Source organism: Helianthus annuus, chromosome 13, assembly GCF_002127325.2.
Source record: "Helianthus annuus cultivar XRQ/B chromosome 13, HanXRQr2.0-SUNRISE, whole genome shotgun sequence".
NCBI lineage: Eukaryota > Viridiplantae > Streptophyta > Magnoliopsida > Asterales > Asteraceae > Helianthus > Helianthus annuus.
The window spans coordinates 38,107,954-38,180,042 of NC_035445.2; the positions used below are offsets into that span (position 1 = coordinate 38,107,954).

General features: G+C 38.5%; 1 protein-coding gene across 1 annotated transcript; it reads right to left on the reverse strand.

The window, feature by feature from the left end:
* Positions 1 to 18,764: 18,764 nt before the first annotated feature.
* Positions 18,765 to 36,449, reverse strand: LOC110900706. The gene is made up of 4 exons (XM_022147576.2): positions 36,175 to 36,449; positions 33,304 to 33,386; positions 33,001 to 33,203; positions 18,765 to 19,032 (listed from the first exon to the last, which is right to left on the reverse strand). The coding sequence occupies exons 1-4, from the start codon at positions 36,423 to 36,425 to the stop codon at positions 18,928 to 18,930; spliced, it is 642 nt and encodes a 213-aa protein (XP_022003268.2). The 5' UTR covers positions 36,426 to 36,449; the 3' UTR covers positions 18,765 to 18,927.
* Between the last annotated feature and the right edge of the window lie 35,640 nt (positions 36,450 to 72,089).

Sequence of the window (72,089 nt, forward strand, 5' to 3'; positions counted from 1 at the left end):
ACTTTCTGCGTTGACCGGCCTATGGTCAACCCGAAGTTCATGGAACTTCATAACGTGAGCGTGATCACGATGGTTATAGTCCGTAGTGACTATACCTACTGATTACCATGTTATCTAGGCTCAGTGACGAGTCGTAGTTTCGGCCAAAATGCGCATTCTTGCGTATTTTGTAACCAAACTACTCGTAAGCATCAAAGCCGTTTGTTTTGATGCCAAACCTGTTTTCTAAACTTAGTTAAGCATGTTCTAACATGCTTAGCTCGTCACTTTTAGTTTAGTGCTTATATAGGGTCGTAAGGTAAGCGATCTAAACCATCGCTTATACTTTCGAACCCGACCCATTTGGTCGATCATTAAGATCCGACCAAACACATTAGGTGACCATAGCTATAACCTTCTGAGGTTATACCTTGTAGTCACGATGTTAGGCGTTCCAAACGCGTTCTACGCGAACGACGCGTTAGGGTAGCATAAGCTACCTAAACGGGTCGTGACGGACCATAAGCACTTAGGTTAAGTTTCATTTTAGTATGTAGGCTTTGTTAAACCATATTACACGAGTCTCCATACTCGTTTGGTTTACGAACCCGCGTACTATCCGATCCTTCCGATTTGGTCCGGTATATTAACATAGCTACCTATTACGTGCCGTTTGATATCCCGTGATCTTTAGCATTATCTGGTTATTATACAAGAACTTCAAAGCAATCTCAGGTGAGTACATTGAACCCCTCTTTTACCGTTTTCCAAACTGTTTTGGGGTGAAACACATGTGCCTACCTGTTACCTTCATGTTTTCCATGTTTTCACATCATATACCTGCTACGTTCGTTAGTACATACTAGTACATGATTTCACTACATTTCATGCTATGTATGCCCATTGTGTGCGTACTTAGTACATTGCTTTACAATACATTTCATGCTATGTATGCCCATTGTGTGCGTACTTAGTACATTGCTTTACAATACATTTCATGCTACGTACGCCCATTGTGTGCATACGTAGTACATTGTTACACATTGCATTTATGTTGCATATGCTCATCCAGCATATGAACACATTATACTACATTTTGAACCGTTGTACTCTACAATACATTTCATGCTATGTACGCCCATTGTGTGCATACGTAGTACATTGTTTCACATTGCATTTCTGTTGCATATGTTCATCCAGCATATGAACACATTATACTACATTTTGAACCGTTGTAACCATTTGACTATGTGAACCGTCTTAACCCTTCGATTATATGAACCGTTTGTAACCATTGAACCGTGTAAACCAGTTGTATCCATTGACATGACTTACAGTTGACAATAGACATTTGAATATACATAAACATTTCTACCGTTGTTAAACATTTCATCTTGATGGTTTGGTTTGAGTAAGTGATTTAAGTAACGAGGCGTGTGTAATATGATACAAGCATGGTGGATACGCCGCTGGTACTTCCTATATATAAGTGTTTGTATGGTATTACATATCGTAGCGTTATTTAAATCATTTCAATTTGATACATAGAACATTTTATACAAATAACACGCTTTTCACAAGACACTGAACTACAAACAACATATCTTATACAAACTCATTTTTACATGGTTATTCAGTTAACCATGCATTGTTCTCTTATTTATACATATCATCTGATCTTACCGTTTTTCAAATGATTTACAAGACAAAGCAAATTACAAGGTTCATGACTAAACATTTTCTCAAACATAAGTCATGAATTCCGTTTTCACAAAACCAATGTATCTCACAGGCATTTTTATGCTGACGTACCTATTTTCACATGTGTTTTCAGGAGATGATGCATGGGACTTATCAAGACATACTTAGGCGGACCTGTGCCTTAGTGACTTAAAACGAGACAAGAACTAGTTAATTTATGTTATGTACACTTTGATTCTTGTTTAGACAATGTAAACTTTCATGTTTGATTTATAAAACGAAACTTCATTTGCCATGGATTTGAAACAATTGATTCTGTTACAACACTCCCCGACGTTTCCGCCACGTTTTGTATGTTCTACGTGGTCGGGGTGTGACAGTTTTTATGTGATCAAGTATATATAATCAAATTTTAACTAAACTTGTCATGCTGTTTCATAATTTTCTTATGTTGGTTCTTTTTATCACGACGCTATAGGTTGTAAATTTGTAAAAATATAACCTTTTTTAGAACTTGAAATTCCCAAGTTAAACCTAGACAAGTAAAAAATGGAAATTTTTGAAAAAAATTTGGGGTGATTAGCGGTTCCAATAGAGTTTTGTGTAAGGCTTGTTAATTAGGACTTTGCAAGATTCAAGGTTTTAGCATCCCCCCTCCCCCCCCCCCACCACACTTAAATTAAACATTGTCCTCAATGTGTCCCAAAAATAAGTTTTTAGGTTGATTGGATGTGTAAAAAGGTGTGAAAAAGCAAAATTTGTGTTACTAGGCATTTGGACACGGCCCCGTGTCGGATAGACACAACCCCGTGTTCATGTGCCAGTAACGAAAACTTACAGAAGGTGGACACGGGGGCGTGTTGGCTGGGCATGACCCCGTGTCTGGCAAAAATCTGCAGAATTTAAACAAACAGCAGGTCTGGGTAAATGGGCACGGGGGCGTGTCGGCCGGACACGACCCCGTGTAGACAATCTGCAAAAGTGAAAAACAGGTTTCTGGCTCCGGTTTTCCTGTCCCGGCTTTAGTAGTACTAATGTTTAGTACTCTAAGCCTCGTATGTACCTGTTCAATCAATAAACACCACACCAAACTATAGCAAACACCCTAAATTACCAAGTTCAACATCCAAACCACAAAGTTAACAAAGAAAAATAAATACAGAAAATAAAAAGAGTTAAAGGAAAGTAAATTGTTTAACACTCGGCACGCAGGCCGGAAATTGTTCGATAGAAAAGAGGGGTTAACCTGTGGGATCACCAACCAGCTGCTCCTAACTCCGCTCCTCCCGCCTAGTCCATGTCCTCGTCATCATCATCACCTCCTCCTCCATGCCCCGCCATGTACTCTCGGATGTTCCCGATGTCATCTTGAATATCGGAGATGTTTCTCTCAATGGCTCTGACCCGGTTGTACGTGTTGTTGGCGAGGTTGTAGGTGTTCCTAGTGCGCATGAGGTTTTCCTGCAACAAATCATGCAAACTTTGGAAGTTAGGAAAACCACCTCCTTGTGAGGAGTATTGCCCCGGATCACCGTGGGGTTGGTACTGGTACTGATGATGATGTGGAGCGTGAAGGACGAGTGCCTCTTGTGGGTTCCATGCATGCCCTTGCATCCTTTGGAAGCTAACCGTCCCATCTTCAGCTTCATAAATTAAGTTCATGGAGCGGCAGATGTGTACATCCACTCTTCCAGACCATGGGCTCCTTTCGAAGGACCTAGGCATGTTCACAAAATGCTTGAAGAGACGGTATATCCACCCCCCGAAGAAGATAGGGGTTGGTGCAGTAGCCAGCCGGTCCAAATTCATGTTTCGGAGCAGGAGGTACGGAACATCGAGGTGTCTGTGGTTGTGAATGCAATGAAGGACCACCAAATCTCTCAACCCAACAACGCCACTACTGTCATGCCTTTGACTAAGAGAGTAAGCGAGGACCCTATGAATGTAGCGGTAGAGTGGGTCCCTCAACTTAGTGCTCTTAGTGCTGCTCGGGTTGTAGTGCCCTTCACCAATCTGAGCCCATGCGGCTTGGCGTTCGTTCTCATCCAACTCTCGCATCCCTCCGGTGTTCTCTTCATTACCCGCATCTTCCTCCGCAAACAACCCAACTATCGACCCAAACTGTGCCATCGAAATCGAGTACCTAGTTCTACCACATCGGAATTGCACCCCATCATTATCGAATGGGTCGCTCCTTGAATTGAACACAAAGGTGCTGTAGAATTCCAGATTGTACTCATGGACTGAGCGAAGTCGAGTTGTTAGGGCGACTCTTAGTGGGCCGGTAACAAGGTTGTTAAACCGGTCAAGTTGGTTCACCAATGCTAACAGGTCCGTCCATCCATGCTTGTCTTGGGTATTCTTCCGGTCTTGTTTGAAGCACTTCGTATCTTGCCCTAGCATCGAGCTCAGTTGCATTGAACCTTGTGAATTTCTTCGACATCTGAAAGAATACACCAAAAGTTAGCATGAAACAGTGAAATTTTCGGACAAAACTGGAAACAGCAGGCTGGACACGGCTCCGTGTTCAGCGGACACGACCTCGTGTCCAAGCGTATGTTACTCAAAATCTTCTTTTTTTGACCCGGTTTCGAAAACTTGAAAACTTTTAGTCCAGTAGGTGCGGTTTCCCCCGAAAATGAAACCCCAAGTGCCTTTTTTCCCAAAACAAACTGTTTACCCCTTCAATTTTATCTTTTTCGGTTCAAAAACAAGGGTTTGGGGTTTTTGTGAGAAATCGGGCGAATCTTTGAACAATACAAGTGGATTTACTTCCCATAACACTAATCTAAACTAATGCTAACAGATTTATGCAAAAATTTGAGGTTCGATTTGGATGAAGTTCAAGAACCCTAGATTAATCCCCAATTTTTTTATGCTTTAACTACATGCAAGTATCTAATCTAACTACTAATGATGATAGAATCATACCTTGATGTTGTTAGAACGAGAGGGAACGTCGGAATTCTGCGGATAATCGCCTGAGCCAGAGAGTTTTCGGGGAAACGGGGCATGTGGAATTCTGCGGATAATCGTCCGACAGTCGCGCGGACATGGCCCCGTGTCTAGTGGACACGGCCTCATGCTGAGCAAAAATTTTTTTTTAGTGCTCGTGTGAGTGCCCCGTTTTCCTAGAACTTGGTTAGCAGACTTACCGATTTCGATGTTTATCCACTTGTTTGTAACTTACCAGGTATGATATTGATGCTTTTACTCTTCGACCGTTTGAAGCGAGATTTCTTCCTCCTCATCCTCAATGAATCCTTGGTAGAGTTTCAGCCGTTGGCCGTTGACTTTGAATCGAATTCCTTTCCGAGATTTAATTTCTACTGCACCGTGTGGGAAAATATGGGTGATGGAAAAAGGTCCTGACCACCTAGACTTTAATTTTCCAGGAAATAATCGGAGTCGTGAATTAAACAAAAGAACTTGATCTCCTACTCGAAATTCATTAGGTTTAATATGTTTGTCATGCAAATTTTTTATTCTTTCCTTATAAATTTCAGAGTTAGAGTATGCATAATTCCTTAATTCGTCTAATTCATTTAATTGACAAAATCGATTTTTACCTGCAAATTCTAAATCTAGGTTTACATTTTTAATTGCCCAGTAGGCCTTGTGAGCTATTTCTACCGGCAAGTGACAGCTTTTTCCATAGACAAGCTTATATGGGGTTGTACCTATTGTTGTTTTATAAGCAGTTCGAAAGGCCCATAAAGCGTCCTCTAATTTATCAGCCCATTACTTTTTATTTAACCCTATGGTTTTTTCAAGTATTCGTTTTAAACCTCTATTAGTCACTTTGGCTTGTCCGTTTTTTTGAGGGTAATATGTTGTTGAGACCCGGTGATAGACCCCAAATCTTGTTAAGATTTTTTCAAGTTGATGATTACAAAAATGGGTACCTCTATCACTTATTAATGCTTTAGGTGTTCCAAAATGAGAGAATAATTTTTTCAAAAATTTTACCACGACTCTTCCATCATTTGTTAGAAGTGCCTCGGCCTCGGCCCATTTAGACAAGTAGTCGACTGCCACAAGTATATATTTGTTTCCTTTTGACGGTGGGAAGGGTCCCATAAAGTCGAGTCCCCACACATCAAAAATTTCACAAACAAGAATGCCACTTTGGGGCATTTCGTTTTTGGAAGAAATATTACCTGTTCTTTGGCAAGAATCACATGTCTTGACAAGACTTTGGGCGTCTTTGTAAATGGTTGGCCAACAAAACCCTGAATCAAATACCTTTCGTGCGGTACTAGCGGCACCATGATGTCCTCCGTATGGACCTTCATGACAATGGCGGAGAATTCTTCGTGCTTCTATACCATGTACGCATCTTTGGATGAGTTGGTCGGCACACATTTTGAAAAGATAAGGATCTTCCCAAAAATAATGTTTTACATTAGCAAACAATTTTTTTCTTTGATGATGTGGCCAACCTTTTGCGACTATACCGCTAGCTAGGTAGTTAGCATAGTCGGCGTACCATGGTTCTTCTTTGTATTCCACCATTTTGTTGTTTGCCTCCAAAGCTGGGTCTTCTAGGCGTGAAAGATGATCTGCTGCGGTGTTTTCTGGTCCTCTTTTATCTTTGATTTCAATATCAAATTCTTGGAGGAGTAAAATCCACCTAATCAAACATCGTTTTGCGTCCTGCTTTTTGAAGAGATATCGAATGGCTGCATGATCTGTATAGACTATAGTTTTAGAAAGAACAAGATAAGAACGAAATTTATCAAAAGCAAATACCACAGCTAGTAATTCTTTTTCAGTTGTTGTGTAATTTTCTTGTGCATCGTTAAGTGTTTTACTAGCATAATAAATTAGGTGAAAATGCTTTCCTTTTCTTTGTCCCAAGACAGCTCCAACTGCAAAGTCACTTGCATCACACATGATTTTGAAAGGTAATTTCCAATCAGGCATTATCATGATAGGTGCATTGACTACCCTTTCCTTGAGGGTTAGAAATGCTTGATTGCAATCCTTGTCAAAGATGAAAGGGGCATCTTTTTCAAGTAATTTTGTTAGAGGCCTTGAATTTTAGAAAAGTCTTTGATAAGCCGCCTATAAAATCCGGCATGCCCTAGGAAACTTCTAATAGCTCTAACGGAGGATGGGGGTGGCAATCGAGAAACAGTCTCCATTTTGGCTCGATCAACCTCCATTCCATCACTTGAGATTTTGTGACCGAGTACTATTCCCTCCATTACAATGAAATGGAATTTTTCCCAGTTAAGGGCGAGGTTAGTTTCCTCACAGCGGGATAGCATTCATTCAAGGTTATCGAGGCATTGGTCGTATGAATCCCCAAAGATAGAAAAGTCGTCCATGAAGACTTCCATTGTCTTTTCTATCATGTCATGGAAGATGGCTACCATGCAACCTTGGAATGTTGCGGGGGCATTACATAGACCAAATGGCATGCATCGATAAGCAAAAGTTCCATAGGGATGTCACACCCTGACTTTTGCGGAAGCGTGATTACGGCGTGACTTACTTGTTATCATTGCATTCAACTATATCAAACAACTATATGATAAAACCAAAGATTTTCCATCCATAAAATGAGTTTAAAACATAATAACATTGTCTAAAACTTAGACTTCGAATTTAAGTTTTACAAACCATATGAATTGGGTAAAAGTTCGCTAAGGACTCGACAAAAGATATTAGTTGTAACCAAAGTTTGGAAGACGTGTCTCGTCCAGGATTAAGACACGCTGGCCAAACCCAAAGACCATGGATGACATCTTTATACTTAACATGACTTGAAACTCCAACGCCCGCCAGATCCATACTTAATTTCCTGAAATACATGTAGTTTGAAAAACATCAACAAAAGTTGAGCGAGTTCATGTGTATGTGAGTCTGTATAAATCGTTAAAATGCGTCTGTATGAGAGCATGTTCTTGGTATGTAGCAATAAGGAAAAACAGATCAATTAATGTGTAGCTAATACATTAATAAGTGACATGGCCTAGGAAGCACTCAAACCTGTAACGCGTATTTCATACTGGTCCTTTCGGCGGAACGACATAGTCACCACATGCAGCCACACGCTGGCCCATGTGTGGGGCTCGCAACACCCAATAGATCTATCACTCATGTCCCTCGGTCCTTGTGTAAGAATTAATGGTCTTACGATAATAGCCTAACCATTCACGTGATCTAGAAGTAAATTTCTTAGCTAATCATACCATGTATAAAAGTGCCTGTAATAATTGTAACATGTATTTCACCCCCGAAGTTATAAAACGGAAAACAGTTAAGAGAAAAGGGGGACATGAACTCACAGTATTGCGTCTTCAGTATGCGTAACCCAAGTCTCCTCAGTCAACACGACTACCTACAGTGTACTAACGTCTATTAGACAAACGAATCGTGCCTTGTCTTAGTGTTTATGTTTTTGAGTTATGTTTCCGATATTATTCCAAGTTATAATGATTATATTTGGTTTTGGAATAATTGTTTATACAGTATTTCTGAATTAATACTTTTCAAGTATTCGTACTCGCATCTCCTTCCCAAGGATGGGGGTATCTTATACATGTATTTTTGTATTTGTATTTGTATTTGTATATATTGCCAAGTAATGGTGTCGTACTTCGGTGTATCGTTTCAAATAAAATATGTTAATATATTCCCAAAACCATATATTTCAAGTCTCACTTTAATATATATAAACAAACCTTATTTTGTTTAATCATGTATTGTCCCAGAAAATATATATTTTCTCAAAAACTATATATCTTCTAAATATACTAGGAAAATATACTTTTATCTCTCAAAAATAATACATTTTCTGGTTGTAAAAATATGATATACTTAGTAATATTTACGAAATCATATTTTCACTTCTCTTATTTCCAAAATAATATTTCCCAAAAATATCGCGTAGTGGTATATTCCGAAATACATATTTTTAAGTCCCACTTAGAAAATATATTTTAATCACTTGTCTAAAACATTTTAATTCTAAAATATATATATTTTTCCCAAAAATATTATACTTTACCTCGTACATTTTCCCCAAAATAATACTTTATCAAAATATACGTATGAGAGTATCTTCCGAAATATACATGAGTTACGTTTTAGCGTGTCGTAAGGCAACGATACTTGTGTAACTTAAATATTTATTTTGTGAGAGCGTTGGTATTATTTTGGAGTCGTAATTTTTATGGTATATAATAGTTATATTATTTTTACCCTAAAAATAATATATCTAGTGCACAAAGTAATCACATAATCACACAAGCGTCTTATTATAAAATATATATTCTAAATATATATTTAACAAGTTTTATTTACGAAAATCCACCTCCGGTACTTGGTATTTTGTAACAAAAATCATGGCGAAATTTATTTCTGAAAACAAGTTAAAAATATATACGTAAACACTTACTAGAAAATATTTTCTAAGTGTTATATTTTTGGAAAAATTTCGCCAGAGTTTCCTCTGTAAATGGAGGCGTCCATGCTTTTAGCATATCATTTTCGTTTTGTTAAAATCAATCAACCAATTTACCAATCAATAACATACAATACTTATTCATCCAACTTGACAAAAATAATACTAAACCTTAAACTCATGAACTTGAAGGTTTTTTGTTAAAATATGTAGTAAGTCACTAACATATTTAGTAGTTTTTGTTAACTTTAAAAAAACATGTTTAGTTTCTTAAAAACTTTATTTTTAAAGAACTTGAAGTTTCACAACTTCTTGTCAAGATTTACAAAAATACTTCTTCATGAAATTTCATTGTTACACAAGTGTTTACACACTTGTTTAGTTACTATAAATGTGATTCTTTCATAAAATATCCGGGTTATGACAAAACTAGTATTTTCCGCTTGGTTCTTCTGAAAAACCACTTGTGGATCTTTAGATCCACAAGTTTACAACTTCATTTTACAAGAAAAATTATGTTTATTCAAGTTTCAAGTTCATGGTGGATGGTTTCATCATCTTTCACTTTTCTAACACTAACATACTACTAGTTCATGTTCTTGAACATGATCTAGTATATCTAGATGATGATCCATCCCACTTTTAGTAACAAACAACATCAAAGATTCACAACTATACAAGATTCACATGTTTTACACACATAACTTCTCTTTATCCACCTTGTTCATCTTATGTTCAAGACTTTAAGTTATGTTCTTTAGTGTTTCTAAATTTTTAACCATTAAATCACCTATTAACCACCATAAACAAGATCAAGATGATGATTAGAAGCACTTACTACTAGCACAAGGCTAGGGAAGAAACAAGATGTAAATGTGGTGGATAAAAGAAATCTAGAGCGGTTCTTGAACTTTCGAAAGCACCGGGCTTGTTTGTATAGCTCCTTGCACCTTTAAGTATGTAAGAAATGGTTGTATGGAGGTTGGATGGTGGTGAGATGGTGGGAGAGGGTGGCGGCCGTGAATGGTGGTAGGAGGAAGAGGATGAGCTAGTTGATGTGTGTTGAATGAAAGAGAATGATAGTCCATGGTATATATTTATAAACCAAGTTCTAGTTTAATCCATCATGTAATGTGTTGTTTAGATACCCAACATCTAGGATTAAAATAATCAAAAAAAATGGTGGTGTGGGTCACCATAAGGTGACCGTCAAAATGAGGGGGGGTATGGGTTGGGGTGTAATGTTATAGTTAGGATTAAGTTGAAATCCAATGGTACTAGCTAGGATATTAAGTGTGTTAATTAATATAAAGGGTGTTAGGGTGTTCGGGGACCCTAACTGGCTCAGAAAAGTGAAAACTATGTCTTTGTCAATATTTTTATGTTCCAGGTAAAGGTAAAGTCTGGTTGTTCGGTTGGATATTGATCCGTTAAAGTGCTAAATAAAGCTTTTAAGTGTCCTTTATATTGTTTTTAGTGATACAATAAATTCCCAACACTTTGGAAAGTGTCTAGTATTATTTTACCAAGTTTTTGCACTTTACTAGCTTTGTTAAAAGCTGAATTTTTGTATGTAGTGTAGAATTTTGTAATTAAAGTATGTTTTAGGCACATCCGGTCACTATAACTATCACCTAGTGAGGCAGTTCTATGATCCTCACCTCCCTACACTCCCTACTAGTGTAGTAATCTCTTCCCGGCTCATACTGGCCTCAGAAACAATGTCTGTTTAGTGCTGGTAATGTCAGCATGTTTACTGGGTTATCTGCTCACTGTGCTAACTGTGCTTTTGTGCATCAAGTTTGTCACTATGGTTTGTGTGTAATAAATGGAGTGACAGTAATAAAGTATGATGCATGAGTATGTATGTATCAGGAAACAGAAAGCAGTTTATTCATAACTGAAATCAAGCACGGTAATTAAGCACTAATTAAATATTAATTAACTGTACGGATGCATGCAAATTTGACAGTTGTCACAAGGGACATGTGAAAGTTGTCTTTTCTTGGTCTTCGGGTGCTATCGGGATTTGAAAGTAACCTGAAAAACCATCCAAGAAACAGTAAAATTTATGACCGGATATTCTTTCTAACATTTGATCAATGAAGGGCAAAGGAAAGTGATCTTTCCTTGTTGCTTCATTTAATCGTCTATAATCTATACATACTCTCCATTCTGTGACGGTTCTCGTTGGTATTATTTCATTCTTTTCATTAGTTATTACCGCCATTCCTCCTTTCTTTGGAACTACTTGAACGAGACTTACCCAAGGACTATCGGAGATAGGATAAATAAGTCCGGCGTCAAGTAATTTGATGACTTCGTTTTAACCACTTCTTGAATATTTGGATATACTCTACGTTGTGGTTGTATTACTGATTTGTAGTCATCATTCATTAAAATTTTGTGCGTGCACATGAAAGTACTTATTCCTTTAATATCTACAAGCTTCCAAGCGATCGCATTTTTGTGTTTTTTCAAAAGTTTAATTAATTTTTCTTTTTCTAAACTACTTAACTTAGATGAAATAATTACAGGTGATTTACCATCTTTATCTAGAAAAGCATATTCCAAACCTTTCAGAAGTTCTTTGAGCTCAAGAGGTGGGTCTTTAGGAGACTCCTTATTTGGTTGCTCATTTTGATCTAGAACCTTAAAAGTTTGTTCTATGGCGACCTCTTCTTCAACAAAGTGGTCCATCTTTTCACTTGTATCGGGTGGTTCATCTTCATCTTCAATTAGGGGCTCATTATTGCCAAAAGGATATTTCATTGAGCGCTCAAGATCTATGCTCCTTTTGAATGCCCCTAATTAAAGAGGTAGATTGTTGTACTTCCGGTTTTTCAAAGCTTCATGAGTTTTTACAAAGGGTCGTCCCAGCACTAGAGGAGTGTCATCAAGGATGACAAAGTCGGTTGGGATTACCATTTGATTTGTTTGAACCAAGACATCCTCAACTACACCGATTGATTTTATTACTTTCCGATTAGATAGAAAAATGGGTATTTGAAGTGGAGAAAAATCACTAATACTTAATTTTTCGAAAATGCAATTAGGCATTATGTTAACACAAAGATCTTTATCGATCATGATAATACTAATAAATGAATTTTCAAAAAAAAACATGGAACCGGTGTAATGTTGATTTCAAAAGGGTCTTCTTTTATTAGCGAAGTTTGATCGTCAGTTAACTTAACGCTTACCGTTTCGTCAATTTTAGTGTTAGTGTTTAACTCTTTTAAAAACTTAGCATGAGTGGGTACTAAAGAATGATTTTCAAAAGAAGGTGACAAGAGATTAATTTCTTTAAAATTAGACTCTTCTTGGATTTTAACGTTGTCGGACTCACCTTTTTTGTTGTTTAACTCATGTGTCGGTTCTTCACTTATTTGTTCTTCCATTTTTACCTTTACAACTATTTCTTCGTTATTATTACAAGTTAATTCTTCTCTTACGCGGGACTCTTCTTCCCTTGCGCGAGATTCTTTTATATAACGTTCAATAGTTTTAAGGTGTCCTAGTATCTTTTCGGTTACTTCGGTGATAGAGAAAGGATCGGGATTTTCAAAGCTTGAATCCGGTTGTTCGATCCTAGGTCCTCATAGTACTCATATGAAGTGGATGGTTCATACCATTGTTCTTCATTGTAAGTGTATGATGGATAAGGGTCGTAATTTTGTTCTTCATAATACTCATATGAGGTGGGTTGTTCACGCCATGGTTCTTCATAATAAGCATATGAAGGTGGTGGCTCATATCTTGGTTCCTCAAAGTATGAGTATGAAGGCTCATACCTTGGTTCATCAAAATATGAGTATGAGGGAGAAGGTTCATACCTTTGGTCTTCATAAGATGTGTATGAAGTCGATGGCTCGTACCTGGGCTCCTCATAATGGGTGTATGAAGTGGATGGTTGAAGTGAGTTGTAACATTGAACCGAGTGCGGGTTACCACAATTAGTGCAATAGTCTCTCCTATAATCATCCTCCTCATAGGTGTAGTTGTAGCCTCCTGAGTATTGATCCATAAGAATCACTCAGCAGACCACAACAGAGTCTCGGGACCAGAAGACAAAAAGAAAAACGGAAACAGAGGCTGGACACGGCCCTGTGTTCAGTGGACACGGCCCGTGTTCAGGATCTGTATCTGGGCGTTTGAATAAGAGTTACTAGTCCTGTGCAGCACGGGGGCGTGTTCAGCGAGCACAACCCCGTGTTCAGACTCTTTATCCGGGTGTTTTTATGAAAAATATGCAGCACGGCCACGTGTTCAGTGAACACGGCCCGTGTTCAGGCTACTGTAAATGCAAAACTAAACTAAAATGCAAAAAAAATGTGCGCGCGTTTTGAAAATGTTTTGAAAAACTGATTAGGCCGTCGATTTTAAGCTTTCTTAAAATCGTTGTGTCCCCGGCAGCGGCGCCGAAAACTTAATGCGGATTGGTGTGTATATGGAATTAAGTATATTTTAAGCCCTTTTTACACGTTAGTCAAGTTATTTATAAAACACGATATTTTACTAACACCAAACACACATATGGGCAAGTGCACCCATCGTGAGCGTAGTATAGTGTTGGTAAGATACCGAGGTCGTCCAAGGACACAAGAGCTTTTAGTACCGGTTTATCCTCAACGTCTAATCAAATCAGAAGTTTAGAAAAAGGTTTTAAACTAGAAAAATAAAAATTAACTAAAATGCTGAAAAATAAAATAAAAATAAAAACAGATAGACAAGATGAATCACTTGGCTCCGACTCATGTATAGTGTAACCTTTGATTATTTCCGCACTTTTGCACTTTTTAAGAGATTATCTTAGTTACTGTAGTAGGCCCCTCTTTTGAAGGTGACGTTACCCTCAACCCAGTAGTTTGAGTCAGCAAGGATACAATCCTAAAGGGTCGGATTATTGAAAGATAATTAATTAAGTTATTAATTCATATTGTGGTAGGCTCCTCTTTTGAAGGTGACGTTACCCTCGCGTAAGTAGTCTGAGTCAGCAGGGATACAGTCCTAAGTAGCCGGGTTAAAATATTAATAGTAGTTTAACTTATGAGGGGATCAAAGAGTTTGGACCCCCGCCATCCAATACCGGTGGGCATTGAAGGAGGTCCTACTAAATTTGACCCAGGTCCTTTGCAGGATCTATACACTGAACAATGGCAAGACTCTTACCAAACCGTTCCCTTAACCCCCAACCAGGTAGCCAACATACCTCCATATAGACCGTGGAGATATGAATGGTGAAAATCTTTTATTTTATATAGACAGTAAGATAATGCCAAGACACCACGGACAAACGATAAGGAAGAATCACCTTCAACATAAGAAACTAGTTATTAAAGTCATTAATACGTAACCAAGTAAAAAGTGGAAAAGATTAAAAATAAAAAGTATTACACTAGACACTTGTCTTCACCAAGTGATGTAAGAGACTTAGGCAAACATGGCCTTTGATTGTCAAGAACTCTTACGATCAATCTTGGATCCCGAGACGACTCACACACTCTATGATGGACAATGGATGATGGTGGTGGATGATGGTGTTGTGATGGTGGTGGGTGGTGGGTGAAGTGTGAGAAAGGTGGTGTGCCAAGGGATGAGTTGCAAGTGATCCAAGCACCCCTATATATAGGCTGAACAGAAGCTCGGGCACGGCCCCGTGTCCATCCTTCTCTCTTTCTTCATTAATTGCAGTTTGTCTGCATTAGTTGACCACGCCCCCATGTCCGCTGAGCACGACCCCGTGTGCAGAAGAGTATCTGTACTATCAAGATTTGCCTGGATTCCGCGAATCTTATAGTTGACCACGGCCCCGTGTCCGCTGAGCACGGCCCCGCGGTGGGCGTTGGAAGCTTCTACAACTTTGTCTTTTCTGCTGACACATGGGCACGCCCCCATGCTCACTGAGCACGAGGCGTGTTCAGTCTTCTGTCTTCTTGATTTTGCTTGGGAAGATGCTGTCGGGGGGTCGGGCCACGTTTGTTCCTTTTCTTGTATTTATGTTAGATTTAGTTGCCTTTTTGCTTCTTTTGTCCATTTGATCTCATTTAATCCTGAAAATACAAAAAGGAAGACAAAAACACACTTTTTCCAACATTAGTACTAAAAAAGGGTTAGTTTTATGCTTCAATTGATGTAATTTATATGTTGCATTTCGTGCACATCAAGAACACAACATCTACCTCTATGGACGAGACTGAGACTGCATCGAAAAAGCTGAAGGGAGTCTAGGTGGACAGATGTTCCCATTGTGATCGTCGGATTTCCACTTTGCGAGGAGAGTTAGAGTCGACGACGAATGCGATACAGGATTTAGGAGGACGGGTGGATGATTATGAGGACATTCAGGGATTAGATGACATCGTGAGAGACCAGATGGCCCAGAGGATTGCGGAGCTGGAGCAGTTGGTTGCGTTGTTGTTATAGTATTTGGATTTTGGTGATTGTATTTTTGTTGAACAATTTTTATTCCTTTTGGTTATCTTTTGTTTAAGCATGGGTGATGCTTAGATATTTTACGGAGAAATTTTTGATAAACTTGTTATGGTGTTGATTTGGTCTACTCCAAATTTTGCTACAAACAAGTGATGTAAATTTCTGCCGTGAAATATGGAACAATAGATTTTGGTTTGAATTATTCAAATTGTTATGTGATGATGGTTACATGTGTTTTGTTAAATCCATTTCACATTTAATGATTGAATTATTTAAATATTGACTCACGTTGTTATTATTGCTTCAATAATAGAAATGTCAATATGCCACCAAAAGCAAGAGCGAGTTCCTCTACTGATGGAATAGGATTCTATATTACTCTCGAGGAGTTAGCACGGATGGTTGCTCAGTATGATATTGATGCTTTGGAACAACATGGAGTTAGATGTGTTGCAGACCTTGTACAAAGTTGTAAAGGGAAGGAGCACGTTTAGGAAGAAGTGCCAACTGAGAAGAAACAAGGTAGAATATTGATTGGAAAATTTTGTGAGTTTCCTATGTTATGATATAATCTAAGAGTAATCTTGATTTTCATTAACTTGGCAAACAGTACACAGATGTATGCACGAAACATTCCAGGGCCCTAACCCAAGATCATTAGCTGGTATTGCACGTGATAAAGAGACGATGTCTCATGAGCAGTCGAGAAGTTTCAGCAGCATGACTGTTAGAATCATCCAGAGTATTGAGTATAAGGAAGACATTTACGGATTCTTAATGGAACAAGCAATCTGTAAATTATGTTAGTTGTGGAGAATAGATATTCCAATTAGATTGAGGGGGAGAGAAAACAAGCACATTAGATTTGATTCTTTTAAGAGCCCATCTTGAGTTGGATCAATCGTGAGTAGGTTCAGACTATCTCAGGTATAGGACAGCTTATTTGCGGTTCAGCATATGACAGACATGATTTGGTGGAAGAACACTGACCCTACACTTGTCTGATTTAGCGCTTGTAAGCGGTGAACCTGGTAGGAAGTCTAGAGCGGTAAGACGAGAGTCTGGGAAAAGTTGGATTAGTTAATAAAGGTCTACGAGTATTCTTCGTAAGAATCAGAGTTTCTCGCAGAAACTATCGGACCATAATTAACGAAACAATATTTCCTATTTCCACACATTGCAAAAACACAACCTGTAAAGTGAAATTTCGGGGACGGATTTTCCTAAACAGGGGGAGACTGTGACACCCGGTTATTCTGAGCTGGCACTGTACTGGAATGACACACGTTATGAGTATATGTAGGCACTAAACTATTAAATAGGACATAAATTTGAGGTATTTGAAAATTTAACCAACTTAAACTTTGTTAAAAATTACGTTGGCAATAATAAGTTAAACGCTTATCGCGTAACGAACGAAATGCGAAATGAACGTCGGTGACTGTCTGGATTACGTCAAAATCCAAAAAATATTCCGTTATGATTAAAACCCCATTTTTAATCATGTTCATATAGAAAAATTATTTAGAACACATAAAAATCTTGTTCTGCGAATTTAGGCGCATACCATGCAATACAATGCGTGTACTGCGAAACGCGGACGACGCAGCCAGTTTAGATGAACAAAATATTATTAATAATATTTTGGTGAGTTTATTTTTATAGAATATTTAAAATAACTTTAAACGCTGATAAAACACGAAATAAAATACCCGGTAATCAGTTAAATACCTGTATATTGCATGAATATATGTATGTATGATATTTTAGAGAGAGAGAGAGTGAGTGTGAGTATAGGTGGCCGCTAATGTGCCCACCCACCTATGTTCTTCTTGCCAAGTGTCTTGGTTATGTAAGATGCAATCATAACCAAATCTCTAACACTCCACTTAAACCACCAAATCCAAGAAACAACTTTTAAAAACCATCACCTTCTTCTTCCTCTTGAAGCTTCGGCTGAACACCCCTTACACACATACATTTCATTTTTTCAAACTCTTTCCTTCAAGTTCATGGTTGATTCAAGCTAGTTTCGGGTAGATTTGAAGATCCAAAGTTGATTTCAAGGCGATTTCAAGGAAGAACAAGCTTATTTCCACCAAAATCTCATCATCCAAAACCCACTTTATTCTTGAAAGGTATAAAATCTTGTTTCTTATAACAACCTTCTTGATGATGATGATGAGCTTGATTCTTTGTTGTTTGGATTTTCACTATTCTTGAAATCAAACCAAACAATTTTTTTTATAAAAATAAAAATGTGAAGATATGAATATGTAATGATGGCCGAAAACTTTGAATGTGTGTAGATATTTGTATTTTGAATTTTATTTGATGAAATGCTTGAAAGATGGCTTTTTGAATAAACAAGGTTGAATGTATGTGGGTTTTAAATAATGAATGGAACTTGGTGTTTGATTTGAAATAAAATGAGTATGAAAGTGTATATATGGCCGAAAATGTTATGTTTAGTTTGTGAGTTTTCAAGGGTGATGCATGTTCTTAAATGTTAAAGTTAAATGCATATGTGAAGATTTAAGTATGATGAATGAATGATTGAACAAGATGTTATAAATGTGTCATATGTTATCATAAATGAAAGAATAAAGTTTTAATAATTTTGAATATCATTATGACATAAATGTGCTAAAAACACTTCTACGTAGACTTGTAGGATGCTTAAGGATCATCATAAAAAGGAAAATTGTTGAGATATGTTAAACATCAACATAAATCAGTGAATAAACATGTTAAATAAAGTTAGTTAATGTATTTTAAAGTTATAAAAAATTATGTCATAACTTGGTACCTTTGCAAAACTAAGCGTTTAATCTTAAAACCAAGTTTTATGACACCTGAAAGTTGGGTGGTTTTCATATCTGAAAGAAAAGGAAACTCATGTGATTGACAAGATTAAGCAACCGTCAAATGATATGATATGTCTATTCTCAAAAGTTTCTTAAAACAATGCCATGTTCGGGCATCGTCATCTTTGTCATGCAAATGTTAAAAACTTAACTCGATTGGCTAAATATGAATTAGCTTGATATACCAATTCACTATTCAATAGATCCATATCAATCAAGAACATATTTACCTTCATCGATATGGTACACTGGCTAAATCATCATTATACATTATACATTATACATTATAAACAATTCATAACATAATAAATAAATTATACAATTAAACTTAGTGATGAAAATTGGCTAATTTATATCATAACAACATATTATTTTTTTTAATAAACTTTATGTATCATAAATTTATTATATCTTATGAAATAACAACATTTAAAATAAAAAATCTATATCGAGTGAAACAATTATTAGTTTTTACAAATTATTCGAATTTATTTTCAACTTTATTCTGTAATTTTGTTATTTCCTGGCTGCTCATTGATTTCTTGGACGTCTGTCCTCATCCTCCTGTGGAATCTCACCTCCCTTGGAATTTTGGTGGGTACTCAACGACACTAATTCATCTTCAGCTTTTTTCACCTACTCATTTCATTTTATTAATTTAAATTTTAATAATAACCCAAAACAATTCAAATAAATATGTTTCAAGTACAAAGTTGGAGCGCAAAAAAAAACCTATACAAACTTTCAACACATATTACATATATTTCTAACGTTTATCACATATTTTGAATGTTTATCAAATTCACATTTTCTTTGAGTGATGTATCATAAAAAATAATATGTTGTTTATCACATATTTCGAATGTTTATCAAATTCACATATTTCATAAGTATTCAACCTAAATTTAATATTTTTATTTTATTTAAAGTTGGATACTATTTTGGGTTAATATTATTTTAGGACAAAACCAACACTTTTAATTTTGGGTTCTCTTCCACAAGCCAACTTTAATATTAACTTTTAATATATTTAAAGTGTTTAAGTTAGTCTCATTTTTGGGTTTAATTTTTTAGGGCATAACCGATACTGTTCATTTTTAAATTTTCTAAATCGCTTAGTATAAATTGATACAGATGGAAATTCTGTCGCATCCTCGCAAAAACCATGTGTTGAATCCCTTGCTAGTTCTTATTAATGAGTTTACTAGAACTCAATATATATAAACTGAAAGTTCCGGGTCTAGTGGGTTTAGACGAAAGTTTGAATAAGATAAAGCTAATTCGGTAGAAATCTCGTAAGAATAAGTAAAATTAGAAACTTTCGTTCATACCGAAAAAGCATACATCATTTTACAAGACTTATCAAATTCTAACACATGACACCTATAAATAGACATAAGGTTTGGGACGGACTAGGCTTGTCCGTGCGGATGAGCTTGTTCGTGCAGATGAGTCTCACCCTTACGAATTAGTCTCGTCCTCTACAGAGTGTCATGTATTCTAATCTCTCACACAACTACACAATATTCAACACACGTTTTATCTAGTCTATTCATACAGTGACGGACATACACAATATGTATTAATATAAACTAAAAATAAATTTTTAACAAATTAATATACACATTATAATTATAATAATAATTACAATTTGTAATTATAATATTTAAAGCTGGTAAATGTGATTTAAATATATTTAAGAAACTAGCTAGCTAGTTAGGTAAATCTTATTAAGAGAGGACCCTAATGACGACAGATCTCTCTCGAAGACCTCAGGAGGAGGAATGGCAAGAACAACAAGGAAGACAGAAGCGACAAGGGAAGAGCAATGGGAATTCCATCGGAGAGCCATCAGTAGGGTTTGGCGGAAGATCAGAACAAGTAACCAAATTCTTTGTGTCTAACCTACTAGAAAACTGTTGTAGGAATGGGATGAAGAAGGTGTTTGGAGACTTTGGGTATATTGTGGGGGCGTATATCGGCAAAGAAGAAAAGACAAGCAAGGGAACTGTTTTGGGTTCGTATCTTTTAAAGATGTTCGTGACAAAGACGATTTAGAAAAGCAGATGAAGGGTCTAAAATTGGGGAACTACAAGGTTCGTCCGAATATCGCTAGGTTTGCGAATGAACACTTAATGGAGGAACAGACGGTTAATCAAGACGTTAGACGGAAACCGGTTGAGAATAGGGGGAAGGAAGGACCAAACTTTGATGCTCAATTTAACATTGGCGAATCTGCCCAACCTGCCATGTCATCAAGTTCTCAGCCGACTTGGGATGCATTATTCAATCAAAGAGATAGAGAGCAGAAACAGGAGGTAGGGGTAGTGGTTCCTTCGGAAATTAAAGTGTTGGATCACTTTTATGGCAAAGCTTTGGCAGGCAGAACGGTACATTTCCAAACCATACACTCATTAAAAGATATACTAATAGATGGCGAGGTAGGGGGTCTGGTCGTTCATTACATTGAAGGGTTGTATGTGTTGCTCGCGTTTGATGAAGGGGCGGCGACAAAAAAGATGTTGCTTAATGCTAATTCCTGGATAACTTGGTTTATGATGCTGGATATATGGGTTGGGCAGTCTCTTCCATATGAAAGGATTGCTTGGATTAAAGTGCATGGGGTACCGCTGCATCTTACAGCAAGTTCATTCTTTAACTTGATAGGAGAACGGTTTGGAAAAGTGGTTCATGAATCACAGATTCATTGGAATGACGGTGATTTATCGGTGGATTGTATTGTCATAACAACGCGAGATGGAAAGGAGGTAAAATATGAGGTTAAAATTGTATGGGCTAACAAAGGGTATATAGTGTGGGTGGCAGAAGAAAAAAGGGATTGGTGCCCTGATTGCGTCAGCAAAATTGAAGTTAAAAAGAAGGAGGTTGATAGAAGTGATTCGGGTAGCGGGCCACCTAACGCAAAGGAGACCGATGTTAATGTTGATGGGGTTTCTGTTCAGGCAAGGAAGGAGTCTAATATCCTTTGGAAATTGATTCCTGACAAAGGAGAAGGGGAATCTGGGAATTTGAACGATTCGCATGGCGGGTCGGACATTGAGCAGTCCAACCGATTTTTCCATAGGGATGGAGAAAATGCTAACGATTTTTTTATTGTAGGAAATAAAGCTCAGAACATTCTTTAGGGGGGGGCACAACTGTACTTTTTCAAGGCAAATGAACACTCTGCTAAAAACAAAGAAGTAAAAAAAAAAAGTAAAACAAATGTGCAAAAAGACTAGGGCCCAGTCAAAGGAGAGTTCATTTGCTTAAAAGCCCAGGAAGCAAAAACGGGCCAGAGTTGATGATCCATTTGGGCTTGATGTTTTGCTAGGCCTGAAAACAAACTCAAGTCCAGAAGATAATTATGATTCTTTGAACCAGATGTCTTCTGGTCCGGTTATTAACAAAGAGAAACAAGGACACAATGAATCTGAGAGTGTGTTTACGTTAGCTTATTTTGGAACAACTTTTAACTTATTGACTTATAAAAGTTAATAAGTTGTTTTATAGTGTTTGGATAACAAGTTGAAAAGGAGTTTTTGCGTGTTAAGATGTTGAAAAGGAGATGTTAGTTTCTGTGACTTCTCAAAAACATTGAAAAGGATATGAAAGACTTGATGCGGAGAACTCTGAGCAGATTCATTCAGAGGGTGGGGGTTTACTCCACCAATGGAAGAGGTTAGAGAGATAGTTAAAGTGAATGATTCGGTTACGGAGATAGCTTTGGAAAAAGAAACAGTATATGGCCACTTTTAAATTAGGGGCTATTGTTGGAGTCAATAAGGGTATGATTTAGGATTCTATTGGTACAGAAGGTATTGACGTGGGGGAATTATGAACTTCTTGTCTATAAACTTAATAGGGATTGGGGGATCCAGGAAGGAAACCTGAATGTATTAGGTAGATTAAAAGGGATGAGGGTATTGATTTTATATGTATATAGGAGACCCAGTTTGCAGACCTTTCGAATTTCAATTTTTCTTATTAGTAGAGCAAATCAAAATTTGAGTTTGATTATGTAAATATCATTGGGAGATCGGGTGTGTTGGTTAGTCTTAGTGACCCAAATCGATTGGAGTTGCAGAACATTACAAAGGATCATTATATCTTGATGGTTAAAGAAATTCTAAAAGGGTTTGGTCAGGAGATAAATATTATCAATATTTATGCTCCGCAAGGCTTACCTGAAAAAGGAATTTATGGGAAAAGATTGCAAATTTGAAAGTCTTCAATTCTGGTTTGCTCGTGAGGCCAGGGATTTCAATGATTTTATTCATAGTTCCGGCCTCTTAGAGTTCGCCCTTAAAGTTAAGAGGTTTACTTACTGTACCGGAAATAAGATGAGTAACATTGACCGTTTTCTTTGTTGTTAAGCATTTGTTAATGAATGGCCTAACGCCAGTTATCAAGTTCTTCACAATTACACTCTGACCATTTCCTAGTTTTGCTTATAACGGGAGATGTAAACTTTGGCCCACGGCCTTTTCGGTTTTTTAATTCTTGGTTGGACCGCCTTGACTTTGAAGACGTGGTTCGAAGGGCGAGCCAAAGTGACGAGATGTATGGGCCTCCCGATGTTGTTCTTATGGGTAATTTGAAAGAGATTTGGGAAGGGATTAAGGAATGGTGGAAAGAAACGTGAAAGAAAGAAGGGGAGGAAGAGGCTACTTACAAGGCTGAATTAGAGCAAATAGACCTAGAATTAGAATCTAGGGATTTAACTAAGAAAGAACAATGGGTGATATCGGAATGTACAAAGAATATTTTGGAATTGGAGTATAGAAGGGCGGAAAATTTAGGCAAAGATCCAGGGTTAGGTGGGCGGAAAAAGACGATGATAATACAACCTTTTTCATGGGTTTATTAATAATCGAAGGTCTAATACTTGCATTCTGGGTATTGAGGTGAATGGTAGTTGGGTATGCAAGCCTAAACTCATAAAAAAGGAAGTCTTTTGTTTCTTTTGAAACAGAGTCAAAGAGAGTTACAAGGAGAGACCTGCTCTACTATGTCCATGCATTAAAAGATTAAGCGAAAAGGAGGCCAAAGAGCTGGATGTTCGGTTCTCCAAGGAAGAGATTAAAGGTGCGGTCTTTGATTATGTAGGAGACCGGGCCCCGAGTCCTGATGATTTTAACTTCAGGTTTGTTAAGCGTTTTTGGGACTTGTTTGAGGAAGATTTCATAAAAATTTTGGATAGGTTTCATGGGTGCGGGGAGATTTCCATCCGATGTAGCTCTTCATTTATATCTCATATCCCAAAAAATAATGATCCAACAAGTCTTAATGATTATAGACCCATTAATTTGGTGGGAATAATCAACAAGACGATTTCTAAAATCTTAGCTAATCGGTTAAAATAAGTGATTGGCTCGGTTATTTCCAACACCCAGTCGGCTTTTCTTAAAGATAGATATATACTAGAAGGCCCTTTTATGGTAAATGAAATTATGTCTTGGCTTAAAAAGAAAACGGATAAAGCTTTTGTTTTCAAAATTGATTTCGAAAACGCATATGCGAACGTAAATTGGAATTTTGTAAAAGGGTCACCCACTTTTTATGTGCTTCGGTCTGAAAATTAACATTCAAAAATCGAGTATTTTTGGGTGTAGGATCACTAATAGTGAGTTGGCCTATTTTCCTTCTATCTTAGGATGTCAACGGAGTAGTGTGCCTTTTTCATACTTGGGGCTAACTGTTGGGGCCAATATTAACAATTGGAGTCAAGTGGTGCATATTTTTAATGCTCGGCTTTTGGTTTGGAAGGCAAAGACTTTGTCTATTGTGGGAGAGTTACACTTATAGGTCAGTTATGGAAAGTTTGCCGAACTATTATTTTTCGCTCTATAGAGCCCCCGTAGCGATTATTTCTATTCTTGAAGCCAAGATGAAACAGTTCTTGTGGGGAGGATCTAATGAAGTGTCCAAGATGCATTGGGTAGCATGGGATAAGGTTGCTCTCCTGAAGGATAAAGGCTGTCTTGGTTTAAATAGATTGCGTGATATCAACACCTCGCTTCTCATGAAGTGGGCTTGGTGGTATGTGACAGAAAATGGTACGTTATGGAAGCGGGTTATAGATGGGTTGCATTGGAAAAGATCCGGAGCTCCATTTCTTCCGGTTAACAATGGTAGAGCTAGTTTGTGGAAGAATATTGTCAAGGTGGCAGAGCAACCCGTTTTTGGTGGCAACACTATACAGAACCTTATTAAGGCTAAATGTGGAAATGGTAAAAACATACGGTTTTGGGGTTATGTTTGGACTAAGAACAGTCCCTTGATGCTCAGGTATGCAAAGCTTTTTGATTTAGAGAAAAACAAAGGTTGTTCGGTTTTTGATAGGGTTAGATGGACTGATATGGGGATTGAGTAGCAATGGAATTGGAGAAGAAATCATTCTTGTGTTGAAGAGATGGAGGAATGAGAATCATGTTTTCAATTAGTTGTTGCAGCCGGTAGAATGGAGGGTTTCAATAAATGGGAATGGGGTGGAGATACTTCAGGATATTTTTCGGTTAAGTCGGTTAAACCGCTGTCGGGTCTTCATATCGACACCAGTAATGTGTTTGTGCATGAATGGTGCAAATGGATTCCTTTAAAATGTTATGTTTTTATTTAGTGTGCAGCGATGGAAAGGAATCCTACTTCAGTCGGTCTCAACAACCGGAATATTCAAGTGGAATCTACGTTATGTCCCTTATGCGAGCTCGGTATGGAAACGGCAGATCATTTGTTTTCATCTTGTGCGGTGGCTGCAATGGTCTGGCAAAGCATCAGCAATTAATTGGTGTTCACCTCCTTTTCTTGTTTTTTTTTCAATTAGGGATGTGGTTAAATGGCACAATCACAATAGGTTGGGAGCTCGGGAGAAGGAAGTGATGCAAGGGATAGTGATTATCGCTTGCTGGAGGATATGGAAGGCCAGAAATGATAAGGTTTATAATGGTAAAGATTGCAAAATTGAAGAAATAATAGGAGATATTAAAGCACTCGGTTTTTTATGGTATGCTCATAGGTCCAAATTCAAATTTACAGAGTGGTTAAAATGGTGTAAATTTTCATTTGTATGGTTGAGGTTTGGTGCTGACTTCTCTGTTGTGAGTGTCCGCTGTTGTTGCGTTTTGGTTTGGGTTGTTTATAAAATTCGTCTTTCAAAAAAAAAAAAAAGCTAGCTAGTTAGTTAGGTAAAACAGCTTGATTAAATTTATTATTAAAGTTTTGTTTAGAATTGACTATTAATTCAACGTACATATAATTCGTCCTATACGTGAAACAGAAAATTTAATAAAGCTAAGTGGGGCTAGCTTATTTGGTAGAGTTTTTTACGTCTTAGTAGGAGGTATTGGATTCAATCTCAAGCAAGTATGATTTATAAAGTTTTGTTTAGAATTGACTAATAATTCAACGTACACAAAATTCGTCCTATACGTGAAACAGAAAATTTAATAAAGCTAAGTGGGGCTAGCTCATTTGGTAGAGTTTTTTACGTCTTAGTAGAAGGTATTGGGTTCAATCTCAAGCAAGTATGATTTATTTATAAATATAGAAGTTTGAGAGAGTAACATTCGCCATTAAAAAAATAAATATTAATCTTGCTTATTTTCTGGAAACTGTAACGATTGTCCCGACGACCTCATATTTTTTGTAACAGACATGCGTAAAAGTGAATAATTCGAATTTTCTTCTCTTTCTTCATTGTATCTTGTTGGTATTTCTTCAATTAAATATTTTTACTATATTATAACAGATTTCATAAGACCTTTTTAAATTTTAAATATAATAATACGTATGATCACTTAAGTTTTAATACTTAAATGTATATGTTAAATTTGTATACTCAATTCAATTTTAATTTCTATTCTTGGTTTTCTGCAGTTTGGGCTGTTCCCTTTTTTATCTCTTTGGGCTGGGCTGCTGTCTTGGGCCGCTATCTAAAAGGAGGGCTGCTAGGGTTTGAGTTTGCTCTGGATATCTATTTATTGGCTGCTTGCTAAGGGTTCCAGCACAACACAACGCGATTGCTTTTGTTCTTGTCGAGAAATCCTTCTAATTGTTTCTTCTCAAAAGGCTCTCTTGGGTTACTAAAGCTTTTATCTTTTAGTTTATATTTGCAGAGGTGTTCCTCTATAATAACCTTCTGTTACAAAAAAGCTTTGTCTAAAACTCTTGAGGTTAAACCTTTGATTGTAAGTAAGTTTCAGATTATATTAAAGAAGGATTGTTTTTTTTAGTTTTTTTACATGGTATCAGAGCTTGTGCTCTTGATAATCGATTTGATTTAACAAAAGGAAAAAAAAAACAAAAAACAAATAATCCTCATTCGAGTAAGGTTCCTGTACACTGTTGTGATCAGGTTGTTCTTAAAGAAACGCAAAAAAACCTTTGAAATCGAATTGAGGTGTTGATTTTGTTTTCGTTTATATTGTCAGGTTTTATATTGATTTTAATATCAGTCAATTGGGTGTGGATTAATACCAACAGTAGTCTTGTGGTATTGAAAACCCAAAGATTGATTATTTATATTTAAATCAATAGACTTGAGGTGTTGGGTTTAATCCAACTCAGTTTCATTACTAAGAGTTTTTTGTTCATTCAAGACTGTGTGATCTTGGGAAGAAAAGCTAAAAGTAAGTTGGATCTGTTTGTCTCTCTCACTGTAAGTTCTCTCAAACCTTCCTAACCAGTAGCAAGTCCCTTCTCCGGTGAGCTCCTGTGACAGACAGGGGTAAACTGCCCACCGGTTGTTAATACTTGGACTATAGGCAGGGTTTTCTTGTGATATTTGCTGGCTTTCTAATCTCAGTGTTGTGGTTATCTGGTTTTTTGTTTGCTTCCGCTCTCTGTCTTAGATATCGTGTTACAGATCTTTAAAAATGAATGATAAATCAGGTGAAACTAAAAATAATAATGAGATTGTTAGTGGTAAATTTGACTTTGGTGATCCTCTTTTTTTACACGCTAGTGATACCAGTACTTTATCCATTGTTAATGTGAAACTTAAGGGTACCGAAAATTATATGGTGTGGGCTAATTCTATGGAACTTGCTCTGCGTGTTAAAAATAAAATGGGATTTGTCGATGGGTCATGTTTAAAACCTTCTGATAATGATGTTTTATCAAACCAATGGGATAGATGTAACTCTGTAGTCCTGTCTTGGATTTTAAATTCTATCTCGGACGAACTTTATTTGGGTCAGATTTACTCAAGAGTTGCATCAGAAGTGTGGCAAGAATTGAAAGAAACATATTGTAAGGTTGATGGTTCTATAATTTTTAATCTTCATCAAAAGATTTCAACTATTAGTCAAAATGGGTCTCCAATTTCAGATTATTATCACAAACTAAATTCTTTATGGAAACAATTTGATACTCTGGCATGTCTACCTACATGTACTTGTAGTGCTTCAAAAAGTGTTTCTGATTTTAATCAAAATATAATATTAATGCAGTTTTTGATGGGTCTTGATGAGGTCTATCAACCAATTAGATCTAATCTTTTAACAAGGGACCCATTACCAACCGTAAAATCTGCTTTTGCTATTATTTCTAGTGAAGAATCACATAGAACTATTCAATCTGGTAAATCTCAGCCAACTGCTTTTGCAACTAAAGTCAATGAGTATAAGAAAAAAAACACTAAAGGTCTGTTTTTGAAATGCACACACTGCAACAAAAATGGCCATAGCGTTGACAGATGTTTGAACTAGTAGGTTATCCATCAAACTATAAAAGAAAAGAAGCAACTCCTAAGAGTAATGGCTCCATCATAGACAAAAATGGTTCTAATGTTTCGTCTAGCTTACCATTTTCCACAGAGCAAATTTCTAAGTTGATGGCATTGATTAATGAGAAATCTTCTCCTGATGCAAATGCTAATATGTCAGGTATGAATCAAAACTGTTATAGCGAGTCAAGTAGCTTTGGTCATTGGAGTTGTTCCAATGCAGTGTTTAACTGGTTTGCTTCTAGATCTACAACTTCTAATAACCTAAAAGATGGTTGGATAATTGATTCCGGAGCAAACCAACACATGTCTCTGTCTGATAAGAATATGTATAATTGTGTGGATGTTACTCATTTGAATCTTACGGTTGGGCATCCTAATGGAACTAAAGCTAAAATAACTAAGATAGGAGATTTAAAACTTTCTCCAAATGTGATTTTAAATGATGTGTTATTTGTTCCTGAATACTCTGTTAACTTGCTTTCTGTGCACAAACTATCTAGAGATAGTAAGTTGAATTGCTTGTTTACAGAATTTAATTGTTATATTCAGGACTTAAAGCAAAAGAAAACAATGATGATTGGTAAACAGTTAGATGGTTTGTATTATTTTGAAGACAACACTCAAGGTGAACATTCATGTAATAATGTGTGTATGTCTAGTAGTGTTTCTAGAAATCTATGGCACTCTAGACTTGGTCATCCCTCAGACCAGGTTTTAAGAGTGCTAAAAGAGGATCTCGCATTTAGTGATGTGTCTGATGATCTCCCATGTGAAACGTGTCACATGGCTAAACAAACCAGATCCCCATTTCCGTTAAGCGATCATGTTTCAACAAGTTTAGGTGATCTAATTCATCTAGACTTGTGGGGACCCTTTAGAATCCAAAGCAAAGAGGGTTTTAAGTATTTTCTTACCATTGTAGATGATTTTTCTAGAGCTACTTGCTATATTTATTAAAATATAAAGATGAAGTCTATACAAATCTTGAAAGTTTTATAAAACTGTTAAGTACTCAGTTTTCAAAAAATGTTAAATGTTTCAGATCGGATAACGGTACTGAATTTATTAATAATAAAGTAGAAGAATTGTTTAGAACAAATGGGATTGTTCATCAGACTTCGTGTGTTCACACTCCACAACAAAATGGAATTGTGGAAAGGAAACACAGACACCTCTTAAATGTTGCTAGAGCTCTCATGTTTCAATCTGGTATACCTTTAAAAATGTGGACTGAATGTGTTTTAACCGCTGCTTATCTAATAAACAGGACCCCGTCATCTGTTCTATCCGGAAAATCGCCATACGAAAAGTTATTTAATGAAAAACCTCCTCTTTTACATCTTAGAAATTTTGGTTGTTTATGCTTCTCCACTGTGTTAACTCCAGATAATAAATTTGATTATAGAGCTGTGAAATGTGTGCTAATTGGTTATTCTGAAGATAAAAAAGGCTACAAGTTAATGGATTTTGAAACTAAAGAAGTTTTCTTTTCAAGAGATGTTAAATTTTATGAAACTGTTTTTCCTCTTAAAACCAAAACGCTGGGAACCACAGTGGATCAAAATATAGGAGAATTAAACACCAAAAATTTCTTTGATTTTTTCTTTGATGTTCAAAATGAAACCTTTGAACATCAACCACCCGATGATGAGGAGAGGACAGTTGAAGGTGAAGGCAGTGGCTGTCAACCTTCTGGTAACATTGATAGTGCTGCTAGAATGGACGGATGCCCAGCAACATCTGATGAAACCAGGTCAGAGAAGACTGGTACTTCTCCTGAGGGTGATATGAATTCAACTTCTGAATTTACTAATGTTAGAAAGTCTGGTAGAACGGTAAACGTACCTAGTAAATTTAATGATTTTGTAATTGAGGGTAAGGTTAAATATGGTTTAGAAAAAACTGTAAGTTATTCAAAATTGTCTGCTGAAAATAAGTGTTTTGTGTCTGAACTAAATAAAATGTGTGAACCAACATCGTATAAAGAAGCTTGTTTGGACCCAAATTGGGTTAGGGCTATGAATGAGGAGATGGAGGCTCTAAATAGAAATAATACCTGGATTATAACAGATTTGCCTGAAAATAGAAAACCGATAGGTTGTAAATGGATATATAAAATTAAATATAGGTCAAATGGCGAGATAGAAAGGTATAAGGCTAGGCTTGTTGCAAAAGGATTCAATCAAAGGGAAGGTCTTGACTTTGATGAGACTTTTTCACCGGTTGTAAAAATGGTAACTGTTAGATGTTTAATAAGTCTTGCTGTTCAAAATTCTTGGCCCTTGTACCAACTTGATGTCAATAATGCGTTCTTGTATGGTGAAATGTCTGAAGATGTGTATATGGATATTCCCGAGGGGTATGTTGAAATAGGTTCTAATAAGGTATGCAAGCTTGTTAAGTCTTTATATGGATTAAAGCAGGCACCTAGAAAATGGAACGAAAAATTAACTTCTACCTTAATTGAAATGGGATTTGAACAAAGTAAAAATGATTATTCCTTGTTCATTAAAAGTAAAAATAATGTGTTTGTTTCGTTGCTTGTTTATGTTGATGATATCGTAGTTACCGGTAATGACGAGAATGAAATAAATTTAGTCAAGACTGAGCTAAGTCAAAAATTTATGATAAAGGATCTAGGAAAGTTAAAATACTTTCTTGGCATTGAGGTTATTGAGTCTGAGTTGGGTATTTGCCTGTCTCAAAGGAAATATTGTATTGACTTGATTGATGAGTTTGGGCTGTTAGGTAGTAAACCCGTCTTTAACCCTATTGAACAAAATGTAGTTGTTACAGATTTGGTCAATAGTAAGAGTTCGGACTTTGAATTAACAAATATAACTAATTATCAAAAGTTAATAGGAAAACTGATTTATCTAACCTTGACCAGACCTGATATATCTTATGCCGTACATTGTTTAAGCCAATTTATGCATAAACCTTTAAATTCTCATTTTAAAATTGCCTTAAGATTGTTGAGGTATTTGAAAAGCTCTCCAGGAAAAGGAATTATCTTTAGTAAAAGCGATAGTTTTGAGTTGAAAGGATATGTGGACTCGGACTGGGGAAAATGTCTTTCTACCAGACGGAGTGTCACAGGGTATTGTGTGTACCTCGGCAATTGTCTTGTCTCTTGGAAAAGCAAGAAACAAAACATTGTTTCCCGATCCTCGGCTGAAGCTGAATTTCGAGCCATGAATGTGGCTGGGTGTGAGATTATATATATATTGAAAATTTTGGAAGACCTTAAACTAAAACCCTCTCTTCCGGTAAAAATGTTTTGTGATAATAGTGCGGCTATTCAAATAGCTGCTAATCCTGTCTTTCATGACAGGACGAAGCACTTTGAGATTGATCTTTACTTTTTAAGAGAAAAGGTAGCAGCTGGTGTTTTTAAAATTATTAAAATTGGGACTGAACATCAACCAGCAGATTTGTTTACAAAAGGATTGAATATAACACAGCACAACTATTTATGTAAAAAACTCCAGCTGTTAGATTTATTTGGGAATTGAATTGGGAGGGGATGTTAAATTTGTATACTCAATTCAATTCTAATTTCTATTCTTGGTTTTCTGCAGTTTGGGCTGTTCCCTTTTTTATCTCCTTGGGCTGGGCTGCTGTCTTGGGCCGCTATCTAAAAGGAGGGCTGCTAGGGTTTGAGTTTGCTCTGGATATCTATTTATTGGCTGCTTGCTAAGGGTTCCAGCACAACACAACGCGACTGTTCATTGCTTTTGTTCTTGTCGAGAAATCCTTCTAATTGTTTCTTCTCAAAAGGCTCTCTTGGGTTACTAAAGCTTTTATCTTTTAGTTTATATTTGCAGAGGTGTTCCTCTATAATAACCTTCTGTTACAAAAAAGCTTTGTCTAAAACTCTTGAGGTTAAACCTTTGATTGTAAGTAAGTTTCAGATTATATTAAAGAAGGATTGTTTTTTTTAGTTTTTTTACAGTATATGTTAAAAGAAAAAAATTACACCATAAAAAATTGCATTTCACTTCACTTCACGCTCTAGTTTTTTGTTTTGTTTTTTATTTTTGTATAGGGCAAAAAAACGCCCTATTTTCCATTACATAGGGCATTATAGGGCATTATTTTTGAAAAAAAATTAGTGGGGCATTATATATAAAACACCTAACATGGTTTGTGGAATGGTTGACTGGGTTTGACCCACCAATGAGAAAATAGTTTGCTTTTTTTTTTAATGATTGGAAGGGGCATTATCAGGTATTATTTCCACTACGCCACTTTTACAATAACGCCCCATACTGACTGGACTGACACGTGTCAAATAATGCCCCATGGTATGGGCATTATTTTGTTTAACCACTACACATGGTCTTAGTTTAATATAGTTTTTTTGCATTTCCCTTCACTTCACTTCACACCATAAAAAATTCCATTTCACTTTACCATAATATAGTATTTGTTAATTATTAACTCTATATAATATAGTATTTGTTAATGATTTACTCTAATCAATTTTATCACCTGATTCAATTAATCAACAATCGAAATGTATTCTTATTGTTTTTAAATAAGATAAGATTTGTACTGTTTTTAAATAAGATAAGGTTTGTATTGAATCTTAACTTTTGTAACCATCACTAAGAATCATTTAACACTAACTTAACATTGAGTAGATCACAAGGAAAATTTGGCACACACACGGAAATATATACATGCTTTAAAAAATCGAAATGTTTTTTTATTGTTTTTAAATAAGATAAGGTTTCTACTGAATCTTAATTTTTGTAACCATAACTAGGAATTATTTAACACTAACTTAACATTGAGTAGATCACAAGGAAAATTTGGGAGACACACCGAAATATATACATGCTTTAAAAAAAAAAAAAAAAGAAACTAACCTTGCCGATAAATTTATATGCCAGGATAGCAATCTTAGCGAGTCCTTCGACTATTTTGTCTACAAACACCAATTTTTTCTTGAGTTGGCTATCATTTGGAAGGTTGTCGGTAATGCTATCAATCACTTTATCTGCGTTTTCTGCAATATTTGCTATAGCTTTTACTGCTTGTTTGGACGTCTCTATCTTTGCATCCACTTTATCTGCATATTATCAGTTCAATTAAAATTGTATTGTTTTTAATGTGAATTGAATGTAAACACAATTAAAAAAAATTGAAGTTTGGAGGTTTTGTTTGCTTACTTTTAAGTAGAAGCAATGAACCCCATTTATGGGTGATAAAAGGTAAAACGAATGTTAGGAGAATCCACACAATCCAATTTCTCCTGCAAAAACGAAAAAGATGTGTAATTATATATAACTAGTAATATGACCCGCGGGCGATGCGCTGCGGGCCCGTTGCAAAATCAAATTGATTAGTTTAAGCGTTATGTTATGCGTTAATCATATGAAAACACGCGTTTTCAAGTATTTGATTTAACTCAACTTAACCCGTTGCGGTTAGATCAAAAGGTAAAGTAGATTAAATTTATATTGTACAATGATAACGTATTATATGTGACCTGACTCACACATAGGAAAAGTACAAGAAAAACATAAAACGTGTATAAAGGAAAAACCAACATGAGTAATCAAAAGAGATTAATTTGAGCTTTTATAAAAGAAAAAACACCAAATGACAAAAGAAAACATATTAGGTAAACATGAGAGAGTTTTGCAAAGTTAAAGGACCAAAGTCGTGACTCATTAGGTGTAAGACGTAACATAATATTACTTTTACCCGTCGCGAGTTGCAACGGAGTCGAAACGCAAAGAAACTTTAATTCATATCGTCGAATGAAACGTAGTATATTTGACCCCACTCGGTTTGGAGCTAAATTTACGTTAAAATGTAGACCGACCAAAAACATTTATAAAATAAGTACCGAAACGTATTATATTTAACCTGACTCATTTCAAAAAAAAAAATTACGTCGAAAATTATATTTAACCTGACTCAGTTCTAAAAAAATACGTCGAAACATTGAACAACTTGAATTTATATACCTACGTACCTAAAAATACATACACAATCATACGCTTATCAATATAATGAATCAAACACGTATCTTATCCCATGCATAATTTATTTTTGATACAATATATTGTAAATATTGGACAAAAATACTATGGCCAAACGCCCCTTATATTGAAGTAAAATGCAGGAAAAAGGAGACATGAAAAAGCATCTAACATTTAACTTTTAATATTATATGTATATGAATGTCGGTGGCCAATGCCACCGACTTTATCATTTAAGATAGTATGAAATATATTGTACAACTACCAAATAAAGAAGATTAATTGATTGTAAAATATGATATTTGTCATTAACTTTCAAATTATAATTAAACCTAAATATATATAAAGTAATGTAAAAACACACAAAAAAAAAATCCAAAGAGACAATCAAAATATTAGTAATTTTAAGTGAAGAAAACCGAAAGTAGTGTAAAGACTTTACTACGACACAATAAGATAATTATTTGATTAAATTATATACTGTTCTATCTCTCGATATATTTTTTCAACAAAAGTATAAGTGGTCTTACGATTCTCGTTATCCTCGAATTAAAAGTTTTATATCAAACATATGTGGTGTGATAAAACCTAAAAAGTTAATAAGTTCATGTGTTGAGTTATCACATATGTGGTGTGATAAAACCTAAAAAGTTAATAATTTCATGAGTTGAGTTATAATACAAAGTATTTAAAAATAAGAAAGGTAAGAAGTCATCAAAGAGTGACAAGTGTCTTAGGAGGAACTAAATGGAAAGGGTAATTTTGTCTACAAGAGAAAAGAGAATATGCACATGCAAGTCACATGTTATTTCCCCCCCAATTTTTAAACACCCGTAAGTTTTTTATACATCATTTGTTTTTAAAAAAAATTATACCATAAAATCGAGCGTTTTTATCTTTAATATGAGTACCGTATTGTTATATTATTCAAAAAAAATTCAAAACCCAGTTGCATATTACACAATGGACATGATGTAAAACACAATGTACAGTAGATCAAAAACACAATCAATGACAACATATAAAGACACAATAGACAACATACTAAAACACAATGACCATAACGTATAACACAATGGCGATAACATATAACACAATAAGTATCAGACTAAATAAAAACACAATTGATGACAACAGATAAAAGACACAATGAATGACAACAGATAAAAGACACAATGGAGAGCAGATGAAGAAACAATGGAAAACAAACTAAAAACACAATACACAACAAATTAAAACACAATGAACAAAGATAATAAAAAAAATTGAACAAATTATTAAAACACAATGGACAACATATTAAAACACAATGAATAACATATTAAATACAATGACCTGAACTAATAACACAGTTTATAGAAAACCCAGATATAACACCATCTTCATTGTGTCATTTATTGTGTTATAGGTTCTTATAAAAACGCAATGGATAGAACCCAAATTAAAATTGTGTTATAGGTTTTGATAATAACACAATGTATAGAAACTCTATTGACCAAAACCGAGTTAAAAGACACAATGACATGAACCTTTAACACAATGCAAAAAAAACCTAGTAAAAATGAAATTTTTTATTTTATTTTTATATGATAATATGGTACTCATATTAAAGATAAAAAAACGCTTGTTATTATGTTGATTTTTTTTTTAAATTTCTTATGAAAAAGTTATGGACGTTTTAAATCGATGGGGGAATTGGCATGTGTCTTGCATGTGGAGAGAGAAAATCTATAAATATAGGATTCCCTTTATGCCCTTTTATCATCTTCTTTTCCCTACAACTAATCTCAACCCTTCAAATCTAAGATCAATGAACTAGAATCCTTCTTACCCTTCTAATTTATTTTATCCTTTATATTTGATCCTAACTCATAAGTTGATATATTCTACTTTTGAGTTCTCTAGGAAATTTACGTAACGCGTAAGTCTCTTTTTATCTACATACCCAAATGGCCGATGAAACCATGTGGAAGAAACTCAGAAACAACATATAACTGATTCAAATGGATTCTACTTTTTTGATCGAATATAAAATAGATTGAAAAATCTTACAAAGACCCCAAAGGAGATCCAGAAGGAAGAGGAGATGCTTCAGGTGGAGGATCAACGTTGTTGTGTCTCACAAACGTCGTCGTCTGCTGATTCTTCCACAAGCCCAAGTTTATGCAACTTTTACCAAGCAAAGTCCATGCATATTCTTTGGTTTTCAAGAAAGGTGCTTTCGAACTATGCTTAATAGACAAATGTTCGTTGTTCGGTTTGGAAATAGGCATAAAATCAACACTGATGAATCTTGAAGACATTTCTTGGCGGGTTCTTTTTTATGGTTTTCTTGAAGATTGAAACACTTCTATATCATAAATAGATATATGTTTTTTTCGAAATGCAAACTTCATTAACCACATATAAATAGATATATGTGCCTGTGTGTTTGAAGACTAGAAAATGGAAAATTGTATTAAAATGGAGTTGTTGAAGTTAATGGTTACGTACATGTTTATATTGTACCAATAGTGGCCCACTGTACTTCATGGTGTGAATACACCGATTTTAAACAAAATTTAAATGTAAATAAAAGTATAGACCAAACAATAAAAATAACACGAATAAAAAAAACCTAAAACTAAAATATTAGAAGAACTAAGTTACAGACCGTGTTACACACGGTTTAACAAATAAACACTCTGAATTACTTTTAGAACTTGTAAGAATAACCATATATGTGTATATTAATTGTTTTTGGAACTTGTAAGGAAGAGCATACATGTGTACATAACAGAATATGCACATTATGGTTCCAAAAAAGAAGTTTTAAATTAAAATTCATAGCTTATAAACTTAAATGCTACTCATTTATAGTAGTAAACATATAGCTTGTAAACCAATGCAAATATAAAGTAGTGACACTTCACTAGTACACAAGGCTAGTATTAGTAGTGGGAAAGAATGAAACCAATGAAACAATGAAACCAAGAGATACCTTTATTGGGAAAGAATCCACCAAGTTTTTTTTTATTGTCAACTAGAACCTTTTATTACTTCAACAAATAGCCATCAAAGCAAGGTGTTATGAAGGCCACAGTACATGAAACAAGAAACAACAATACCTTTAAACATTAATACTAAACATTCTCTATTCACTCCAAGTTATACTTGAATGCCTCGATTTCTTCTATATCCATTCAAACGATCTTTCCTTTATTTCTTCAACGACTTTGTACTCGTTAATGGCCGCTTCTGTTTAAATATTTCTTGTTCCTTGCATTCCAGATGCTCCGTAGTGTTTGCGAGAATACGACATGGATTATTTTTTTCCGGTTAGCCGATACCTACATATTATTTATACTCTAAATTATTTCTTTGACCAAATCCAACTGTTGGTTTGTTGGCTGCATTGTCCACCAGAGAACCTGCCTCCAAATCCCTTTTGCGATATGACATCTTGCTAATATATGTTCTGAATCCTCCACGGACACTCCACACATGCTGTAGTTTACATCTTGTAACGGTACACCCCTGTTCATTAATGCTAATGCCGATGGTATCTTTCCTTCCTTGCGTGCCATATAAATAAATTTATATTGGGAGTTACTGTTTTGTTCCACCAGAATCATTCCATGTTATTGTATCACCTCCTTCACAGTGAAGTCTTGTTCTTTTCAACTATTCCATTTCCACCTATCCTTTTGTCCCGATACATTTGTTGATACATTTGGTGTATCAACAGCGGTTCAGCTAACATCTGCTGATACGTTTGTTGTACCAGCATCTGTTGGGTGGATTGGTGATGGTGGTGGATGAGTAATTGGTGGTGTAGAGAAAATGACCATGGCAGAGGTTTGGCTAACAACTGCTGAAACAACTGGTGTATCAGCAGTAATTTGACTAACATCTGTTGATAAATTTGTTGTACCAGCATCTGTTGGGTGGATTGGTGATGGTGGTGGTGAAGCTTTCTTTTACTTCTTTAGTGGTGGTTGTTGTGGTGAAGGTTCGGCTTTAAGTTCAGAGGTTTTGGGTTCAATAGTGGTTATGGGTTTAGCAGAAGATATAATTTTAGTAGGTTCAGCAGAGGTTTTAGGAGGGATGGTGATTGGCTGTCTTACATTTCTTGAAGACTTCCTCCTTTGTGAAGTGCCAATATTCTCCTTTTTCTTCTACTCATCCTGTTCTTGCTTTATCAAACTGGAAGCTTTGGCTTCTTTTGTATCTTGCTTCTTCTGCTTTTCCAAAGCAATCTCTTCAGCTTTTTTATTAAGGGTCTCATCAATCCCTTTTTGTTTTCCAGCCTCTGATGCTTTTGCAGAAGATTTTGGTTGAGCAGACTCTGGCTTTTGTTGCACCTTTGGTTTTGGTTTTGCTTTTGAATCAGGCTACAACTTTCTCAATGAATCTTTCTCCCCCTTTTTGGCATCATCATCCTCATCATCATTTAGAAGGACTGTTGCAGGGGCACAGCCAGTTTTTTTGACCGAATGTTCCCTCATGGCCTTCATATCTGCTTGTGTTACCTTGTACCTAGCCTCAACCATATTCCAGATGAGTTCCATGTGAGTATTATGGTTGATGTCAACCAAATTCCTTTGAGCTTGGATGATATGTTGCACAGATTTCCACAGCTCATTGGCAATTTGCTGAGTGCTAGGTTGACTTTGAGAATGCTCCATCATCTGCCTCATCGTATCTTTCATCTTAGCCATTGATGATTCCATTGAAGTCATTCTATCTGTCAATTCTTTGTATCTCAATTCATCACCTAATTTAATAGTATCACCTGAATCCCTACTTGTGGTAGTTTTATTTGTTTTGATAATAGGAGAAGTCTCCAAATCATCATAAACAAATGCCCCTTTGTCTTGGTACTGGGGACTCCCAACTTCAGCAGAGGATACAATTGTAGCCTAAACAGTTGTTGCCTTCAAGGGAGTCTTAAGAATGTAACCACTTTCCAACTATAAACCAAGTGATTCAACGATTGTAGTGGCTGCTCCACTTGAATTACTACCAAGAGTTTCTTGAAACTCAGGAGGTGTAGCCTCCTCAGCTGTTTGAGGAGAAGGTTGTGGAGTGGAAAGCGACATTGCCCTGGGAGAGGAGATTTTAAGCGTACTTTCAAATGAAAGTTCTGCTTCTTGTTGTGGTGTCCATGTGCTTACAACATGATCCTTTTGTAAGGATTCATAAGGAGTGTTGGATCTGAGTTTCTTTTTTATTGTATTTTGTGTTTGAAGTTAAGATGAAAATGGATGAGTTGTGCAGCGGAATTAAAATGAAAACAAACTTTGCATACAATCAAATGAGAGTAATACTTTAATCAAACATCTTTTACACAATGAACCGAATGATTGAATTTAATTTCAACAACGATTACAAAGATAGATGTATGAATGCAAACTCCCCCTCAGCCCGAGCTCAGTAGTTTGTTCGTGCAAAGAAGACGAATGATGTAAAGAGCTAATAGAACAGTACAAAGTACTGAACTATTTATAGGCACTTGCAAACTACTGAGCATCTTTGCTGACGTCACCATGAAAGTGACATCTAACCTCCTAACAAACTCTAACCTCTGATCTATACAGACACTGCTTGTGTTAACTACTGCTAATACATTCTATTACAAAACAGACTTTAGAACAGCTGCTGCAACCTTCTACTGCTGTGAACCCAGCAGCACTTGTCCGGATCAGCAGTGCTTGACTCAAGGCAGTAGATTGAATCAACAGTACTTTAGTCTTCCATCAGATCTTTTGTTGAGCAGCAATTATGGGTCAGCAGTTTAGCAAGATCAGTAGATAGGAGGTCATCAGTAGTTGTAATCACTTTCAAGGGGAGAGATTTGTATATCAGCATCTGCTTATCCAGAATCCACTGTTCTGATCCAGTTTTGGCTTTAATTATCTGTTCCTCTGATAGGGTTCAATCCCAACAATCTCCCCCTGGAACAGAAAATGCCAAAACCCTTCATTATTTGTGGATATTTTATTGCCTCATTAACAGCTCCCTTATCTGACCTTTAAATTGTAAATCAAAGTCAAGGGCATCTGTATCTTCATCATCCCTGCTAAGTGGAAGATCAAGGAGATCCTGCAAATCTTCAAGACTCAGGCCAAGAGCTTGTTCCCTTGATATTTTCTCCACTTCTCCACCAGACCTGAGCAAAGTCAATACGCAGGTCTGTTTGTCAGTTGCCCACTTTTGTATTTTTGAGCCTGGTGGGTTTCTTGGGAGATGTTTATTTGCAAAAGTATTTGGTGAGGCTGGCCTGTTCATCACTGGCTGAGCAGTGGCAGCAGAGTTTTCCTGTTCAAGTTCTTCTTTTAACGTTCTTAACAAGCCTTCTTTTAAAAAAGCATTTCCAGCAAGAATTTCTTGAACAGTTTCAGCTCCTAACTGGCTTTGTGTCCTTCTTTTGTAGATGGCCTTACCAGCTGGAGCAGTGGCTCTCCTGATTTGCAGCTTTGATGGTCCTTTTGAGACCGCTGCTTCAGGGTAGTCAGGTTTTTGAGGAATTTTTGGATCTTTCTTTCTTAATTCCTCCAGCCTTTTGTAGGTTGTCCTGACCAAATCTTCTTTCCATCTAGCAACTTGTCTTTTGGTGCCAAATTCAGCAACAACCAGTTCTTCTTTCATTCTCTTTAGTTCCAACTGCTTTTCTGGTACATTCCTTTTGAACTTTGCCCAATCAGGAGGAGTGTGAGTGACTTTCCTTTTTATCATATCTTGAATTCTGGCTGCTTCAGCTTCAAGCTCTGGAACAGTCCACTCTCTGTACATGTGTCTCTCTCCTTTGTATTTCTTGTAAAACATAATGCTTTCAATGTAGTCTTTCTTCAAAGTTTCAGCTGCTCTTTCTGAAATTTGTTGACTGACATTCTTTGCAAAACGTTCTAGGGAACTGACTTCTGTGAGCAGATATTGGTAGTATCTTGATACTTCTTTGTCAGATTTCCCTTGTGTGTTTCTTTTCGAGATATCCTCTGGTTGCTTGGCCTTTATCTTCAAATATTCTTCAATGTTTTTGGGCCATGGATATCCTTTGATTGAAGGAAAACTCCTTTTGGCAGGGTCATCCTCAGTATAAAAGGATTTTATTTCTTCTCTAACTGCTTCCAGTTCAAGAGGAAATTGAACACCTGCAGGAGGTAAGAGCTTGTGCATTGGAATAGAAGAGAGTGGAACTGGTTTTGGTATATTGACAAGAGCTAAAGGTTTTGAAGATGTTGAGGATGGTGAAGTGACATCATCTTTAGGAATTCGCCTTCTCCTCTTTATTTGAGTAGGGACTGATGATGTTTTGGATGGAAAGGTGGTTGTAGTGGCAGTGGTTTGTGATAGACTAACAGTTGTTGAAACAACTGGTGTTCCAACTACTGTTATCTTTACAGCAGAAGTTATAACAACTGCTGTCTTCTGCCTTTTGACAGGAGGTGATTGTGATTTTGGTGGTGATTGATGTGTGTAAAATGCAACATATAAATTACATCAAATGAGGCATAAACCAACCCTTTTTAAGTACTAATGTTGGAAAAAGTGTGCTTTTGTCTTCCTTTTGTATTTTCAGGGTTAAAAGAGCTTAAATGAACAAAAGAAGCAAAAATGCAGCCAAATCCAACATAAATACAAAGAAAAGGAAGAAACGTGGCATGCCCGACTCCTCGACAGCATCTCCCAAAGCAAAAACAAGAAGAAAGCTGAGCATGGGGCTGTGCCCAGCTAAGCACGGGGCTGTGCCCAGCGAGCACGGGGCGTGTCCAGCTCAACACGGGGCCGTGCTCAGCGAGCACGGGGCAGTGTCCAGGATGGTCAGCCCTGGCAGAAAAGACAAAGTGATAGAAGCTTCTATTGCCCACCACGGGGCCGTGCCCAGCGGGCACGGGGGCGTGGTCAGAGTGCTGCAGGTGCATTTATTGTAATTGCGAATTACAATTAATGAAGAGAGAGAGTGTCAGACGGGCACGGGGCCGTGTCCAGTGGACACGGGGCCGTGCCCAGGCTTCTGTTCAGCCTATAAATAGGAGTGCTTGGAGCCATTTCAACTCATCCCTTGACACACCACCTCTCTCACACTTCATCCACCACCCACCACCACCATAACACTATCATCCACCACCATCATCTATTGTCCATCGTAGAGTGTGTGAGTCGTCTCGGGATCCAAGATTGATCGTAAGAGTTCTTGACAATCAAGGCCATGTTTGCCTAAGTCTCTTACATCACTTGGTGAAGACAAGTGTTTAGTATAATACTTTTTATTTTTAATCTTTTGCACTTTTTATTTGGTTTGTATTAATGACTTTAATAATTAGTTACTTATGTTGAAGGTGATCTTTCCTTATCGTTTGTCCGTGGTGTCTTGGCATTATTTTACTGTCTATATAAAATAAAAGATTTTCACCATTCATATCTCCACGGTCTATATGGAGGTATGTTGGCTACCTGGTCGGGGGTTAAGGGAACGGTTTGGTAAGGGTCTTGCCCTTGTTCAGCGTTTAGAGGTCCTGCAAGGGACCTGGGTCAAATTTAGTAGGATCTCCTTCAATGCCCATAGGTATTGGATGGCGGGGATCCAAACTCTTTGACCCCCTCATAAGTTAACTACAATTAATACTATAACCCGGCTATTTAGGACTGTATCCCTGCTGACTCAGACTACTTAGCCGAGGGTAACGTCACCGCCAAAAGCGGGGCCTACCACAATTTGCATTAATAACTTAATTCATTATCTTCCAATAATCCAACCCTTTAGGATTGTATCCTTGCTGACTCAAACTACTGGGTTGAGGGTAAGAGGGGCCTACTACAATAACTAAGATAATCTCTTAAACAAGTGCAAAAGTGCGAAAATAATCAAAGGTTATACTAATACACGAGTCGGATCCAAGTGATTCATCTTGTCTATCTGTTTTTATTTTTATTTTATTTTTCAGCATTTAGTTAGTTTTTATTTTTCTTAGTTTAAAAATCTTTTCTAACTTTTTGATTTGATTAGACGTTGAGGATAAACCGGTACTAAAAGCTCTTGTTTCCTTGGACGACCTCGGTATCTTACCAACACTATACTACGTCCACCATGGGTGCACTTGCCCATATGTGTGTTTAGTGTTAGTAAATATCGTGTTTTATAAATTTAAAACTTGGCTAAAAGTGTAAAAAGGGCTTAAAATATACATCAAAAATATATCGCACTTAACACGCATCAGTGATGGAGGTAAAGCATTGGATGTAGTGTGTGTTGAAGTGGGAACATATGTTGAAACTACTGAAGTACCAACAGCAGCTGATACACCAGGAGTTACAACAGCTGTTTTAGGTGGTGGTTTTTGAGCAGACTTTGAACGTCTGACCGGAATGGATTTGGGTAGCCTTACTTTTCTAGTAGGCTTCTTCTTTTCATCAATGAGATTTTCATCATCTCTTGACCCGAAGTACCCTGATCCGGATAATCCACCCTGGTTTTCTTTTTGGCCTCTTTATCCCTTTTTACACATGCAAGTGCTTCTGCAAGTGCATTTGTGGTCACATCAATTTTCTTACTCCCATCTGGCAAAGGAATCTGTTTGGTCATATTGGAATTTTCTGGTGCGAGGTAGAGGCCATCTGTTATTCCTTTCCTTCTCCATTCCTGAATTTTCTCCCCCTTTTTGGCATTATCTTCGGGTAGTTGATCAATGAAGAACACTGGTGGAGGAGCAGTGCCAGTGGAGTGCAAGATCTGAGTTTTGAGAGCCTTTAGATCAGCCTGAGTGTCTTTGTACCTAGACTCCATAGCATTTCTCAATGTTGAACATGTTTTTCATGTTGCTGATCTGCTATTTGTGCTTGATGATGGAGAAAAGGTTGAAATAGATTCCAGAGCTCATTTGTAGCAGGTGCCTGTTGGAGAGCAGGTGCTTGAGGTGGAACAGCAGTGGATTGTACCTTTTGTACTTGTAACAACTGTTGTAGCATATCTTTGAGTTCTGCAACAGAGTTATCAAGTTTTTCAACACGAGCCGTCAATTTCTGGTACTTTAAACCATCACCCAATTTAATGGGATCATCTGATTTCCCACTAACAGTGGTTTTATCAGTGGTAGAAGTAGGGAGTTTACTCCAAACCTTAACCACTGATGCCCCATTTTCTTGGTACTGGGGTCTTCTTCCTTCAACACTTGACAACCTTTTGATGTTGCCAGTAGGATAAATAAATCAACTGGTGGTTGGTAGAGGTGCTATAAAAGGAATTGCCTCCAAGGAAGTCTTATTGATGTAACCACTGTCCAACTGTAAACCTGTAGGTTCAACAGTTGTAGTGGCTGCTTCACTTGGATTACCACAAAGAGTTACTTGTAACTCAATGGGTGTAACCTCCTCAGGTTGTGTTGGTGGGTTAGCAATGAATGATACAGCAGGCTCAGTCATTTGTTGAGGTATATTCTCATTGACAGGTGATTGAGAAGGACTGAGTAATGCCTGGTTCAAATCAATTGCATCCAACAGTAGTTGTGTTTTTGGTGGAATTGTGGATGTGATGGTGGGTTTAGAAAGCGGATTTGCTCCGGGCATTGAGCTGTAGATGATGGAGACGAATGTATCCAGAGCATCATGATGTGGTGGCCCTTTGTGTACAACCTGTTCTTTTTGTGAAGAAGCAGGAGGAGTTAGGGTTATGGGTTGAGATATTTGTACCAACTGCTGTGAGGAAGAAGCAGTAGTGGTTTCTTGTGACATTTGTGTTGTCACAGGCATTAACTCTGGTATCTCATCCTCCAGAGTTGCCGTTTTGATTGGTTTGGGGGGTTTTTGATTTTTCTTTTTGTAAAGCTTTTTGGGTTTTGTAGGTGTGGGTTTCAAAACAGTTGGTCTGCTGCTTTGATCACCTAGAGCAGTAGGCTCAGCAGCAGATACCTGAGGAGCAGTGGTTGCTGCTAAATTCTGCTCAGGTACCCCTGCTTGTGTTTTGCAAGGTGCTAACATTCGCGAAAAAGTTTCAGATGTTAGGCAGTTTATTGCAGTTATTTCACCTTGGTTTATTAAAGATAAATCATCCTTACTGAATTTCTTTTCAAAATAGTAGCTTAAAAACCTTGGGAATAGTAAGAATGATTTGCTTTCAACATTATTAACCAAATCTTTAAAGATTTCCCGAGAATAATAATTTTCTTCTTGAAGAATTGCATATCCCAGATTTTGAATCTTTATAGGGATCTCATTAAAAGAAGTGGTTTTGTTTGAAACACATAGGAGGAGGGTATGAAATAGAAATCTTGGTGCAGGAGGAAAATAACCTTTTTCTAAGGTTAGTTTCTTCATCATTGTGGCTTCATACCCTCTTTCAATGAAGTCAATGTGCAACTCGTTTTTAGTGAAGGAAGTTTTACCTGCCTGGTCATCAAGTTGAAAGACTTCGGAGATGGATTGTGGTGTAATGTGGACAGCTTTACCTTTTATGGAAGATTGGATTGCAGTTGCAATGTCTCCTTGTTTTTCAAGGGTTGTATTCTTCCAAAATTCCCTTTGGGTCACCAAGTAGATGGGTGCGTCGGCGATGAGCAAAGTTTTGTACTTTGATTTTGCCATGATGGTGATAATGGAATCGAAAACATCTGTGGTTCCTGGTTTTGTGAGAAGACCCAGGAGATTGTGAGATTTTTTGAATGGAATTTCAGTGGTAGTTGCCTTTGAGAGGCTGTTTTCGCTGATTTCGATGTGGGTTTTGCAGAGAGCTTCGATTTTGTCATTTTTGAAACGAAACGATCGAAGAAATTTGTGAGAAATGAGAAGAAAAACTGCTTTGAGAAGAGAATTTTTAAGAATTCAATTCGACAGTAAAACCCTGTTTTGATGGTGAGTGGGGATGTTATAGGAAAGAGAATGAATGCTGACGTGGCAGCCGTTACAAAAGGTCTGACTGCTATGTACTGCCCACGTGACAACCACTGGTGAAAATGAAGGACAGTACTTTTGGTGAAAGCAACTGATGAAAGCAGTGGATGATTTTCACTATCAGTGGATAACATATCAGTGGATAAGACACAGCTTTTGAACAACAGTGGTTATCAAGGAATGAGAGAACAGAGGTTGCCTTTCAGCAGTGGCAGACTTTTTGAAGTAGAGCAGACTTTTGAACAATCAGTGGTTATGGCAGACTTTTAAGGATATTAATGAAATTTTCATTTTTAAGCTATTTTAAGGATGGATTTTTGATTTTCTGAAAACATTTTGTTGCTTTTATTCATAGAAAAACAAGATGTTGCTTGTTATTCCATGTTTAGCATCCCAATCCTAGAGACCAAGCTTTCAAAAGTGGCTGTATCAAGTGCTTTTGTGAGCACATCTGCCAGCTGGTCTTTAGTTGGGACATGATGCAGAGAAATCAAACCTTTTTCATAGCAATCCCTCACAAAGTGATGTCTGATGTCGATGTGCTTTGTGGTAGAATGGGAAACTGGATTTTTGATGATATTTTCTGCTGCCTGGCTGTCCAACATGAGTGGTGTCTTTAAGGCAGTGATACCAAAATCCAGTAACTGATTTTGAAGCCACAGGAGTTGGGCTGTACAGCTTGCAGCAGCAATGTATTCAGCCTCAGCAGTGGATGTTGAAACTGCTGCTTGCTTTTTGCTTTGCCAAGATACTAAGCAATCACCTAGAAACTGGCACCCTCCTGAAGTGGACTTCCTTGTGGTGTGACATCCAGCAAAGTCACTGTCTGAAAAACCTGACAGCTTGATATTTCCATTAGCTGGATACTAGATACCAAGTGTGGGAGCACCTTTTATGTATCTGAGAACCCTTTTTACAGCAATGAGATTTGATTTTCTGGGAGCTGATTGACTTCTTGCACAGACACATGTTGCAAACATGATGTCTGGTCTAGATGCAATTAGGTACAATAAGGACCCAATCATGCTTCTATAGAGTGTTTGGTCAATCAGCTCATCCTTTTCATCAGACATGACCAGCTTATTTGTGGCCATGGGTGTGCTGCATGGTTTACAATCATTCATATCAAATTTGGTTAAAAGGTCTTTAGCATATTTGCTTTGATGAATGAAAGTTCCGTTTTGCAATTGCTGTACTTGGAGACCAAGAAAGCATTGCAGCTCACCCATTGCACTCATTTCAAACTCAGCTGTCATGAGTTCTCTAAACTCTTCACACATTTTGGTACATGTGCTTCCAAAAATAATGTCATCCACATAAATTTGGACAATCATTAAATCTTTCCCTGTCCATTTAAGAAACAGTGTTTTATCAATGGTACCTCTTTTGAAACCATTTGAGAGTAGAAAGTTGGAAAGAGTTTCATACCAGGCTCTAGGTACTTGTTTCAGGCCATACAAGGCTTTGTTTAGCCTGTAGACATGATCAGGATAAAATGGATCCTCAAAGCCTGGAGGTTGACATACATATACCTCTTCTTGCAATGTACCATAGAGGAAAGCACTTTTGATATCCATCTGAAACACCTTCATGTTGTGGTTGACAGCAAAGGCCAGGAACAGTCTGATAGCTTCCAATCTTGCAACAGGGGCGAATGTTTCATCATAATCAATCCCCTCTTCCTGTCTGTAACCTTGAACCACAAGCCTGGCTTTGTTCTTGACAACAATGCCCCTTTCATCTGTTTTGTTCTTGAAGACCCACTTTGTGCCAATGGGACTAACCTCTTTTGGTAGTGGTACAAGCTCCCATACTTGTTGTCTCTTAAACTGTTGGAGCTCCTCTTGCATGGCTTCTACCCAGCTGTTGTCTTTTAGTGCCTCTTGGTACTTGACTGGCTGATGAAGTGATAGAAAACCAGCAAAAAGACAAATGTTTTGGGTTTGGCTTCTTGTGAGCACCCCTTCATTGATGTTGCCAATGATTTGATCAGGTGGATGAGATCTCAAGAAGATTAAATCTTCTTGGTATGGTATGATGGCATTTGTTGGTGAAGGCTGCAAATGTGTATCATCTGAGCTAACCACTGCTGATGACTTTGATGACCCAGCAGTGGCTTCAAAAGGTGGTGGAATGGGTGGTAATGGAGTGGACCACTGCTGACTTTTATCCACTGTTTGAGGACTTTTGTCAGCAGTAGTTGAGGATGTGGAAGCAGTGGGAAATGGGCTACTTTGGTCAACAACTGTTGAGGTAGCAGTGGTTGAGCTTTGGCAGCTGTTTTGAACAACTGGTGCTTTTCCCTTTGTGGCAGACCTTTGAGGGATGATGACTTCATACCCATAGTCTGGTGTTGTATCCTCTGATGGACCTGCACTGTTAGTCTTGACAGTAGTATTTTCAAAAGTGAATTTTTCAAGATCAAACAGTTCAGCAGGATTTGCTGGGATTTTCATTGATGAAAGTTCATTGAAGTTTACATCCAAAGTCTCCTCCACTACCTTGGTCCGTGCATTGAACACTTTGTAGGCCTTGGCAGTGGTTGAGTATCCCAGAAAATAACCACAATCAATTTTGGCTGCAAATTTTGAAATGGAATCTTTTAAGTTCAAAATAAAGCATGGGCAGCCAAACACCTTGAAGTATGAGATCAGTGGTTTGATTTTATACAGAATTTCATAGGCAGTCTTTTTGTGCCTGGGGTTTATTAGAACTCTGTTCTGGACATAGCAAGCAGTGTTTACTGCCTCTGCCTGTTGGTGCATATTTGTGACAACAGCTTAGATTTGGTCTTTGGATATCTTGTAATTAGTTAAACGATAAATAGTTAGCGGGTTTAGCTTTGTAATAGTTAGTTGTAATGTTTGGGCTAACTAAACCCAAAGAATTGGGTGATGGGGGGCGAATTGGGCCTGTCCAATTCGCAGCCCATGATGTTTGACCAAGTCCAATTAGTAAACCTTGTGTTATATAAACAAGGTTAGGCTTTAGGGTTTAGGTTAATCAGTTAATCAGCCAAAACAATATTTGAGAGAGTAATTTCGTGAGAGTGCTTAAGGCTTGGACGAAATTGTGTTGGTTAGGGTTTAGATTGATTGTAATACAAAAGTTTGATAATCAATAGAAACCCGGTTTGATTGGAATTGCTGTTTCTGTTTTCTACACGTTTTCTGTCACACCCCCAAAATCCACCCGCGGAGTACCACCGCTTAGAGGCGTGACATGACCAGGATCAAGCCATCAATCATATCAAACATAGCATTTAATAATAAAAGTAATTAATGTAATTCATCATGACATGGTTGATGTTTCAGAACCCAACATTGTTTAAGTAGCGGAAGCATAGTAATGTAAACTCGAAATAGTTATAAGTTCAAATATCGTCCAGGATCCGTATCCCACAACGACCCGCTCCTCCCTGTGCAAGCTCCATAATGTACCTATGGTCCTGCAAGGCATGCAGCAAATAATCAACATCTAGTTGAGCGAGTTCACAGAAAGTAAGTGCGTAACAGTAATGCGTAAGTTCATCAAGTGGGGGTTTCCCATGTATATACTACTGGTGAGGGATTCTCACGTTTATCCTTTATAATGGGGGCTTCCCATTATGGTACTTACTAGACTAGTACAACCATGTGTTCTTCTTAAACCGAGAACAGGAATACGTACTGGGTCACATAGGCTTTACGTGACGTGCCCTTCCCCGAGGACAGTGGTACGCGTGGGGGGCTACGTAGGCTTTACGCAGCGTGTCCTTCCGACCCGGAAGACAGTAGAAGGTATTGGGTTACGTAGGCTTTACGTAACGTGTCCTCCCGACCCGGGAGACAAATGGCAATTACTTGGGTTACGTAGGCTTTACGTAACGTGTCCTGACTATCCTGAGGACGATGGTCTATAGTCTAGCGAATGCGTAAGTACGAGTAATCATTCCATAACAACATTTCCAACCCAATTCCCAACCCGGGAATCCCATGCCTTGGCTGTGTGAACTCACCTTGGTTTGCTCGGCAGATACACAAAGAGTACGGGTAGCAAGTAAATGGTCAACCACGTCCTATCACGGTTTTTGTACAAGTCAGGTTTTGACTTCACGTAATGCACGTATAAAACATACAAGTTAACATGTTTCGAGCACTTATAGAACATGGTAACACTTAGCAGTCAAGAGCATAACTTGTGCGTTCTAATCTTGGCCCAACATAACCCGGCCCAATTTATATACCACATATTAAACTTGTGCGATCCAATGTCTAAGCCCGAAAGACAATCAGCCCAAATAACATATCGGCCCAATAAAAGTCCAATGGTATACACGGCCCAAATACATAACGCATGACAGTCAATTGCATAAGTCCAAAATGTTTGGCCCAGAATGATTAGGCCCGTGACAGTGTAGGCCCAAAACAGTGTACGTGCATAACTGGTCTCGAGTCGCAACAGGGGGTTACGAGTCGCAACAGCTGGTTACGAGTCGCAACAGGTGGTCTCGGCTCGTCATGGTCCGGTTACGAGTCGCAACAAGACTCGCAACCATGGTTTTGGCTCGTGCTGCTGGGTGTGAGGTTCCGAGTCGCAACGATCACCGGTCTCGACTCGCAACCGTGTGGTTAGTCAACGCAACAAACTTCCTGATTTCATGCAGAATTCTTTCAATCCGTTTCAAGGTTTCCAAACATAACCAAATCAATTAACATGAAATCAGTTACAAGACATGCTAAATCTCGATCAAACAAGACAACTTATTCAAAAATCCATATGAACCCTAATCAACATTCATGAACACTAATCTATTCCATGCCATTTAATTGAACCAACCCTAGAACTTTACACATAACATACGGGTTCAATTCATATCACAACCGATTGTTTATTTACCCGGTAATATCACAAGATCATCGTTTAAGCAAACAAGATAGCAAGAATATCAACCACGATCAAACATCACCAACTCGCATACACGACATAGCAATATCAATTCGGTTTTAGCTTAACATCATGCAATAATATATACAAGAACAACACATATTCAATCCTAGTCGGTTGATCTAAGCATGGAACATGTAAATCACAGTGTACATCATACAATCAAATACCAAACAAACACCAAAACACTAACCGGATGAAGATAGAGGATCGATCCGGTTCACAAGCTTCAAAGGGTGTGTGTGTGCCGTCGGGTTCCAAGCAACAAGAGAGAGAGCAAAAGTTGTCTAGGGTTTTATGTGTTTTCTTGTGTTTAGTGACAAATGAGAGAACAAAACCCCTTACGGGTGTTTTACTTGCTAAGGAGAAGTGGGCCGAACCCACTAATGGGTTGCCCATGTTCCGAGTACAAGAGGTGCGGCCCAATTTGGGCTTGTGCGGTCGGATGGTGTTGTGTGGTTCGGATTGGGCTTGATTAATACACACATAATAAACACACATATTAAACATAGCACATATCAAATAATCATTCGCTTAGTAAGTCAAGTTCATATAGTCATAACATGTTCATAAACGTTACACAAAGATAGGTCTAAAGTTCGAGTTGTCACATTATCCCCAACTAATTGGAAATTTCGTCCCGAAATTTGGTATGCACTCACTGAGGAAGCTAGGTAAGTTATAACGTTCACTGGTTTTCCTGGGGTGTCACATCCTCCCCCCGTTGATCTGGAATTTCGTCCCGAAATTCCGAAGTAGTAGCTTCAGTCTCAGTAGTGGTTGCATTGGTTCCGAATAACTGGGGGTACTTTTCTGTCATCCTGTCTTCGCGTTCCCAGGTGTACTCTGGGCCACGTTTGGAGTTCCAACGTACTCGAACAAGAGGGATTCTCTTGTGTTTGAGGACCTTCACATCCCGGTCCGTGATTTCTAGTGGTTCCTCGACGAACTGCAACCGCTCGTCGATAGTGAGTTCCTTAAAAGGAATGATGAGGGTTTCATCTGATAGGTAACTTCTTTAGGTTCGGCACATGAAAGACATTGTGAACTGCCCCGAGTTCAGCTGGTAGGTTTAGCTTGTATGCTACTTTGCCAATCTTTTCTATGATTTCGAATGGTCCGACGTACCGCGGATTTAGTTTGCCCCGTTTGCCAAAACGTACCACACCCTTCCAGGGTGAGACTTTAAGTAAAACCCGGTCCCCGACCTGAAATTCCAATGGCTTTCTACGCTTGTCCGCGTAGGCTTTCTGACGGTCGCGTGCTGCCGCCATGCGTTGTCGTATCTGTGCAATCTTTTCTGTGGCGTCCACTACTATCTCTGGACCCGTAATCTGACTATCCCCCACCTCTGCCCAACAGAGAGGTGACCGACATTTACGTCCGTACAATGCCTCGAATGGAGCGGCTTGTATGCTGGTGTGATAACTGTTATTGTAAGAAAACTCCACCAAAGGGAGATGCTTTTCCCAGCCGTTGCCGAAATCTATGACGCATGCCCGAAGCATGTCTTCTAGAGTTTGGATTGTTCGCTCCGACTGCCCATCCGTCTGAGGATGATATGCTGTGCTCATGTCTAATCGTGAGCCGAAAGATTTATGCATTGCTTGCCATAGCTCTGACGTGAATCGTGCATCGCGATCCGAAATGATGGATGTGGGCACCCCGTGCCTCGAAACAACTTCTTTAAGATAAACGTCTGCTAGAGTGGAGAACTTATCTGTTTCTTTTATAGGTAGGAAGTGTGCAGACTTGGTGAGTCGATCCACGATCACCCATATGGTATCATTCCCACGCTGGGATCTAGGTAGGCCTGTAACGAAATCCATGGAAATTTCTTCCCATTTCCACTGAGGTATCTTTGGCTGTTGAAGTAGGCCCGCTGGTTTCTGGTATTCAACCTTGACTCTCGCACAGGTCAAGCATTTTCCAACGTATGTAGCGATGTGGGCCTTCATGCTAGGCCACCAATAAGTAGTTTTGATGTCGTGGTACATTTTGTCCGACCCTGGATGTACCGAGTAGCGAGACTTGTGAGCTTCGTCCATTACAAGTCCGCGTAGTCCGCCATAAAGTGGGACCCAAATACGCCCCGTTACATAGTAAGCGCCATCTGCCTTCTGTTCTAATCGTTGTCGTGAGCCGCGTAGGGCTTCAGCCTTAACGTTTTCGGGTTTCAGTGCTTCTATCTGAGCAGCTCGTATCTGAGCAGGAAGACTAGACTGAATGGTAAGCTGGAGCACTCACACGCGCTTCGGTAAGGTGTCCTTTCGACTAAGAGCGTCAGCCACAACATTGGCTTTGCCTGGATGGTACTTGATAGCGCATTCGTAATCGTTAAGCAACTCGACCCATCGTCGTTGACGCATATTCAACTCCTTTTGCTTGAAAATATGCTCGAGACTCCTGTGATCGGTGTAAATCGTGCACTTGGTACCGTACAGGTAGTGTCGCCATATTTTAAGCGCGAAAACAACAGCTCCCAGCTCTAAATCGTGCGTCGTGTAATTCTGTTCATGAATCTTTAGTTGACGAGAGGCGTAGGCAATAACTTTATCCCGCTGCATCAATACGCAACCCAGACCCTGTATCGATGCGTCACAGTATACTACAAAATCGTCCGTGCCCTCTGGCAATGAGAGGATAGGTGCACTGCAAAGTCTATCCTTTAAGTACTGAAAAGCAGACTCCTGGGGCTCTCCCCAGCGATAAACGACACCCTTCTGTGTCAGTAGCGTAAGCGGCTGAGCAATCTTTGAAAAGTCTTTGATGAACCGCCGATAATAACCTGCCAAACCCAAGAATTGGCGTATTTCTGTCGGTGTACGCGGTGCAGGCCAGTTTCTGATCGAATCTACCTTGGATGGATCGACATGGATCCTATCCCTGTTCACCACATGGCCTAAGAAGTGGACTTCACGAAGCCAGAAGTCGCATTTAGAAAGCTTGGCGTACAGCTGTTCCTTCCGAAGGAGTTCCAAAATAAGACGAAGATGCTGCTCATGTTCCTCCTGACTCTTGGAGTAGATCAGGATGTCGTCGATGAATACTATGACGAACTTGTCAAGATAAGGTTTGCACACCCTGTTCATAAGATCCATAAATACGGCAGGCGCGTTCGTTAACCCGAACGGCATGACAAGAAACTCGTAGTGGCCGTATCGAGTTCTGAAGGCTGTCTTGGAGACGTCCTCATCCCGGACTCTCAGCTGATGGTATCCTGACCTCAAGTCTATCTTGGAATAGTAACTCGACCCTTGCAACTGGTCGAATAAGTCATCTATGCGTGGAAGAGGATAACGGTTCTTCACCGTCACCTTGTTCAGTTCCCTGTAGTCTATGCACATTCTGAACGTACCGTCCTTCTTTCTTACGAATAGTACTGGAGCTCCCCATGGCGAAGAGCTTGGACGAATGAAGCCCTTTTCCAAGAGCTCTTGCAGCTGTTTCGACAGTTCTTCCAATTCTGATGGAGCTAGACGGTATGGTGCGCGAGCTATGGGTGCTGCTCCTGGAGCGAGCTCGATTTGAAATTCGACCTGACGATGAGGCGGTAAGCCAGGTAAGTCTTCAGGAAACACCTGAGGGTAGTCACGTACAATTGGAATATCCTCCAATTTCTTTTCCTTTGCTGATGCGTCTGTAACGAGTGCCAAGATTGCGGTGTGACCCTTCCGCAAACATTTCTGAGCCTTCAAGAAAGAGATGATGCCAACCACAGCACCACTCTTGTCGCCTTGAACTTCAAGAGGTTCTTGACCAGTACGAGGAATACGAATTATCTTCTCGCTGCATAAGATTTCTGCCTGGTGTTGGGATAACCAATCCATCCCAATCACGACGTCGAAGCTACCCAATACTATGGGAATGAGGTCGATAGAGAAAGCTTGGCCAGCTAGGATAAGATTACAACCCTGAACTACGTGCGTGGCTTCTAGACTTTTACCGTTAGCTAACTCTACTACGTGTTTGGTGGATAAAAGTGTTGGTGCACGTTTTAGCAGTTGACACATTTTCACAGACATATAGCTTGTATCCGCACCCGAATCAAATAAGATAGTAACATAAATATTGTCGAGGAGAAACTTACCCATAACAACGTTGGGATCGTTCACTGCATCACCTCGACCTAGCACAAAAGCGCGTCCCCTAGCCTCGTTGCCATTATTGTTGTTGTTCCCACCGTTGTTGTTCCCGTTGCCCTGGTTATTGTTGTTGCGATTCTGGTTCAACTGAGGGCAGTCGCGTTTGAAATGGCCTTCAGCCCCACACTGGAAACATCCCCGGTTTCCACGCTGTGGCTGCTGCTGCTGTGGGTTCTGTGGAGCTGGTTGTTGCGGTTGCTGGTTCTGGTTTGCAGGCCGTGGGCTCCTACAGTCTTTAGCCTCATGCCCCATCTTAAGACACCTTTGGCAACGACCCTTGCTGCATGGACCACTATGGTGCCTGTTGCAATTGTGACACTTGGGGTGAAATCCCTGATATCTTCCCCGTCTATGACCACCAGAGGATTGCTGACTGGCACTCTGGTAGTGGTCAGTCTTCTGTTGCTGAGCTTGAGACTGAACGGATGCTGAACCTTTACTAGAATCTCCATCCCATTTTCTTTTGCTGTCGCTAGTAGTAGCAGGAGTAGCTGAAGGTGTGACTGTAGCAGTAGCGTTGACACGCTTAGGCAGTTTATTCTGATCCACTGCCTGGTCGGTGATGCGATGAGCGAGACGCTGAATATCCTGGATGTTGTCGAGATTAGCCGAGGTAACATGGCTCTGGATCTCTGGCGCCAATCCCTTGAGATACATCTCAATGCGCTTGTATGGAGGGTCTACCATAGTTGGGCACAGCACGGCTAGCTCATTTGACCGTTTAGTATACGCTTCAATCTCTGACCCAACCATTTTCAGATTATACAACTCGTCTTCCAGCTTGTGAATATCTTCACGCGTGCAATACTCCCTCTTGATAAGTTCCTTAAAATCGTTCCAGGGTGTGGCGTTAGCAGCTGCCAACCCTAAGATCTGAACTTGGGCGTTCCACCAAGTCAGTGTTATTCCTTCCAAGGTGCCAGTTGCATACTTAACCTTGCGAGCCTCAGGGCACTCGCACATTTCGAATACTGACTCTAGCTTTTCAAACCAGTGGAGGAGTCCCACTGCCCCCTCTGTGCCGCTGAAGGTACTTGGACGACAGTCCATGAAGTTCTTAAAGGTGCACACTTGCTGCGCTGGTTGACCTATTGTGTACGAATAGGGCAAAGTTTAAATACAAGGCTAGTTTAGGAGTGTAGGATCTAAAGATCCTAGCGTAAGTTATGACTACAGGATATACTACCAGCTTGAGCAGCTGCAAGTGCCGCAGCAACTTGAGCTTGAACGAGAGCCTCTAGCTGGGCTTGAGTCATGTTGATCCGTCCAGACATGATTCTTCATAGTAAAAGTAACGTAAGTGAGAGTGGTTCGCGAGTAGGGCGATGACAGAAAAGTGTAAGCACGTGGGTATTCTCATGTAATAGTATCTTGTGTATCTAAACGTGATGCGAGCAAAGTTCTAAACAGTTCTAGCAAACAGGCAATAAACATAAACCTTATTACCTAGGATGTCGAGTCTTGCACGTGGAGCGAAGCGTCGTTGTGGATCGTTGAGAGCACTGTTCTGGTTATAGTCTGGTTTTAATAAAATGTTTTCCCATATTAAAACCAAGTTCTCTATAACCAATGGCTCTGATACCAATCTGTCACACCCCCAAAATCCACCCGCGGAGTACCACCGCTTGGAGGCGTGACATGACCAGGATCAAGCCATCAATCATATCAAACATAGCATTTAATAATAAAAGTAATTAATGTAATTCATCATGACATGGTTGATGTTTCAGAACCCAACATTGTTTAAGTAGCGGAAGCATAGTAATGTAAACTCGAAATAGTTATAAGTTCAAATATCATCCATGATCCGTATCCCACAACGACCCGCTCCTCCCTGTGCAAGCTCCATAATGTACCTATGGTCCTGCAAGGCATGCAACAAATAATCAACATCTAGTTGAGCAAGTTCACAGAAAGTAAGTGCGTAACAGTAATGCGTAAGTTCATCTAGTGGGGGTTTCCCATGTATATACTACTGGTGAGGGATTCTCACGTTTATCCTTTATAATGGGGGCTTCCCATTATGGTACTTACTAGACTAGTACAACCATGTGTTCTTCTTAAACCGAGAACAGGAATACGTACTGGGTCACATAGGCTTTACGTGACGTGCCCTTCCCCGAGGACAGTGGTGCGCGTGGGGGGCTACGTAGGCTTTACGCAGCGTGTCCTTCCGATCCGGAAGACAGTAGAAGGTATTGGGTTATGTAGGCTTTACGTAACGTGTCCTCCCGACCCGGGAGACAAATGGCAATTACTTGGGTTACGTAGGCTTTACGTAACGTGTCCTGACTATCCTGAGGACGATGGTCTATAGTCTAGCGAATGCGTAAGTACGAGTAATCATTCCATAACAACATTTCCAACCCAATTCCCAACCCGGGAATCCCATGCCTTGGCTGTGTGAACTCACCTTGGTTTGCTCGGCAGATACACAAAGAGTACAGGTAGCAAGTAAATGGTCAACCACGTCCTATCACGGTTTTTGTACAAGTCAGGTTTTGACTTCACGTAATGCACGTATAAAACATACAAGTTAACATGTTTCGAGCACTTATAGAACATGGTAACACTTAGCAGTCAAGAGCATAACTTGTGCGTTCTAATCTTGGCCCAACATAACCCGGCCCAATTTATATACCACATATTAAACTTGTGCGATCCAATGTCTAAGCCCGAAAGACAATCAGCCCAAATAACATATCGGCCCAATAAAAGTCCAATGGTATACACGGCCCAAATACATAACGCATGACAGTCAATTGCATAAGTCCAAAATGTTTGGCCCAGAATGATTAGGCCCGTGACAGTGTAGGCCCAAAACAGTGTACGTGCATACTGGTCTCGAGTCGCAACAGGGGGTTACGAGTCGCAACAGCTGGTTACGAGTCGCAACAGGTGGTCTCGGCTCGTCATGGTCCGGTTACGAGTCACAACAAGACTCGCAACCATGGTTTCGGCTCGTGCTGCTGGGTGTGAGGTTCCGAGTCGCAACGATCACCGGTCTCGACTCGCAACCGTGTGGTTAGTCAACGCAACAAACTTCCTGATTTCATGCAGAATTCTTTCAATCCGTTTCAAGGTTTCCAAACATAACCAAATCAATTAACATGAAATCAGTTACAAGACATGCTAAATCTCGATCAAACAAGACAACTTATTCAAAAATCCATATGAACCCTAATCAACATTCATGAACACTAATCTATTCCATGCCATTTAATTGAACCAACCCTAGAACTTTACACATAACATACTGGTTCAATTCATATCACAGCCGATTGTTTATTTACCCGGTAATATCACAAGATCATCGTTTAAGCAAACAAGATAGCAAGAATATCAACCACGATCAAACATCACCAACTCGCATACACGACATAGCAATATCAATTCGGTTTTAGCTTAACATCATGCAATAATATATACAAGAACAACACATATTCAATCCTAGTCGGTTGATCTAAGCATGGAACATGTAAATCACAGTGTACATCATACAATCAAATACCAAACAAACACCAAAACACTAACCGGATGAAGATAGAGGATCGATCCGGTTCACAAGCTTCAAAGGGTGTGTGTGTGCCGTCGGGTTCCAAGCAACAAGAGAGAGAGCAAAAGTTGTCTAGGGTTTTGTGTGTTTTCTTGTGTTTAGTGACAAATGAGAGAACAAAACCCCTTACGGGTGTTTTACTTGCTAAGGAGAAGTGGGCCGAACCCACTAATGGGTTGCCCATGTTCCGAGTACAAGAGGTGCGGCCCAATTTAGGCTTGTGCGGTCGGATGGTGTTGTGTGGTTCGGATTGGGCTTGATTAATACACACATAATAAACACACATATTAAACATAGCACATATCAAATAATCATTCGCTTAGTAAGTCAAGTTCATATAGTCATAACATGTTCATAAACGTTACACAAAGATAGGTCTAAAGTTCGAGTTGTCACATTTTCTGCTTATTCTGATCAAGAGGATTCCACACTCTTGATTGGAAAGACGATTCTGTGAAGATCCATACACATCTAGGGGACCTACAATTGGTATCAGAGCATCAGGCTCTTGATTGCTCGGTTCAGAGTTGTTGCTGCTGAAACAGGGAGTAAAATTTTCGATTTTTTTTGTTAAACCTGAAAATTAGGGTTTATAAAATTTTCGAAATTTTTAGTGTGGTTGATTTTGATTTGCGAATTTTGTTGGCTGTTTTGATATTCTAGTTTGTTTGATTGCTGTTTTGCAGGTTTTAGGGTTTGCAGGACTGTTTTTGGTTGATTGTTTGAAGGATTTTGGCTGGAAACACTTGAAGATTCGAAGATTGTTCTTCGTGTTCTTCGCGTTCATCGTTCTGTTTCTTGTTGATTTTCGAAAATCACTGATAATTTGCCTGTTTTGATTTTGCAGAAAGTTGTTAGGAAAATCAGAAAATCATCAAAAATTTCGAACAGATTGAGTTTCCTTAGTTACTGGCGAAATTGACTGGCGAAATTGACTGACTGGCGAATTTGACTGATCTGCGAATTTAACCAGCAAACTTACCGGCGAAATTAAATCCAAAGGCGACTTTGGTAACTGAATAACTTTCCACAGCGAAGTTATCTCGGTTTCGGCTATTTTATCAGTCGTCATTACAATGAACTGGTTACCCGGCGAATTTACCTGCTCAGCGAAATTAACAGACTTGTCAGCGAACTTGACCTGCGAACTAATCCTGCGAACTAAACTAACGAAATAAACCTTCAAATACAGCGAATTTAGCCTAGCAAAATTAATCTAGCGAAATTAATAACAAGGGTGGAATTTCAGTTGGCAAGCGTCGGAAAATTTTCAGTGTTTTGCAAATAGAAATTGATCCGTGGCTCGTTTGACAGAACCGTTTGCACCGTTGAACTCGTGTGATTTTTAGGACAAAAAAATGACAGATAAGCGAATCTAGTACAATAAGCGATCCAACCAAATCTCTAATTCGGTTGTTGACAATATATATCATTGGATTCGTCTTTTCGAGACGATTCTAACGGTGTAATTTGGTAACCACTGTTTTCGGACGACTTTCGGACGACTTTTGTACGGTTTTCTCAGTCTGTTAACGTTAAAATGTCAAACATGTCTACTTTGAACGAGTTGTTGAAGATGGAGCATGAGGTTGGCACTACCAACAAACCACCTAAGATGATGAAGGTGGAAAATTATCTGACATGGAAGGATCGTTTTCAGTCCTTCATTGAATATCAGGATACGCGCATGTGGATATGCATCGAAGATGGGTACGTGAATCCTACACACGACTTTGAGGGCAGACCACGTAGAACTGAATATGTGAACATGCAAGATAATGATAAAAAGATGTATGAGGCTGAAAAGAGAGCCTTGGCTGCAATCAAAATGTCGTTACCTGATAGCATCAAACATACTTTCAAGAAGTACACTAACTCAAAGGATATGTGGGATGCTTTGGAGAAAAGATACGCTGGAAATGCTGATGTCAAGAAGAACAAGGTTGATTTGCTGAAGAAGCAGTTCGCTGTTTTGAAGTACATGAAGCATGAGTCACTTGAAGACGTCATCACTCGTTACTACCATCTGATGTCAGAAATGGACAATTATGAGATCGATTGCTATTCTGACGTAGAGAAGAATGACAAGCTGCTAGATGCTTTGCCTACTAAGTGGGATATCTACACTCTAATGATCAAGGGTGAAGCAGATTATGAAACAAAAGAGCTGGAAGAGGTAGTAGGAAAGTTGAGAGCTTATGAGCTCAGCATGAAGAAGAAAGATACTGGATATGATCAGGTTCAAGATCCGGCGGTTTACAATGGGCTTACATCTTCTTCATCTCACAACGCTTCTAGCGACTCTGCTACTGCGTTTTTATCATGTGAAAATGAACAGGTTTTGGTAAATCAGGATGGTGATGTGTGTTTTGTTGCTGCTTCAGGAGGATCATCAGGAGTAAAGAAATCGTCAGCTTCTAAGCAGTGTAGTAGTGCTAAGTCAATGCCAATGAGTGTGAAGTCTGCTGAAGAGCATCTGGCTCTACTTGCTTCGTTTGTGGCTTCTTATGAAAACTACATTCAGGGGAAGATATCTGATCCTGCTACTTTAGATGAAGACTACGATCAGATTGACCCTGACGATCTTGAAGAGATGGATTTGCAATGGCAAATGGCAATGATTTCTAGGCGTGTAAAGAGGTTCATGAACAGGACAGGAAGAAAATTTGTAGGAAGAAGTGTTGGTTTCGACAAGACCAAAGTGAGGTGCTTTAATTGTCAAAGTTATGGGCACTTTGCTAGGGAATGTCAGAAATAAAAGCAAGATAATTCGAGCCAGAATTCAAACAACAGGAATGCATCAAGCAACTCTAGCTCAAAGGCGTTGATCTCTACTGCAAGAGAGGGTTCATATGATTGGAGCATTCACTTAGAAAATGATGGGATTGCCACTCAAGCATTCATGGCAAAGATTACTCCAGTCGATGATGGTGAAGCTAAAGTAGATGATGCTGAAGTGAAAGTGGATGCTGAGGTGAAGGTAGAGAATAGAGCTGAAGAAAAGAAGGTTGATCAGACAACAGGTGCTGAAGATGAAAAACAAAAGTCTGAATATGAAAAAGAAGCTGAGGAAAAGGATGCTAAGTATAAACAATTGGAAGCTCAGCTTGCAGCTCTAATGGCCAACCTTGACAAATAAACAGGAGAGGTAAAATCTAATTATGTGTGTTTAAAATGTCGTGAACTACAGGGTGAGGTTGACAGGTTGTCTGCACAAAACAAAAGTTTGGTAAGTGAGATGTCTAACATTAAAGAATCAAACTATTTTGCTAAAAGAAATGAAACGTCATACTTGAAGAAAATAAAAGGTTATGAAAGTGAAATTGAAGCCGTAACCTGCAAATTAAATGAAAAACTTCAAGTCATAGACTTAGCTCATGACATGATGGCTGAGAAAACAAAAGAGATTTCTGATAAAAACAAAGAGTTGTCAGATGCTCAACTCAGAATTGTTGAACTTGAAAAGAAATTGGGTCAATTCAGGGATTCTACTTTTGTTATGAAACATATGATGGGTGGGTTAAAGAAGAGTAATGACAAGACTAGTGTGGGATTCCAAGGCTATAATGAAGTCCCACCTCCTCTTAGTCATGATTATTCATTCCTACCTGATGAAGATGAGCTAACAAAGTTTATGTCAACAGCACCAAGTAGTTCCACAGCAAGTCGAGGTGATGAGTCTGAGAGAGGTGATGCTAAGAAGGATAATAACAGCAAACCAGTTTTGAAAAAGAAAACTTCACAACCTAAGAATAATAATTCGACTTTTGCTAAAAAGATAAATTTTGTTCAAGGAAGTGACATGAAAAATGAGACAGCTGTTATTGAAAATGAATCAAACGTAGAGTTTGCTAAAAATAAAAACAAAGAAAATTCTGAAATTAAGCAAACTGAACCAAATCCTTCTATGGCATCATCATCAAAGCCTGAATCTAGTTCAAAGGCTTCCGATAAGAAGTCTTCGAAAAAGATGTCGTGCTTCAAATGTCACACCAAAGGACATGTAGCTAGCTGTTGTCCTAACAAACGGAATGAAGCACAGGTGGATGAGAGGAAGAGAGAGAAGTCACCAGAGAAGAATGGTGATAAGCAGGAGAGAGAGTCCAACTCTCCAAAGAAATCTGCTCCTAAGCAACCAGAGACAGTTCCTCGGTTTCAAAGGAATCAACCTAGATTTCAGCCTAGATCTCCACCAAGCAGATTTGAGAGACCTAGAAGCAGTTCACCAAGAATGAACAATCAAAATACAAACAATTTCAGAAGTCAAGGTCAATATCAAAATCGATACCAAAATAATGGTGGTCGAAATTTTTATAACAATGGCTTTAGAAATTACAACAGTAATGCTTCTTGGAATCAAAATCAAAATTTTCAAAGGTCAAATAGTCCAAACACACATAGGAACCCTCAGGACCAAAGACCTAGTGGAAATCAGAATCGAATTCCAACAGGTCTAAGATCCAAGACTCCAGTTAGGAGTAATGGATATTGGATGGATGTTCCGGTGGTTGGTGAATTTGGACGACCCAAGACCATTAAGGCTTGGGTCCCCCAATCTAACTACTCTTTTGGTTGGTGTGTGCAGGAGCTGCTAAGGAGGATTATCAACTTGTGGTATGTTGATAGTGGCTGCTCCAGGCACATGACGGGGGATGCGAGGTTGTTGACTGAATTTGAAGATTATGATGGAGGACATGTGAATTTTGCGGGTGCGAAAGGTGGTAGAATTACTGGTCGAGGAAAGGTGACCAATGGGAAGATCACACTGGACAAAGTGAACTATGTTGAGCAGCTTAAACACAATCTTATGAGCGTGTCACAAGTCTGCGACAAGGGTCACTCGGTCCATTTTACCAAGAATGAAGCATTAGTGTTGAAACCAGGTTTGGAGATACCGGACGATTGGATAGTCATGCGAGCGCCAAGGAGAAATGACACTTATGTCATGGACATGGGTGCTAAGGATCCGACTGCAGTGGTGGCGTGTTTACTATCAAAAGCATCTGAAGCTGAATCGATGTTGTGGCACAGACGCATGGCCCATATTCACTATCGCAAAATGAATTACCTTGTTAAAAATGAGCTAGTGAAAGGGGTTCCATTGCGGAGGTTTCAAGTGGAAGACAAATGTCTTCCATGTCAAAAGGGAAAACAACACAAGAAACCTCATAAATCAAAAACAGTAAATTCCATAGATGCCCCTTACGAATTACTTCACATGGATTTATTCGGTCCAGTGAACGTGAGGAGCATAGGTGGAAAGTACTATTGTTTAGTTGTCACTGATGATTACTCATGTTATTCATGGGTTTTCTTTTTAGGTACAAAAGATGAGACAGCAGAGATGTTGATAGATCTTTTTACAAAATTGGAAAACGTCCATGATGCAAAGATCAAGAGGATAAGGAGTGATAATGGCACGGAGTTCAAGAATCGTATTCTGGATCTCTATTGTCTTCGCAAAGGAATTGAACATCAATATTCTGCTCCTTATACGCCTTAACAGAATGGAGTTGCTGAGAGGAAAAAAAGGACGTTGATTGAAGCCGCTAGGACGATGCTTTCAGATTCTAAGCTACCAGTTCTTTTCTGGGGAGAAGCTGTGAATACAGCTTGCTATGTCCTAAACAAAGTTTTGACTGTTAAACGTTTTAACAGAACTTGTCATGAATTAATGTTTAACAAGAAACCAAACTTAGAAGGCTTTGAACCATTTGGATTACCATGCACCATTGTGCGAAATAAAGATAAACAAAAATTCGGTGAGGTGGCTGACGAGGGCTACTTTCTAGGTTACGTACCTGGCGCACCGAATAAAAGGGTTTTTAATCTAAAAACTGGTAAAATTGAGGTTGTGTTCAATGTTGAAATCACTTCTTACAAACCTCAACAGTCAACGAGTGGACCAGCTATATTATATGATTATGAAAGTGTTTTTAAATCATTTAATATTCCTGAGTTTTCCAATGCAGATGAGTCTCAGCTGATTCAAACAGTGATTGGTGATGATGAAGGCGAGTTCATGCCTAGATCGAATGTTGATATGACAGATGCTCCGGAACCTTCCCAAGATGCTGCCAATACTGATTCAAGTGATGATGAACCCGAACCCAATCAGGGGGAGGATTTCATTAATCCGTTTGCGGATCAGCATATTCAGGGGGAGGTTGGCTCAAACCTGGGTGACAATTTGGAAGTCGATGCTGTTGCTACTACACGAGCAAATAGAGATCATCCAGTTGACATGATACTTGGAGATCCTACTGCAGGTGTTCAGACAAGAAGAAGCATAGCAGCGAATACTGGTTTATTTGTGTCGATTGAGAAGACTGGGATTGTGAATGAATGCTTGTATAGTTGCTTTATTTCCCAAGAGGAGCCGAAGAACATTCATATGGCTCTTAAAGACAATTCATGGGTTGAAGCTATGCAAGAGGAATTGGCCCAGTTTGCTAAGTTGAAAGTTTGGGAGTTGGTTGATCTTCCTAAAGGTGAACGAGAGATTGGCACTAAATGGGTGTTTAGGTGCAAGAAGGATGAAAGAGGTATAGTCACGCGAAACAAGGCTCGATTGGTGGTCAAAGGTTTCAATCAGCAAGAAGGGATAGATTACAATGAGGTGTTTGCACCAGTGGCAAGGTTGGAGGCAATTCGTTTGTTTCTGGCTTTCGCAACTTTCAAGGGCTTCAAAGTTTACCAACTAGACGTGAAAAGTGCGTTTCTTTACGGGAAAGTCCAAGAAGTGGTGTATGTCTCACAACCAGATGGGTTCGTTGATCCAGATTATCCAGATCGAGTGTACAAACTTGATAAGGCTTTGTATGGGTTACATCAAGCTCCCAGGGCGTGGTACGAGACACTGTCTACACATCTGATAAAGAATGGTTTTGAAAGAGGTCAGATTGACAGTACACTGTTCATCAAGAGGAAGAAGGAAGATTTTCTGCTGGTACAGGTGTACGTGGATGACATCATCTTTGGGTCATCTGATGAAAGCATGTGTAAAGAGTTCGAGCAGGTGATGAAGAGCAAGTTCGAAATGAGTGCTATGGGTGAGCTGTCTTACTTTCTGGGATTACAAGTTGAACAGAAGGCGGATGGGATGTTTATTCATCAAACAAAGTATGTGTATGACATTTTGAGTCGGTTCAAAATGAATGATTGCACTACTTCCAACACACCCATATGTGAAAATCACAATCTTGGCCCAGATCATGAAAGTACTGAAGACGTTGATCCTACTCAATACAGGGCAATGATTGGTTCTCTGATGTACTTGACTGCTTCAAGACCTGACATCATGTTTGCCGTATGCTTGTGTGCCAGATATCAGGCGAATCCTAAAGAGTCACACATGAAAGCAGTGAAGCGGATTCTTCGTTACTTGAAGGGGAAACCTAAACTTGGGTTATGGTATCCAGCTGATAGTGATTTAACGTTTGTTGCTTACACTGACTCAGACTTTGGAGGATGCAAGTCGAACAGAAAGTCTACAACAGGTGGTTGTCAGTTCTTAGGAGGCAGGATCGTGTCTTGGCAATGCAAGAAGCAATCCTGTGTGTCTACATCTACGTGTGAAGCTGAATATATTGCTGCTGGAAGCTGCTGCTCTCAGGTTCTCTGGATTCAACAGCAGATGCGCGATTACGGTTTGGATTTCACTCGTACTCTTATTATGATAGACAATAATGCCACTATTTCAATAACTAATAATCCCGTGAATCACAGTCGCACAAAACATATTGACATACGTCATCATTTTATACGGGATTGTGCTGAAAAGAGACTAATTGAATTACATCGAGTCGACACAGAGGATAACCTGGCAGATCTTTATACTAAAGCATTTGACAGGGCTCGCTTTGAACATTTAGTCGAACTCAACGGGATGAGGAATCCTGAATAACTGGTTTTTTTATAAGAGTTTTTTTTTGTAAATAGTTTACTGTTTTCTTAAAAAATCAAAAACACAGAAAAATTGAAAAATCAAAAACATAAAAAAAATAGAAAATCAAAAATGAGATTTCACTGTGTGAAAAAGAAGAAATGATAGTACATCAGCAAGTTAGACTGTCACACTGAACTTGAACCTAAATTGCTTAAGTGTGATAGCAGCTTCATCATATGATGTACCAGTAGGCAAAAGCATGAAATAATCAGCTTACCAATGTGATATAAACTTAAATGAACTGAATATGAGTGGGGAACACATCAGTGGTGTATGGTTTAATGACCTTAATTCTTGCGTTGATAGATTGCCAAAATCTGAAGTTTTGGGTCTTTATACTGTTATTTCATCTAGGGATATCTTGGCTGTCTGTCTGTTAGAACTAAAATTGTACATGACCTCAGGAAAGAAAGTCACTTGGAATTAGCTCATTTCTATTTGAATGTCTGTAAATTTCCCGATACACACAATTTTGATCTGATTCTGAAATCTTCTCTGAAAAAAGTCGTGTACCTCCTCTGCTGCATCCAGATATATGCTCACCTGGAGGTGCTAGGCAACGAAAGCTTCTGCTGCATCCAGATACATGCTGACCTAGCTGTACGTTGTCGCGCTATAGATCAATACACCTGAAAGAGGCCCTCAAGTGCCCAAAAGAAACCCAAGAAACCTATATCAAACTGAGAAAATCTCATTTGATCTGTATATTATACCATCTCTACTAAAGATCTATTCTGTTCTCTTCTCAACCTATTCCCAGTTAAGATTTCAGAAATCTGGATTGGACTTGTGAAAATATGTGGATTGGACTTCTCATCCACTGTTTCAGAGACCAGCTGTTTCTCTTCAGATTCAACACCCTCAAACAAAACTCATCATGAGAAGAAACATTAGAAGCATAGAGTGCAAAGTTTTCATCACTGAGGTCTTCAGGCATACTGCTCCAGTCAACAAACTCTTGAGTAAAGAAACTTTGTTGATCTGGTTGTGTTGCTACTGGAGCAGTGGTTTGTGGTGTAGGTTGCACTTGTGCCTGGGGAGCAGGGGTTTGAACATATTGAATCTGTGGAGCAGCTGTTTGGACATAATGCACTGGCACAGGAGCAACAGCATAGTGAGTAGTGTTCACATGTGCTGCTGGGGCATATTGGGCATAGTGCACAGTGTTTTGATTTTGAGGTCTTGGATTTGAACTAGGGTGAGTGATTATGGGACCAGTTGTTTGACTCCTACACTCTCTAGCAAAATGTCCTAACCTGTTACACTTATAGCACTTGATTTTCGATTTATCCAACCCAACCCTTAGATTCCCATGCAACCCTGGGAATTTTCGCCCTGTTCTTTTATAAAACTTGCTAGTTCTAACACTTAGCAAGGCCAGTTGATGCAAGATGTCCATTTCCTCTAGATCAGTGGGGTCAAAATGCTGTAAATCATTTAGTTCAAAGCTTAAATTGTCTGACATCTGGTTTTCATTTGCAGTGAATGCATAACCTGTAGAGTGAGGATCAGGGTTGTTAAAATTTGCACCAGCAGTTATGTCAATGAAGTGATCATAACCCTGATCCTTACCACTACCACCAGATTCTTCTTGACCCAGAAGAGCAGTGTTACCGAATCAATAATCATCAACGGTTTTCCCTGACTCTTGTAACTTCCTTTTCTGGTTCAACTCCCTTTCGTAGGTCAGGAGTCGACCATGGAGTTGGGTCAAGGTCAGATCCTTGAACTCAGGTGAATTTCGGGTGACAAACGCTATTGTGTCCCATTTATCTGGCAGTGACCTGAGGAACCTGCTGTTTTGAGTTGAGTTTGTAAAAGTGGTTTTAACAAGCCTCAGTTCACTGATGAGACAACTAAACCGCTCAAATTGTTGCGTCAGTGATTCACCTTTAACATGACAAAATGTTTCATACTGTTGGTTCAGGATTTCCCTATTGTTTTCTATGACCTCTTCGGTACCTCCAAACTGTTCCTTAAGCGCGTCCCACAACTCTTTGGCATTGTCACAATGTAACAATCCAGCATATATTTCATTGGGCAGCGCTGATGCTATGATACTAAATGCTTTAGCATCTAGTTCAAACTTTTGATAATCCGTTTCAGTATAATTTTCAACAGGTTTTGGAACTTGTTTTTTAGCATCTTCAGCGCTTGGCACTGTAGGTACATGAGGACCAAAGATGACAGACTTCCAACAACCTGTGCTTTGTTGAGCGAGGATGTGACCCATCCTCCTCTGCCAGATGTTGTACTCATTTCTTTTTAGCATAGGTGGTTTAAAGAGAGAACCAATGTTGTTTTTATCGTCCTGAGATTGTGACGTCATTCTTGTTGTTTTACAGGTACTGAGAAATCAACTTTAGTGGTGATTAATCCTTACTCTGTTTTTCAACGACGAACAAACGATCAGTATCAACTGTTTTGAGCTGAACTATTTACGTCAAAATGATTGTTAAATCAAATTTGACTGTCCAAGCTCTGATACCAATTGTTGGATCTGAGTTTCTTTTTTATTGTATTTTGTGTTTGAAGTTAAGATGAAAATGGATGAGTTGTGCAGCGGAATTAAAATGAAAACAAACTTTGCATACAATCAAATGAGAGTAATACTTTAATCAAACATCTTTTACACAATGAACCGAATGATTGAATTTAATTTCAACAACGATTACAAAGATAGATGTATGAATGCAAACTCCCCCTCAGCCCGAGCTCAGTAGTTTGTTCGTGCAAAGAAGACGAATGATGTAAAGAGCTAATAGAACAGTACAAAGTACTAAACTATTTATAGGCACTTGCAAACTACTGAGCATCTTTGCTGACGTCACCATGAAAGTGACATCTAACCTCCTAACAAACTCTAACCTCTGATCTATACAGACACTGCTTGTGTTAACTACTGCTAATACATTCTATTACAAAACAGACTTTAGAACAGCTGCTGCAACCTTCTACTGCTGTGAACCCAGCAGCACTTGTTCGGATCAGCAGTGCTTGACTCAAGGCAGTAGATTGAATCAGCAGTACTTTAGTCTTCCATCAGATCTTTAGTTGAGCAGTAGTTATGGGTCAGCAGTTTAGCAAGATCAGTAGATAGGAGGTCATCAGTAGTTGTAATCACTTTCAAGGGGAGAGATTTGTATATCGGCATCTGCTTATTCAGAATCCACTGTTCTGATCCAGTTTTGGCTTTAATTATCTGTTCCTCTGATAGGGTTCAATCCCAACAAGGAGTTTGTTTGGGTGGAGATCCTACCACCTGTTGTGAAGAAGTAGCAACAATGGTTTCAGATGACTTTTGTGTTGTCACTGGGTTAACCTCTAGGATCTCATCTTCCAGAGGACCCTTTTTATGTTTTGGTGTATTGGTGGGCTTTTTGGAGATAGAAGGTTTTTTTTTGGTTTTGGCTTATGTGGGTTTCACAACACCGGTTGTGGTGTCATGATCACCAGGAGAAGTGGGCTCAAAAGTAGAGGTTTGAGCAACAGATGTGGACGCATCTAAAACAGGCTCATCCCCCTTTGTTTGTGTTTTTTAAACTTTTGACTCTTTATCCATAAGTCTAGTAAAAGTTTCACTTGTAAGACTATTTATTTGAAAAGCTACACCTTGTTCAAAATCTGTTTGTGACACTTGTTTTCATAGGTAGTAGCTTAGAAGTCTTGGATACAACAGAAAAGCATTATTAGCACCTTTTTGAACATTTTTCACATTTGCCACCAAAACAGAAAACAACGCTTGGGATAAATTGTAATCAGATTTTGTTAAAATAGCATATCCCAAATACGGAATTTTTAAAGGTATCTCATTAACCGCGGTGATCTTGGCTGAGAGACAAATTAAAAAGTATGGAAAAAGAATTTCATTGGCGGAGGGAAGTATGGTTTGAAAATAGTAACTCCCTTTAATTGTGCATCATACCCTCTTTCAATGAACTCTGTATGAAGTTCATGTTTTTCAAAGGTGGTCGTACCTGCCAAGTCGTCCAATGCAAATGTTGTGGAAAATATGGATGGGTGAATTCGAACCAGACTTTTTCCGACTTTAGACGTGATGGCAAAGGGCTGTTTATTTTCACATTGTATTTCAGCATTAGCCCAAAATTGTTGGAGTATTTCCGTATGAACTGAAGCATTACCAGTAAGGATTGCTTTATATTTTGATGACGTTAAAACGCCAATTATTGAATGAAACTGGTATTTTTTTGGTAGTTTTCTCGAAGATGGGGAGGTAGTTGTGAGGGTTTTTGATGTTTAGAGCCATGATCGGAGAAGAAGGTGACAATGGAAACCGCTTTTGAGAATTTTGAATTTAAGACGGCTGTGAAAGCTCTGTTTGGGGATGAAACAGGGTTTATACAGTGTAACATTCGTGCTCTTGTGAACACTGTACAATGTAGAACAATATCAAATATCAATGAAACATGGTGTTTTGATCCCTATATTTGTTTATTTATGTTTGACAATTTCACGTTTCAATTCTTGTTCAATTTCGAGCTTTTAAACACTTTCTTGAAAGTTATACGCAAACTGTTATGTAAACGTAACCAGTTTAACGCGACATACACTCCGGAACAGTGACATAATCTTAACATACCTTAAATAACCTTTACATAACTTAGAAATAAGTTTTGAAGGGTTTGGTATGGCAAAAACAAGTTTATTTGATCACAGGGACTATTTGCGACAAACAACAAAAGTCTGTTAATTCGCATAGCAACGTACACTCCGGAACAAGATCATTGCTAAACATACCCTAAATACCCTTTACATAGCTTAGAAATAGGTTTTGAGGGGTTCGGTATGCGAAAATACGCTTATTTGATCACAGGGACTAAAAGCGTCAAAACTACGAAAGTATGCATATGCGTTCATATCTTGCGTTCTGACCATATCCGAACGTCCAAAAATTTTTGTAATCACTAAAGTATTGTATTTTAGTGATGGGAATGCAAAAATACCATTCGTCGCATAATTTGGATCGTTTTCGCGTCCGTTTGAGTTTCGTCGTAATTAACCTAAAAACGCGATCGTACGACCAAACAAACCGACATCTATGATATTTCCAAGCATATTTCAAGTCCCCTATGCTTTAAAATCCTTGTAGAGCCTTGAAATTGGGTTAACGGGGGTTAAACGCGTCGAAAAACAAGTCTCGGAGCTGCAGGGACTGAAATTGACAAGTTTGAAAAGTCTGACCAGATACCTAGCAGGCGGGCCGCGACAGATTTGTCTGTCTGGGTCACGGGCCGCGACAGACCTTGCTAGGTAGAAACCAGTTTTACTCCAAATCAGCTGAATTCCATGGTTTTTGCTTTTGTTTCTTTGTTTGAGGACCAAGTTAAGTATTCTCCAAGTCCACTAATCAGCCCCTAACACTTGGATGGTGGGTATCATGCCATGAACAACTCAATAAAACTTGTAATGATCCTAAAGGTTCAAGAATTCCTATAAATAGCAAGCTTCAATTCATTCTTCATTGCTCATTTCCATTTCTCTTCACTCTAGCTCTGAATTGAGGCTA

Bases quoted from the DNA above. Each gene is read 5' to 3' on its own strand.
- LOC110900706 (XM_022147576.2), bottom strand. From the start codon at position 36,425: ATGTCTTCAAGATTCATCAGTGTTGATTTTATGCCTATTTCCAAACCG. The intron at 33,204-33,303 runs GTAAGCAAACAA...GATAATATGCAG, and splicing joins TTCATTGCTTCTACTTAAAA to ATAAAGTGGATGCAAAGATA. The intron at 19,033-33,000 runs GTTAGTTTCTTT...TGAAATGAGTAG, and splicing joins CATATAAATTTATCGGCAAG to GTGAAAAAAGCTGAAGATGA.